Source organism: Setaria viridis, chromosome 7 (genome assembly GCF_005286985.2).
Source record: "Setaria viridis chromosome 7, Setaria_viridis_v4.0, whole genome shotgun sequence".
Taxonomy (NCBI): Eukaryota; Viridiplantae; Streptophyta; class Magnoliopsida; order Poales; family Poaceae; genus Setaria; species Setaria viridis.
In genome coordinates, this window is record NC_048269.2 from 13244605 (window position 1) to 13307925 (window position 63321).

A 63321-nucleotide genomic window follows, 5' to 3' on the forward strand; every position below is an offset into this window, starting at 1 on the left:
TTTCGCGCGATAAACTTCGCCCACCGCATCGCACTGCACATGTCTGGCAGCAGCAGGCCCTACGGTCGCGCGCGGGACAAGAGAGGGGAAGAGGGATTGGGGTGCTGCGCGTACCTCGAGGGTGTCGTCGGTGTAGCTGCCGAGGAAGCGGGGGAGCACGTCGGCGACGGCAGCGCGGAGGGCGGCGGCGGCCTGCGAGCGCCGATCCATGCGGAACGATCGGTCCTCGACGGTGAAGAGCCGGCGGCAGCGGCGCAGCAGGAGCTGCTGCTGCTCGGCGTCGAGCTCCGTGGCCTCCCGCCCCATCGCCGGTTGGGGGAGCAATGGGGCCGCGAGAATCTTCCAGCGGCTACTGCTTCTCCGCCCTGTGTCTGTTTTTTTTTTTTTTTTGAAAAAGACCCCCTGGGTTTTTCACCTGGATTGTTAATTTCTTTATTAGGTTGTATATGGACTTTAGATTATCGAACACAAGAATCAGGAGCCATTTTCATTTTTTTTATAAACTCTAAACCTCCTCTTCAATTTGCTTTTTATTTCCATCAATCATCCCAGGTTGTACTAAAAATTGAAATTAAATTCGGATTTAGGCTAGGATTTGGAAATATTGGGATGCACAGATACATGTGGCCTACGGATCTAGATGGAACTCCAGCACCGGCCAGTGATGGAGGTGAGAGAGACAGTGGCGGAGCGAAGGCAGCGTGGGCACGACCGGAGCTAAGCTTTGGGAGACGTTCCACCTGAGGAAGGTTAGCGTTGTGATGGTTCGAGAGCGGTGATAGAGGTAGAAAAATACCGCTGGAGTCGAAAGGGAAGTAGGGCGGAAGGAGCTTGTGAGAGAAGATAGTGGAGGAAGAAAGTGGCGTAAGGAGGGTAAAAAGGTAGGGGGAGGGGGGATCTAAACCATTTATTTGCTTTCTAACGGTTGGAAAAAGTGACGACAAAAAACCTTAATTGCAATGGATCCGGATAAAGATAGATCCAAAGATGTTAGCCTTTTATATTTCAAAATCAAAAAGTAAGTGAAGGTAATGATGAAGTGCAGAAATGCAATCCTTCTCGGATGCAAAAGATATAGATATCACATACATAAAATGCAATGTTACTAATACAACAAGTGCAGAAAAAAATTTGCTAAGCTACTCCCAAATGACCGTGTATATTTAATGACGTATTACCTCCTAACAGGTAATAAATTTAATATTTATTATATATTTGTTAAATTTGAAAATAGGGAAATATTTTCTATTGGATCTAACTTCCATGCAATTAGATATGAAACATTTCTTGTTCCCCCTCTCACGTGACCATGACCAACCGCCCATTAAAAAAAACTGTGAGAAGAACATGACGGACATGGATATGCTACATTTCTTTTTTTCTCTTACGTGATTATAGCCAACCCAATCATCAATTTCAAAAAAAATACAGAGAGAAGAATGTGACAAGTTTTCAAAAAAAAAAAATTGAAACGTGATCTATAATTTCCATAATGTATAGTACGAGGTCTAACTTATGAGATCTAATAACTAAATATAATAGTATATGATCTAATAATATAATCTGATTTTCATAATAAATAGGAAAATTCATCCTGATATAGTGTGACAAAACTTACAAAATAAAAATGTAACATGGTATAAATTTCTTGATACGATCAAAGTGACAGGTAAAAACAAATGTGCATAGCATTGTCATTAGTTGCAACCAAAAGGAAATAAATTGCATTCCACGTGTAACTGCTCCTCCTAGATGCAAGGAAGAGGTGATAACCGGTTGTTTCTTTCTTTCTTTTTTCCTTTTTAATTATTATATCTCTCCTAATAATTAGGGATTCAGTTTTTAGTTTAAACTCTTACCTCCTAGGAGGTAATGGGAGTACCTTAGCATTGCAAAAAAAACATGAGATGAACTATACAATTGCACGTAGAGAGGTGTTAGGTTTTTCTACACAAGTGTTTCCCATGGCTTGAGATGGCTAGAGAGCATTTTGATGAAGAAAACTCCAGGTTTGTCGATTTAGTTCAGAGATTTTTGCGTGGAAAAACATACACATGCTAATCTATAGGTATACCATAAGACACCTCTGTATCTCCTAAATTCTAATCTGATTTTTTATCTTCACCAGCTTGACAATACCTTAAAGTAGGTTTGGTACTTACCCTAGGACATCTGTACTATACTAAGTATGCGAATACAATCTTGTTAAGAATTGCATGAATTCAAATTTTCATATGTCTATATATGTTAGATCATGAAATCTTATATATGCATATACTATCAAAAGAAGCAAACAAATAGTATAGTATGATCGTTGTTTTCTCGGAGCTCCACAATTACTCCCATCTTTTGAAGTAGCACCTCAACCTTCTTCTATAAACAACTCCTAAAAAAAGTAAAATACATAACCAAAAGTGCCCATATCTTTGAACCCCAAAATCAATTCATCGTAAAAACACACAAATAAATTGCAAATTTTGATTCAAGTTGTTTTCTAGTTACTATAACTTTATAATCGGAATAGTTGTTAGCCATATTCAAATCCAGCTCAAATACAAACTATAAATTATGCAACCAGCTTACATCCTTCCTATCGAGGTAACTTTCTAATGATAAAACTACAAGAAAAATATTTTTTTTTCTTTTTGACATTCATGGAACTTCAGTCTTTTCCCAAATCAATTTATGAAGTTTTTATTTCAAGAATCAATTTTATAAATTAATCGGTAGTTGATGCATATCAAATAAATGTAGTATGAGTAAGCATGCTCATATTAGGTAAAAAGGGATCATTGTCCATAGTCAAAGCATGTATAGAACATTTCCTTTAGTTTTTCTAAGTTGACAAATGTGGTAAAAAAATCAACCATCAAATACTACTACATAAACGTTGATATTAAACTTCTTAGTTGTCACGGATTGCTTGGAACCATGGAAAATAATTTTTTCTATCATAAAAGTTAATTTTCTATCATGTTTTGTAACTCATGCGAGATGATTCATCCATCACTACTCTATTTAATCACTACTATGGAAGCAACTTTTGGAATCTTATTACAACTCTGATGGCATTGGTGTTTTTAGTCTTTTTTTTTGTAATTGTGGTTCTTAATATTTTCTGAAATATTTTGCTTCTTTACTCGTGTTGCATGACAAGATCTTGTTGATCAGAGAAAAAGATTGAAACAAAAACAAATATGGTCGACTAGTGTGATGAAAGCATCAAATGCCTCGCAAAACAACCTCTACCTTGCAAGGTTGGCCCTAGGGCCGTACCGGAGATTTTGAGGCCCTATAGCAAACCAAGAAATGGGGCCCTATATATACTATAGTAGTGAATACAAATAATCGAGATATATTTGGATTCCAGTATATGAGTAATAAGTACATGTTTTTTTGCATACAAAGAACTGCAATATGAAATTAGGTACTCATGCATACCAATATCTTTTTAACCTCTAGTTAAAGCCCAATAGTTGGGGGCCCTAATTTTTGGGGGCACGACTCGATCGCTCCAGTTGCGCTGCCTAATGTACGGACCTGGTTGGCCTTGTCATGTTCTCTCTTCATAGGGCACCACTCGCCTCTTATTTTCCCTCTTCAGTTATTCTATTTTCTTCCTGGATGGATCCAAGTACTACAAAAGTTAGACTCCAACCATGGAAGTTTGACGAACCACCGATCATTGAGATGGAAGACATGATTTGCACCTCTCATGTCCTTATCTTTCTACCCTTCATCAATGAGTGAGATTATTGACATCCTCGTATCTTTCGGACTTCATGGTCTTTCATTCCCGATACATACGAAGAAGGTTTCGTAGGCATATTCCTCCCTTTTGGTTGTGCTTGTGCATATTGAGCCTGGCATCGATAGGAATATTATGCATGATACAAGCTGTTGCGTGGCGAACGTGAAAAATGCAGAGCATGCATGGGGACCAATGCATCCAAGCACATGGTGGCAACTATGAGATTGGGTTGTGGAGGAGCACAATGGTGGTGGAGGAGGTGCAACGCACGGTGGCCACAATCAATTTGTGTTACCATTATCGACAGAGGTGGATGAAGTGCATGATCGTTATCACACCAAACATATGATTTGTGATGCTGCAGTCAATCTATCTGTGATGTTGTGATAGTTGATTCTAGATATTTTAGTTGTTGAATTAAGATATTTGCGGGATGTTTGCAATAGTATTTTTACGATACTACAACAATTGATATGAGATGTTGCATTTTATTTGGTTTGTTTGCAACAAGTTGGAGATAAATATTCATATATTACATTTTTTTGATTTTGCAATTGTTGTCTCAAGACGCTGCATCTACGATTTTCTAATGTTATAGTATCACATTTTGAGTGTTACAACACTTAACCTTGCTAGATTAAGATTATGAATGTCGGATGAACGGGAGTCTTTTGCCTTAGAATCAGTGGCAAAAAAGTATCTCAGTGCATGTTTTGGAGGATGCAAGCATTATCATTACTTGTTGCATAAGCTCCTTCCCCTAAATCACATATGATTTTTTTCCCTCATGTTGCAATAGAGTGACGAAACTTTTGATGAGAAATTTTTTATCAGAAGTTCGGGCGCGAGTAAGTCAGAAAAAAAATCACCCAAGTGATATGCAGTCACATTATCCTTTCTCTACTCACATGATTGTTTTTTTCGAAACTGTACCCACCTGATTTTGCTCGTGCGGCGAATAGCTAAAAAATATGACTATTTTCCGTGGACAAAAGGCCGAAAGGCCGAGTAATGGCCCCGGCTCATCCTTTCCAGGCCCAGCAGCCTCGGGTGACCCCCTCCACGTCAAACCCACTTGTCTTCCTCCGCTCGGCCACTGCCGTACCGTCCCCACGGTTCCGTGTCCGTGGTGCGTGCCTGCGAGCCCACCGCTACGACACCCGAAACCTATCTCTCCACTCCACCGCGCCTCTTCCCCTCCCCGATCTCGCCTCGCCGCGCGGCCGGCGGCGCCCCCAGATCCGCCTGCCCCCTCCCGCCTCCCGCCGCCCCGCCGCCAGATCTGGCCCTGCCCCCGCAAAACCCTACGGCGTCGCACCCGAGGTGGGGGGAGAGCGGAGGCGTAGGTCGCAACAGCAGCAGCAGCAGCCATGGCGGCCGCGGAGGAGAACACCTCGCTGTTCCTGATTTTCATCCTCACCATGATCGCGCTGCCGCTCGTGCCCTACACCATCATGCGCCTCTGCCGCGCCGCCTCAGAGAAGGCCAAGACCATCCACTGCCGCTGCTCGGGGTGCCACCGCTCCGGGAAGTACCGCAAGTCGATCTACAAGAGGGTGCGGATGCCGCTGCTCTTCTCCTGCTTTTTACTTTTTTTTATTACTGTATTGTTCTCCTACTAGTGGATTCTATATGTGGGGATTTGCTGTTCTGACTCTGTTCTGCTTGTCTTATTTTGCAGATATCCAACTTCTCGACGTGCAGTAACCTGACCATCGTTCTGCTCTGGATTGTTATGATCTTCCTGGTTTACTACATCAAACATGTTAGCCGTGAGGTATGTGAATTTGTAGCTGACACAAATTGTTCATATTCTTCTACGTTGGAATGAGCTCATTTGATTCTTCTCCGATAAGAGGTAGATATTGATGTTTTGAGGTAGAACAATTCTTACTGGGGTATGAATATGCTTTACCAAATCGATAGAACTCAAAGAACAAGTGATCAGTTGATGAAGTGTACCGTTAGTGTAGCTAGCTGAACTGGTTTCTTGTCCTAGTTCCAAACTGCTGATTCCACCCCCTTACTTTTGTGCTGCAAACTTATTTAGGTGTCCCTTGCATGTAAATGGTCTAAATAACCATCAGCTATTTGGGGTCCAATGCCAGACCAGATAGACTGTTGTGTTTCTGGTACATGCTGCTTTTACTAGTGCAGGGGGTTTTGCATGGTGATGGTGCTTTGTATTGATATAATATATAACAGTTTAGTGAACTAAAGATATGGTATATTCAATGTGAGCATTGAAGCCACATTTTCTTCTAAAAGTTCAGCATGCAAAGATTCCAATATCTGGTGTTATATGATTTTTCTTTTGAATCTTTTAGGTCCAAGTTTTTGAGCCTTTCAGCATTCTTGGACTGGAAGCTGGGGCATCTGAATCTGAAATCAAGAAATCATACAGGAGGCTTTCTATTCAATATCATCCTGATAAAAATCCTGATCCAGGTACTCCTTTGTAACCTGTGATGCTGCTCAGTGAAGAAAATATCTTACCTTAGAAATATTGTCTTATGCTTTTTCTCCACTTGTCCAGAGGCCCATAAGTACTTCGTTGAATATATATCCAAGGCATATCAGGCATTAACTGATCCTGTATCTCGTGAAAATTATGAGAAATATGGTCACCCTGATGGGCGGCAGGTAATATGAATAGCGTAAACTAAATTTTGCCACATTATATTTCAGAAATGTATGGAGCTAACATGGAATGTATCTCATGGTTCAGGGGATGCAAATGGGGATTGCTTTACCCAAGTTCTTACTGAACATTGATGGTGCGTCTGGTGGGATAATGCTTCTAGGAATAGTGGGATTTTGTATACTGCTGCCCTTGATGATAGCAGTTATTTATTTGTCAAGGTCGTCAAAGTATACTGGAAATTATGTCATGCATCAAACGCTGTCCACTTACTACTACTTTATGAAGCCATCTCTTGCTCCAAGGTATTAACTTGCAAACACCTCATTTTAACAGTCTCAGTATCAGTAATTTAATATTTATGTTGTCTTATGATATCATATTAAGTGAAAGTGCATCATTTCTGTTTTTTTTCCGGTTTTTAATGTCAGACGGGCACAAGATTAGTAGGTCCAGCAGCATAGGATTTTCTTAATGTATGAAAGTGAAGATACGATTTATTATTTATTGGCTTATCACTGTTTTGGACTTGGCTTCTTTTATGGTCCACTAAGAGATTTTTTTTGAAAAAATAATTTACTTTTACTGGGCACATCTATGGTTGCGCAGTTCAAAATTTTTACTTTATGTTATTATTGATAGTTCGATAAAAAATAATTCTGCGCATACAGAACCACAGTGATTGATGTATCGTTACCCAGTCTTGACAAAGTAAAGAGTTTCAGTTTTCAAAAATGTGCAAGGGTAATTATGGAACCTAGCGAGGTTTCCTTGAAATTATTTTTTGTCGCTGTTGACCAAAATCCTTGGGTCTAACATATATATTTTTAACCAGCTTTTGTATATCTAGTGCACCAAGCTTTATTTTCCCTTCTGCTGTGTGTTCGAGGTCTACTTGCTAGCCTTAAATTTCTTGTCACCTTTTCCCAAACCTGATCAATGGATTGGTGCTATGTCACAGCAAAGTTATGGATGTCTTCATCAAGGCTGCAGAATATATGGAGATGCCGGTTCGGCGCAGTGATGATGAACCCCTGCAGAAATTGTTTGTAGCTGTTAGAAGCGAGTTAAATCTGGACTTAAAGAACATTAAGACAGAACAAGCAAAGTTCTGGAAGCAGCATCCATCACTAGTAAAGGTTGGTCTTATGTTGCTTAATGTTATGATACAAACTAATCTATGCAATTTGAAAAGTCCTACAACCTATCAACCTCTTTATTCTGTTTGGTAGATGGAACTCTTGATTCAGGCGCATCTAACTCGGGAGTCATTTGTCTTGACTCCAGCACTTCTAAAAGATTACAGGCACATGCTTGAACTTGCACCTCGTCTTCTGGAGGAACTGGTTAAGGTACCTGCATGAATGTCTAACTCTTTAAAGTTTTGTCCTTCATGTTGTTTTGAGCGTATTTTTGTAAGTTTTAGTTTTCTACAATTGTTTAAGCAAGTCGGATGCTTTGAGCTTATCTGTGCCATTTGACATTGACATCATGTAACATTGTGGTGATTTGACCTGAATAATATGTCCATGAAACATCTGAAGCTACCAGACTTTATGGACTTAATTTTTTATAAGGTATACATATTGGTAAAACTATCATAAAAGTTAACACTTGAGATTACACATAGAGCTATCAGTTAAGCATAAAATTTGCTGATTAATAAACCTATCTGGTCATATTGAACCTAGGCGGATTTATATTTCAGTTAGCTGTTGCTATGCTGTGCCGTGTTGTATATGTAAATAAACTGGCATTTCTGCACGATGCAACTATTTGGTTAGTCAACAGTCTTCCAAACCTGGACCAGATTTAATCTTGCGCAAGCGGGGAATATTAGAAATGTCATGAACATTGTGACACACTTTCCAAACTATTGTGTTTAAGTTATCTTTGTTTTTATGACAGTAAGCTCTATGCACTAGTTTCTTATCTTAGTAAACCATATTAGTCCTAGAGTGTGTTACCATATGGACCATGCCTCATGGCTGTGCACATGGCACACACAGTTTCCATTAGTAATTTATGCAGTTACTCAGGCACTAACAAGATCATATGCAGACTGCCAACCAAGAAATCATTAGTCTTGAGATCTGATACGATACATGAAATTTCCAGTTGGTCTGCTTTTCAATAGTTGACAGTTATTTATTCAACGCGTACTTCTTCAAATGTGGTACTTTAAGCTACGAACGAAAGAAATGTTCTGTTGTACTTTTAACAGAAGTCACCTTTCATTGTTGTAGTCCTTTTCCTTTGTTGTTGAAACTAGTGCATTGCTCATTTCTCTATTGTTTCATGCTATATAATTTAAAATTACTCATTGGATTGCAGATTGCAGTTCTACCAAGGAACCCCCATGGTTTTGGATGGCTCAGGCCTGCAACTGGTGTTATTGAACTTTCTCAAAATATCATCCAGGTATTTTTTTTTGTCTTCCACCTGATTTTTCTTCAGGCAACCTATGGTGAACCACTTCATGTTGATGTACTATGTGGAACTGTAGAAAATAGATAAAACCTTGTGTAGCTTAAATTAGCTGAATCATTCAGGTGCATCTTTACTTCTTTATATACGTCCCTGATCGATCTGTCCCAGCTGTCATTTCATAGATTCAACTACTGATTAGTTCATCCTAAGATGTTGTCAATATTAGTATTTGTTGAAAATGTTTTATATTTAGCGGGATTGTAAACCAGTCATATGATACCCTGTGATCCTGATTATTAATGGTAATATAGAATTTACCAAAGTGTAGCACATGCGGAAGCAGTATCAATATATGAAAATTTGTAGATTGAACATTCACATTTCGAATATTATGTTATGGTGACCTAATTATAATTTTTTCTCATTGATATGGTTTCACTGTCATTACTGTGCTGTTTTTAGTTAATAAACTTTCATCTTTTAAGTTGATCGGTTGGCTTTTATGCAACACTGCTCCTAGTGACGTGTTTGGCAGAAAATCTACTTATTCATTGTGACAATAATCTTGGTAGGAAAGAACATTATGAATTGGATTACCATGATGTGACAGCGATATTTGACAAGGGTTCCATGGTGCCCTATATACAGCACTAGTCATGCCTCTGTAGATTCTTGAATCGTCCAGGGAGATTGTGTTAGATATTGCCTCAGAAAGTAACAGTCGTTATATTTTTTGGTTTGTGTTACTGCATTTGCTTCTAGTTTATAAGCTCGTTCATCACCATTAATGTCAATCTAAATGTTTGGATGCTACATATTTAGGCTGTGCCACTAAGTGCGCGAAAAGCTACTGGAGGTAACTCGGAAGGAATAGCGCCTTTCTTGCAGCTGCCGCATTTCACAGAGGCAACTGTGAAAAAGATTGCTCGCAAGGTATTTCCTGACTGCCCTTCTCAATCTTTTGACGAAAGGAAACTGAGTATAGGAATATACAAAATTGATGGTCTTTATTTTAAAGCAGTACTTTTAACTCTGGAATTTAACAATGTCATTCTGTGTTTGACTACAGAAAATACGTGCATTCCAAGAACTGTTTGACATGTCTGTGGAGGATCGTGCTGCATTGCTGACACAAGTTGCTGGGCTTTCTGAAGAACAAGCTCGCGATGTGGAGCTCGTACTGGAGATGATTCCTTCTATTGAAGTCGATATTAAATGTGAGACCGAGGGTGAAGAGGGCATTCAAGAGGGCGATGTCGTGACGATGTATGCATGGGTCTCGCTTCAGCGCCGCAACGGACTAACTGCTGCTCTTCCCCATTGTCCCAACTTCCCGTTCCACAAGGAAGAAAACTTCTGGCTGCTTCTAGCAGACGCTGCATCAAATGATGTGTGGTTGTCCCAGAAGGTCAGCTTCATGGATGAGACCACTGCCATTACTGCAGCATCAAAAGCTATACAAGAAACCCAGGAGGCACTGGGTGCAAGTGCAAAGGAAATAGGGATTGCAGTTCGGGAGGCAGTTGATAGGGTGAAGAAAGGCAGTAGGCTGGTGATGGGCAAGTTCCAAGCTCCAGCAGAGGGCACTCACAACCTGACTTCCTTCTGTTTGTGCGACTCGTGGATAGGCTGCGACACCAAAACCAGCTTCAAGCTGAAGGTCCTGAAGCGCAGTCGCGCGGGTACCAGGGGCCACGTGCCTGAGGAAGGGCCGGTGGCAGCAACGGAGGATGGCATTGAGGAGGAAGAGGAGGAAGAGGAAGAGGAGTATGATGACTATGAGAGCGAGTACAGCGACGACGAGGAGGATGAGAAGAACAAGGGGAAGGGAAAGGGGAAGGTGGTGAACGGAGCGGCCCATCAAGGAGGGGCTGACTCTGATATAGAGTCTGGCAGCGATGAGTGATACTATACAAGTGTTATGGTGAAACAACAATAGACGCTTAACACCATTCTGTTTTGACTGTTGTACCCCGTCCCCGTGAATTTAAACATACCCACCTATTTATAGAGTTGGCGGTAATAGTTACTCAATTTTGCTTATTATCCTCGTGGTTAGATGGATGAAGAATAATCAAGATGAGACTGATGGTTACAAGTGGACCGAATAAAACCAGTTGAACGGCATGTCATTCTCCAAAGTGCAGGTGCATCGCAATTACGTGCTACTGTACTACTTCTCCATGCACAGCACTACCCATTGAGCAGGGCTCTTTTATGGGGAAAATATTATACATCGCCTAGGCTGGTAGGATCGATATAGTCTGTGACGTTAGCGGTTTTGTTCTCTCTTCTCTTTCTGCTCCGGGCCATTGTTTGCTACCCCATCTGTTCGTTCTTCCTAAACATTAACACGTTGCAACAATCTACTTGCTGGATTGCTGCTGCACTTTGCAGCCCACTGTTGATTTCATGGATCGATGGAGAGTGCAGTGTGATTGGAAAAGAGAAGGTTATCCGGTGGTAGCCGACGACCTGCGGCACGATAGCGTGGAGGGGAGAAACATGAGTTCATTTGGAACATTTTCATCCTCGCTTGGAAGTTGGAACTTGTTCTTTATTTCATGGTTGGGACAATTGGTTCCAAGTTATGGAACATTTTCATTTCATGTTTGGAACAATTAATTCCCCTTCATAGAACATTGACACTTCTTTTTAAGGATGAGACGCGAAAGCAAAGGGCGACGCAGCAGACTAATTGACTACAAGATGCAAAGGGGTGCTCTCACCAATCTTAATTTACCATTTTAAGATTACCATGACTCCATGTAGAGTTCGTTGTTCTAGTTGCATTGGTTCCTCAACCTGAATTTACGAAAAGATCAAATGGTTTGAAAATCGACTTGTCATGGCAAAATGATGAGCGTAAATCACATGGCAGATACAAACTATTTTTGATATAGGGAAGCGTAGCATCTACCTTATTTCCCTTCCAGATTTGTCCCTTGCAGGTTAATAGAGAAATTTCATTTAGCCGTGAGGTACTTTTGGTATGCACATCGTTTGTACTTATTCGTTGTCTATCCCTATATCTTGCTTTTGCCATGTTGCGACATAGTAGGCCAAGGGAAACGTTATGAGTGCAATCATCATTTGAATATAAATCAAGTATAGTCACCATATGAACTAAAATGTTTGTGCTCGTATTTAATCCAATTCTAACTTCCCTGCAGCAAAATCAAATTAGATAGCACCAGTGGTTGTCCTTCCGTGTTTCAAACAAAAAAAGAGCTCTCCTTGGAAGTGCTTCTCTAAGATTTTTTTTAATGAGAAGTACGTTTTCTTGTGAGAAGTGGTTGCACTTTCCCCCCGGGCAAGTTGCCTTATATTTATAACGCCTACCTGGAGAAGCACGGCGTTTGACAATCCTGGGTTTTTTTTTGGCAGATTGTCTATCCTGATTCCTGAATGTAAATTGACATGTATGTCTTTAAAGCTGATGATAGCTCATTTGTTTCCGAAATGCGAGCAAAAAGCAAACTAACATTGTTTTTGAGGTTTGTAAAATAGAAATTTGGTTAAACTTATGCATAATTGAGAGACCAAGTTGAGATATGCCTTGGTCTATTTGTGATGAGTGATTGACTAGATGATTTGAGGCTTTACCGGTTGAATCCATATTTCATATGTGCATGATTATGCTAACGGCTAACCGGAGGTGTTGTGTTGTGTGCATTGTGTTGTGGTGTTTCTGTAAAACATATCTTGTGTGTTGTGTCTCTTGGCTTGTGATGTGCAGGTGATGGATACGACATGGCGGTCGACGGCATGAGGTGAAGATCAAGAGAAAGATTTATGCCGATATACTAGGGCAGTGAAGAGTGGACACGAGTAGGCTTGGATCAAGGGACCTGAGGAGTCTGGGTGGAGTCATGGGCGATCCACATGGTGCACGGAAGAGCAAGAGTACACGGACGGGATGGAGACAACATTGGTTGAGTCAAGCGGGACGGAGGCGAGTCGAGTAGGCGGCCCGGGAGCCGAGAGCGAAAGACTTGGAGGCATTGAAGGCTTGGTGGAAGCCGGACACGCGTCGGCATCAGTGAGTCACGTCATGCGCGGCGTGCAAGAGGGTTTGACCTGTTTGACCTCAAAACCGGAAATGAGTCACGGCTGTAGAGTGTGCAAGAGGGTTTGACTAGTTTAGCTTCAAAATCGGGGGATGAGTCCGGTGCGGCACCATTGCGGAGCTTGCATCGAGGTGAAGCTAAGTTGTGAAGGCGCTGGGTCCGTCCGATGTATGAGGAAAAAGATGGACGATTTTACCCTTGGGGGTATTTGAGTTCTGTGCTTCATGTAAGGGCATTCTAGTCATTTTTCGTATGCCTATATATATGTGGAGAGGGCTGTTGGGCAGCCACATCTCTTGGGTGGTGGGCTTCTCATTTGTTTGTGAGAGCCTTTGGGTGTAAGAGAGGAAGAGAGAGAAGTGGATCTTTGTGTTGATCTTTTTGCTACCCTAGCTTTGATTGTGCTTAGGAGTGGCTTGTAACCGAACATGGTGGAGTAATCGAAAGATCAATTTCGTGCTATCTTGTTTCATATTCTTTGAATCTGAAATTTATCTTTTTTGGGTTCTTCGGAGCATATTTGTGGGAATTTTTGTTCTTCGTATTTGAGCTCAAATTCCGTGATATTTGTAAGGGGAAATTGTTGGTAGGACTCTTGTGAGCATCTTTGTTGTGATCCTCTTAAATCTCCCACGGATTCAGCTTGAATTTGAAGTTTTCCTAAAACTCTCTCTTTTGTGTTCTTGACCGTATTCCGTGAAATCCATTGTGAAGTCTTGATCTTTTTTAGGGGATCTTTTAGGCAAAGACTCACTAGGCTATTATGGAGCTATGGTTAAAATTTCATTAATTTTGGAGGTCATTTAATTGAATTTTGAAGCGTTGACTTAAACTTTTCGGGCTGTTTTTTTGAGCTGTAGGAAGTTCCTGCTCCGTGTAGGAAGTTCCGATGGGACGGAAATTCCAACACCAAACCGGAAGTTCCGATAATTTATTTTTGAAAGCCTGAGAGTCCTTTAACAGCAGTTTCTCAATACATTCGATAGGTGCTGAAAGTTCCGGTATAGGGTCGGAAGTTCTGACAAAACCGCTGAGGACCTCTTGTCGGAACTTTCCAGACAGTTCCGATCCCACCTTCAGAAGTTCCGATAAGTGGTCGGAATTTCCGATATCTGGAAGGTGTTTTGAGCTTGGTTTTGCCTCAATCTTTTGCGTTTGCTTCCGTGTTGCTTCCGAGCCTTCCTGGCATCGTTCCTAAGGTCAGTAGGACCGCTGTGACTACGTGATCTTGATAATAGTTAGAAGAGAGGGTTGAAGGTTACTTTGGGACTTAGGTCGAGTTACTTAGAGAGATTTTTGAATTGATTTCCATTCACCCCTTCTGGTCACCCGTTTCAGTCCTTCAATAATGTCTGGAAGTCAACATAGTAGCAAAAGGAGCACCTATTTCATTCACTTAAGTCCAAAAAAAATATAGAAGCTAAACACCGGCTGGATGTTTTAGAACAAATATCAGGAACTTCAGTGCCAAATGTATATTAGAACAAGAATTTGACCAATACTTACTCTATTAATATTATAATTTTGTGGTATGAAAGTAAAATCATAAAAATATTTTTGAATACATTCAGTGACATCAACTTTATGTCACAAATAACTACATGTTAATAAAGTATTTGTTGATTACCAAAATGAGATAAGTTGTATAATTTCAGATAAAGATAAAGGGAGCATAATTGTTTAGGAAGAGAAGGAAAGAGATTGATCAACTAACACTAGAAAATTTTAAGTTGGTTTCTAGTAAATAATGATATTCGTTGACATCGAGATGTAAGTTGGCAAATGAGCATAGGAACCACACTAAGAATCAATAGAGACGCGGCTATGCTTTTCTGGTAATATTATTGTGATATACTGCTAGATCCAACATCCACCGGACGAGTTGGCAGTGGGGAAAATACGATGACACAAATGCCGCCACGGCAACCGACTATCCCGTTTTGCACTCAAACCCCTGAGCTACCCATACCCAGGAGGTAGGAAGGGAAGGAGAACTATCATTTGCTACGTACCGCGGGTTACGGTTCTATATCGGTGAATAAAAAACTTATCTAAAAATACGATTAGATAAAGCATGTAAGCTTATATCATTTTGCAAATTTTGAGGTTGAAGGAAAACTTGTGCAAGAAAAAAACAAAAAAAGAGAGAGAGAAATCAACACTTGAATAGTTACACTTACAGGTTGTGATCCATAATGAACAATTGCACTTGCAACTATTTGATTTCTCTTCTTTTTTTTTCCTCCTTGCAAAGTTTTTTTTTGTTCAATCTTACTTTTTGCATGATGATAGATGCTTACATACTTTACCATTTATAATTTTTGGATAAATTTTTTATGTACTCGTTTAGATACTACTGTGTTTGGTAGCGCGGGATATGCGCCGCTTAGGCCAAGAAGGCCCCATGTTCATCAGGTCTAGCACCAGAACTATATTTCTCGGAGGAGTAACAACACACGAACAAGGGGCATGGAGGCGCTCGACATGTGCCCAACACTACCAAAAAACCAAATTACCTTGGTGGCGAGGAATTTCCTTGGCGTTCGAAATAAAGCAGCCAAGTAATACAATGTTTGCTTGGCGGTGCTAGTAAACTGTGAAGGAAATGTATATTTATTGATGGCTAAGTGAAACCACCCATTGCATTTTCTTGGCGGATTTTGCTTCACACTTTCGGTGTTTTTCTTGATGGTTTTTGGCCGTCAAAGTAGTTTTGGATCATGATAGTGCAAGTAACAATGCAATTGTCTTGCCTGTCCTCTTCAGACATCTAACCAATCTAGTGTCTCATCATTTAGGTTTAGCACCATTTCGTAGCATGCAATGCAGGGAACTTGTTATGTCCCAGTAGTAACGTGACAAATTGTGCGAAACCTCCTCAACGCCACGATTCTTCTTCGAAGATGTTTCGGTTTGTAAACATAGTACATGACAAATTGTGCGAAACCTTCTCAATTTTTTACCACAGCCTCCACGTATGATATCATCACATCACGACAAATTTTATGATTTTTAGACTTCGTTTGCTTTTTTAAGAATTTAAAAACCATTCGGCCACATGTTCGTGGTCGTGTTTCCTGAACAAGATGTTCGAAACTTCTTTTCATTTCTCGGGTAAAGCCTCACTGACTCAATAACATAAATATCATTTTTCTACTAATTTTCTACTCTTATTTGAATCACTTGCAGTTCAAATTTGAATTATACCAAAAAATTTCTTGAAATGCAATAAATTAATTAAATATAGCAAACATATCTAGAAATATACCAAATTTGTACATGGAGTACCACATGTTATACGTGGAGAGCAGAAAAAGTTTTAAGGGAAGAAGACGAAAAAAACTTTTTAATTTGTCGAGTGCTGAGAGAAAACACTCGGCAAACTAACTGATTTGCCGAGTGCCCAGGTCAAACACTCGACAAACTTGTTGATTTGCCAAGTGCCTACGAAAAACACTCGGCAAATGTAGTTCTTTGCCGAGTGCCACTAACGGACACTCGGCAAATGTGGTTCTTTGCCGAGTGCCACTAACGGACACTCGACAAAGAGCTAACGGCAGGCACACCTCCCGAACGGATGTCGACGTGGCGGTATTTTGCCGAGTATTTTTTGCTGGTTTGCCGAGTATTCTGCCGAGTATTTCTTTTTCTACACTCGGCAAAGAGTATTTTTGCCAAGTGTATTTATTTTGCCGAGTGTTTCTCTGTCAACACTCAGCAAAGAGGTTATTTGCCGAGTGCCCGATGGATTGCACTCGGCAAACCTTTTAGCACTCGGCAAATATCGTGTTTCCAGTAGTGAATGTCGCCTTAGTTTCTCTTGACTAGACAGCCTAGCTAGTTTCTTCAGCAATCTTACTCAAGCTGCGGTTGCGTGTAAACTAGACCTATCAACTGTTCAGCACACCAACTTCATGGGCCATCTAAATTCCTGCCAACAGGCTTGTCAATGACTTGGAGTCTTGCTACAGGTAAACCGAGACCTTCGCTCTTGGCATTGACTTGGAGTCTTGTTCCAAATGGAGTCCAGTTCCACAAAGATCAGTAAGAACCGTCAGCTTCTGCGCATACTATCCGAGGGCGACCAAGCCTGGTTAGCCTTAAGGTTACGACTGATTCCACCGGATATTCATTTATTGAGTTTTAAGATTCCAGTGAAAATTGATAGAAATGGCGGCATGTTTTCTTGCTTGTCATTTCTATCCCCATTTCTTCCTATTGCTAAACAATTGATTAGCAAGCCTCCTAAAATATAATATAGGCAACATGGAGATGGGGATTATGTGATTATCCAATTTGAATCCAGAAACTCCCAGGATGAACTTTTAGCCTGGTCCATTAGTTAAACTGCTGAAATCCTGGCCCCAGTTCGACGATGTGTGTCACTCTACTGTTTAAAAGACGAAGTAGCGAAGAACAAAGTAGAGAAGATGGTCAAACATGTTGGCCCAAATAGATCACTTTCTCATTAATCCTCCCACAAAGGGTCTTTGGGGTACATATAGGCTAACTATAGGTAGGTGGCTTGGAAACTAAGCAAAGCATCTAAAAAGTATCTAAATGGTATCTAAGTAGATAAAGTGCACATAGGCACATAGATAGATAAAAACACACACCCAACACACACATGACTTATTCTATCAATCTCCCCCTAAGTTTTGCGTGTCTTGAGCGGTAACTGGACCATCCCAATCCTAGAGCAAAGTTCTTGGAACTTGATCCTTCCAAGGGACTTGGTAAGAAGGTCGACGAGTTGATCCTTGGTATCGATGTAGTTTGCTCGACACTCCTTTCCTCCAAGCAACCTCGATAAAGTGATACTTCACTCTGATGTGCTTGCTTCGCTCATGGAAAACGGGATTCTTCGCTAGAGCCAGAGCGGACTTGCTGTCCACCTTGAGCTCCACTGCTTCAGATCCTTGCTAAGGAGATCGCCGAGCAGCTAAGCGAGCCAGAGAGCCTGAGTCAAAGCAGAAGAAGCAGCAATGTACTCGGTCTCATAGCTGGATAGGGCCATCATCTGCTGCTTGACCGACTGCCAGCTAACGAGGCACTTGCCAACAAAGAAGAACATCCCGCTCGTGCTCTTGCTGGTGTTGATGTCGCTGGCGTGGTTGCTGTCACTGTAGCCGATGAAGTGTGCCACCCTGGTACACCTCGGGTAGTGGAGGCTGTAGTCGAGAGTCCTCGCAACGTAGCGGAGGATCCTCTTGACAGCCTGCAAGTGCTTCGTCGTCGGTCGCTGCATGAACCGAGTCGGTCGCTGCATGAACCGACTGACGTAGTTGACGGAGAACGCCAAGTCTGGTCGCGTGTGGGTGAGGTAGCGAAGGTTCCCCACAAGCCGCCAGTACTGTGTAGCATCCACCTCCACAGTCATGCTGTCGCGGCTCAGCTTCAGCCTCTCCTCCATCGGAGTGAGAGCTGGGTTGCAGTCGGTGAGTCCACCCAGCTTAATGACACGCTTGGCGTAGGTGGTCTGTCAAAGTGTGATGTCGGAGTCATCCTGATGCACCTCGATCCCCAGGTAGAAAGAGAGAGGCCCTAGGTCACTCATCTGGAAGGTAGCCTTCATCTCCTCCTTAAACGCTTACACCTCCTCATCCTTGGTGCCTGTGATTACCAGATCGTCGACGTAGACGCCCACTAGCAAAGCATTGCCTCCGTTGCCCCGCCGGTAGACGACCACCTCATGCGGGCTTTGCTTGAAGCCCATAGTCTTTAGGGTGGAATCCAGCTTGGCATTTCAAGCTCACGGTGCCTACCGCAAGCCGTAGAGGGCCTTGCGCAGGCGTAACACCTTGTCCTCTTACTGGGGATGACGAATCCTGGCGGCTGGTGGATGTAGACTTCCTCCTTCAAGTCGCCGTTGAGAAACACCGACTTGACGTCCATGTGGTGGACGCGCTAGCCCTCCTGGGCTGCCAACGCGAGGAGTAGACTCACAGACTCCATCCCTGCAACAAGAACGAAAGCATCATCAAAGTCAACTCCCTCATGCTGCACAAACCACGTGCCAGCTTCATCCTTCTTCAGCTTGTACACCCACTTAAGGGTGATCGCGCGGTGACCGGGAGGAAGATCAGCCAGCTCCCAAGTCTGGTTCTTCTCAACAGCTTCCATCTCCAGCTTCATCGCGGTGCGCCATGCCGCGTGTCCCTCAGCCTCAGCGAAGGAGCAAGGCTCGCCGTTGTTGTACGCGAGGTGCAGCTCCGCCTCCAAGTCGTGAGGCACCAATCCCGGCATCGGCTGGTTGCTGAGGATGTCCTCCATGGTACGATACCTCAAAGGCTCACCGTCATGGGCCTCGTCAACGCGGTCCTCGTTGTGAGGGAGCGGAGTGGCGAACTCCACTAGGCTGTGCTCGTCATGAGCCGATGCTGGTGCAGGCATGCCCGAAGAAGTAGCTGCCGGTGCAAGGGCGTGTGGTGTGGCCGGCTGTGGTGGTGGTGGTGGAGAGCTCATCGCAGTCGGAGTAGTACTCACCAGAGTCGGTGGAGATCTGGTAACTGGAGTAGGCACGCTCGGCGAAGAAGAGCTGCCCACTCCCCTAGCTCCCTCGGAGTGGACGTAGTTGATGTTGATGTTGTCGTACGTTGGAGTTGAGCCGTCATCCACCATTTTGCCCCATGCACAACCTCGCCCTTCGTCGAACAAAATGTTGCACACCGTGCACACACGCTGTGTCTCCGGATCGAGGATGCGGTAGGCCTTCACCCCCTCTACGTAGCCGATGAACAACCCATAGGGTGCTCCTGTTGTCGATCTTGCCGATGTGGCCCAGCTCCTTGACATACGCGAGGCAGCCGAAGATGAGGAGGTGGGCGACCGCCGGCTTGCGCCCATACCAAGCCTCGTATGGTGTCATGCCATTGAGAGCCTTTGTGGGCGAGCGGTTGAGGATGTAGACGGTCATTAGCACCGCCTCTCCCCAAAAGATGACCGGCATCCTCCTCTTCTTGAGGAGGGCCCGGGCCATGGCCTCCAATGTCTGGTTGCACCGCTTGACGATGCCGTTCTGCTGCAGGGTGTACGGCGCGGAGTAGTGGTGCTGGATCCCCTCATCGGTGCAGTACGACACGAACTCAGCCGCCATTGTTGGTGCGCAGCACGTGTAGCTTGCGACCACACTTGTTCTCTGCAGCAGCTTGAACATGCTTGATGTCATCCGCAGCAGTTCCCTTGGTGTCGAGGAGGACCACCCGCATGTATCGGGAGACGTCGTTGACGAGTAGTAGGAAGTAGCGCCGTCATCCTCCAGGTGTAGCTGGCGTCACCGGCCCGCAAAGGTCGTCGTGCAATAGCTCGAGCCACTGCTTGGCTCGGAAGCTCACCTAGCGAGGGAAGGGGCACTGCCTCTGCTTCATCACGACGCAGATGTCACAGAGCTGCTCCACGTGGTCGACGCACGGCATGCCCCGCACCATCTCCTCGGTGTTGAGCTGCTTCAGTGCTTCAGGGCCTCGAAGTGAAGGTGCCCAAAGCGCTCGTGATACTGCCAAGCCTCGTTGTCGCGACGAGTAGCAAGGCAGAGGGGCTGCACCACCTCCGCATAGAGGACATAGAGGCGGTTGCTCCCTCTTTCCACCTTGGCGAGTAGGCGCTATCGTCGATCCCCGATCCGGAGCACTCCGCCGTCGATCTCCATGCGCGAGCCACTCTTATCCAGCTGCCTAAGGCTGATGATCAAGTTTCTCAGCGCGGGGATGTAGAAGACTCTAGTGAGGAGTTGGTGCTCGCCAATCTTGGCGACGAGAACGACGGAGCCGATGCCCTTGATGTCCACAGCCGAAGAGTCGCCGAACTTGACGGAGCCACGTACGTCGACGTTCAAGTCGGAGAAGTACTCCCTGCGCCCGGTCATGTGGTGCGTGGCACCACTGTCGAGGAACCAGCCGTCGATCTTGTTGTCGCTGGTACCGTCGCCGAGGAAGACGTGCGCGTGCATCTCGTCGAGGTGGAGGAGAGCCGTCGCGGCCGATGCTGCTAGAAGTAGCTTGATGGTCCTGTGAGCCAAGAATAGAGCCGACTCCTCCTCCTCCACACCCTACGCGATGTGGACCTGGCCGTGCCTCAGCTAACGACACTCCCTGGCCCAGTGGCCAGTCCTGCCACAGTTGTGGCACTTGTTGTCTCATGCCGGCTTGTGCTCGCTAGCAGCACCGCCCTGGGCACCTCCTCGTGCCTTGGACGCCTTGCGCGGCTTGCCTCGCTTGCGACCGCCTGTCGAGGAAGAAGGCTCCCCCTTCTTTCGCTCCCTCTGGCGGGCGATCCACTGCTTCTCAGTGAGGTGGAGCTTGCCACCGATGCTGACGGGCCTGCCAGCGTCATCTCCTCGCGATCGTTGAACGCCTTGAGTCGCCCCATCAGCTCCTCGATCGACAACGTCGAGAGGTCAAGTAGCGTCTTGATGAAGATAACGAGCTGTGAGTACTTCTTCGGGGCGACGCCTAGGAACTTCTCCACGGCTTTCTCCTCGTTGATCTCATCGTCGCTGTACCGCTCCAGCTGTTGCATCATGCTAGAGACCACGTCCCACATCTCCCGCACCTGGAGCTTCACCTTCATCACCAAGGACCACTCCATGTAGTTGGTCTTCGTCAACATCGGCCACTGCGTGCTTCCAATGGACTCCTGGATGATGGTCTTCATGAACCTCGGGGGTCGGTGCCCGGAGTCGAGGTCGGAGTCGTAGTCGGAGTCGAGGTCAGACTCGTGGATGGAGCTCCTCCTGCTCCAAGGACACTCGTTGTCCGCACCTCGACGCAGGTCCTGGACCCACCAATCCACCCCCACGTTCCGCCGCCGGTCTGCCTCCTCCAGCTCGGGATGGTCACCCTGCGTCTCAACACCGGCGCCCTGCACCGCGCGCCTTAGCTCCATCTCATCACAACGCGCCATCTCACGCATCGCCTCCGCCTCCTCGCGCAGCCAGTCCGCCTCCAGACGCCGCTGGGTGGCGGCCACCACCGCCGTCGCCGCCTGTGCCTGCTCCATGGCTAGGCGGGCTGCCTCGGCCGCACGCGCCGCCGTGGCCTTTGGAGCTGCCGTGCGCGTTGCTCGAGCTGCAGCGCCGCTGCTCCTCCACCGCCGCCTCCTCCTCGGCCGTCGCCCTGCGGCGCCGCCCACTGGTCGTAGCCGAGTGGTGGTAGGAAGAGGCCCGTGAGGCTCGCGAGCAGGCTGGGGAGCGAGCTAGGTGCACTGGTAGCACGGCAGCCGCGTGCCCCACTGTTGACGCCAGATTTTGACATGTATTGTGAATCGGCGTCAGGGAAGGAGAAGATTGGCCGATGCGGCAAGCTAAAAGCTATAGTTGGGAATCGGCCGATTAGAGCTATAGTGTTTCGGCCGATTGGCAAAAGAAGTCAGCAAGGATTGGCCGATTGTGAGCTGGAGTGGCTTGGCCAGTATGGGCCTTGAGTGGGCCGGAGAAAAGATTAGCTAAAGAAGAAAGTTGGTCCATGAGATATGATAACCAACTCCGATACGAGTTGTGTTTGTAAATATTTATTATTATTTTAAATTAGAGATAGATCCTAGTCGGTTAGGAAATCAGTTGTAACAAGCTATAAATAGCCACCTCTTGAGGTTTGTAAAACACACATCAATCAATACAACAAATCTACTTATTCCTCGCACTTTACTTTCAAGTCGGCGACTTCGCCAAAAACCTTTTCTTTTCATGAGTTCGTACGGATTGGCAGGGCTGCATCGACATGATCTCCGACCGATTTGTAAGTTCCGTTTATCGAGTAACATCTAAGCTTTAACTTCGGGCGCATCGCTATCGTTTCGTTTAGATTTATTCACCAGTTATCAATATTAACTAGAATTATAGGTTTTATCTATTGTTCTAGTTTTATCACCAGTTATCCATCTTGAGATTCAAACTATCGGCTTCGTCACTGTTATTCTTGTTTTATCGCTATATAGCCGATTAGATCTGTCTCAAGTGTTGCATCTGTAGCGTTCTTTAACTTGCTCTGGTAATTTCTTTGCAATCGCTACGTGAATATCGATTGTTTTATAGCCGGTCATCTCTACAGTAAATCGGCCGATTCGCTGATACGCTTTTCAAGACAGATCGGAACTTTAGCCGATCGAAACCCCTGGAATTTAACGCTTTTTCTTTTCTTGTCAATCAACAGGTCAGATTGACTGGCACGCCATGCGAACCACACTAGGGCAATAACCTGAATAGGAGTTAAGCAAATTCTCTTGGGTCGTGTGTCCGACGCTGAGAGTCCATCGGCCGATTTCCAGCGCCAACACCCACGTCGTCCGCGGGCGCTGTTCCAGTCACCGAAGCCGCACCAACCACCTGACCAACACCACCCGCGCCTCCTGCCGGTCGCCTGGAGCCTGCCATGTCAAGGAAGAGGTCGGGGAAGAAGGGTGCCTGCTGCTAGTCGTACATCTGCTCCTAGCTGCCCACACGCCACCTGCTGCCAATCGTTGCCCGCCCACGTGCGCACGCGCACGCCGCTCGCGCCCGCCGAGCCCAGCCAGAGCCGACACCTAGCCGCTGCGTGCCACCCACGCCTGCGCCCGAGCAGCTGCCGCCGCGCGCCGCCTGCACGCCTCGTGCGCCACCGTCCGCGCGCGCTGCCTGCACGCCTCGCGCGCCACCGTCCACGCGCGTTGCCTCTGGCCACCGCCGCCTGCGAGCTATCGTGTTGCTCTGAGCTCGAGCTGAGCAGCAGCCGTCGCGCCTCCTGCTGCCTCGATCCGCCGCCGGAACACCCGCCGCCGCTGGATCCGTGCGCGGGACAGGTGGGGAAAGATCCCCACCAGCCAGATCTGCCCGGAGAAGCTGCGCCGCCGCCGCCTTGTGGGCCCACTGCGGGTCCTAGGGTTTCAGGTGCTCACAGGCTGAGGTAGCACAGGTGGCAGGAGAGAGATGATGAGAAACATGGACTCTAGATACCAATTGTTGGCCCAAATGGATCACTTTCTTATTAACCCTCCCACAAATGGTCTTTGAGGTACATATGGGCCAACCATGGGTAGGTGCCTTGTAAACTAAGCAAAGCATCTAAGAGCAACTCCAAAAGACTGCTAATCTTATCCCCAATATTTTTTTTGGGAGAAAAATAGAAAAAATGAACTCCAACAGTCCACCTAAACCTTCCCCAATTTTTTAGCGACGCTAAAAAACAGCCTGCCACTGCGTATATTTTAGCATTGGTGTTCCTCCCCCAATCTTGATTCCCGCATACCCGGGCCCCCCTTCTGATGGGTCCAATATGATGGCATGACCTGTTTTGAAATATTAGGAGCAATTTATTAGCGATCTGCTGTGGATTGATATGTTTTTGGGGGAAATTTTTTTAGGAGAACCCCCAATACATAGTTTTGGGGAAGAATTTTTTTGGGTACTCTTGAAGTTGCTCTAAATGGTATCTAAGTAGATAAAGCGCACGTAGGCACATAGATAGATAAAAACACACATCCAACACATACATGACTTATTCTATCAAAACAAACTGTATATTACCATATTGGGACCAGGGTAAACATTTTTAAGTCCAAAATCCTCATGAATAATCAAATTTAGATAAGTTTGGATGAATTTCGTTAATTTATTTCGAATCGAATATATCTGATGAAAGTTTAGAATTTGTGAGAAAAAGAAGTTAGATAGTACAGATGAATTGGGTGTTGATTGTTGAATACAGATCAAAATATAGATCACCCTTACTAATGTTTTGATTACAAGTCACAGTTTGAAACTTACCTGGTGAAACCTACAGGTCCGACAGAAATTTGCAGAAACTGGTAAACAACTGATTTGCCCTCACTAGGGTCTCCCGTATAAAGTAGCTTTAGAGTCCACTTGTACTGACCTAAGCCATGGGACAAATTCAAACATGACATGCCTATAAGGTAACCTCACAAGTACTCTTGATCACCTACCAAGTTGAATGTTGGGATTCAGATTGACCAGCCATAGAAAACCTGTCATGTAACTATGTAAGGATAGTCATGATCTATACAATTGTTCCACAGCCCCTTACCATGGGTTAGAAACTTACTAGAAAGTTGTGGCACCAGGATGGAAGTTTCTTCTATAAACTAACACCTGTGACTGGTTCGAATTTCCAGTCATGAATTACTTCCAGTATTTAGTTAATCCAGCCGCAATTGTTTGAACTTTGCTGTAGTGCTGACTGACCACACGTCTCTTTAGAATTGTTTACAAACTTACATTACAAACTATTTTGTATGGTTGAGTTTGTGATATTTGAAAATGGTACGAGTAGAATTTTATCAAAAAGTAGTTCCGTGATGCACTTTGCTACGTATTACAAATATATTACAAAAATTAGTGGCCAAAGTTTTGTTTTGGAGATAATTCAATGTCTAAAATGTCACTTATTTGTGACTGGAGGGAGTAGATGAGTGGTATTTACTACTTGATTGCTTGAACTGTGCATCTGGAGTTTTGGGATCTGGACTGCCTTTCACTATTTAGTAATGATGTTCCTATTCCAGTCATTCATGATCTATTCTTCCAATTCAAGGACATGATGAGTCCATGAAGCTTCTGCCAGTGAACACAGATAGGTTAATTTTATGAACCATAGATCCAACATGGCTAAATTGGTTCATGTTCTGGAACAATTTCTATTACAGCCCATAAAGGTGGTCTCATAGGCTAAGCAAACCTACACTAGAAACTAATAGAACATTGTCCCATTTCAGTTGGTCCGTTCCCCAAATTCCAAAAAATTATTTTGAAGACAAAATGTATAAATGATGGTGAGTGAGCAATATAATCTCCCTATTATCTTCTGTCTGGTGGTCTGACCTACAGTCGAGTGATCTGCATTGCGAAGAGTTGGAATCATTGGAAAAATTATTGGCACATGGATCGACTAACTAGCCAGCCATCAAATAGTCCGATCTTATTGTGTGGTCTTTGAAGGCTGAGAAAAGTAATAGCGGAAATGGACATGGGCGTAAATTGACTGGAAAATTTTCTTGTGGACAAGTTCTTTGACGCTAACTGAGCAGATGGAAACAGTAGGCATTGACTAACTAGAAATATTCGAAATCCTCATTTTCTCTTGTTTCCATCTGCCAATAATTATTAGATTTTTTTGGGATGGATGGCTCTCATTTTTTCCAACCATTCTAAAATTTCTCTTATACATAATCTGTTTTCCCTTTCGCAGAAGAACTATGTTTCCCCCATCCTGAAAAGTCAGATTCATTTATTATCTTGTTATTATTGAATGTGCACAACACATAATCGTGAGCATAAAAAGTGTGAAAAGCTAATATAATTTGTAAACTAGAGGTCCCAATTTAGACAAATAATGGGAAATAAGAGGACCTATTGAAGAGTACGTGAATGACAATCATTTGCATATTTTCCTATTTGTGTGTAAATTGTAAAACTACGGTTCATTCATATAGTTTAATTAATAGCAGAGTTCATCCAATTCAATGTTTTGAACTTGTTATTTTTGTTGTGCCACGTCTCAAGAAAATCATAGCTGTTGGATGCGATTAAGGAAAAAGCTGGCTATATAAGGGTCTGCACAAAGGTCCAGTACCCCTTCACCTTTGGGTACTTGTGTATCTCCACTTTGGCATGCATGCTTGCACTTGCTACACCGGCAAGACAACGGCTATCTGGACCTTCTTCTGAACTACTAGTTTGTTTATTCAAGAACTTCCAGAATATAAGCTTCATTTTTTTTTGTCAAGTTTCAGAAGTTAAGCACTGGTGGAGATGAGGCTATTTGATTTACTGTTTTATCTTCTCCTGCTTATTTTGATTGCAACTCCTGCTGAGCAAGCTTCTGGTGTCCTAACAAGTCAAGGTAGCAACAATACTCATCCCTCCAGTGCCATGTATTCCCCCGGTTGTCCAAAAAGTTGTGGCAACCTCACATTTGACTACCCATTTGGCATCGGCTCAAACTGTTTCCGGAATCCGGACTTCAATCTCACCTGCAACAATACCACACAACACCCAAAGCTGTACCTTCAGGATCTTACCACAGAGGTTATCGATGATATTGATGTTAGTGATTATGGAAGCATCAATGGCTTCATTGACACGGAGTTCTCAGTCAGATTTTCCACAGCCATCTCCATGAGACAGGGCGTCGATGTGTACGACATGTCCTGGAAAGCTCCTGGAAGATCTTTCACTCTTGACTACGTGGAGCTAAACATCACCGGCTGTAATTTCGATGCATACTGGCTAGACCAAGACATAAATGCAGATGTGAGGCTCTGTAGAGTTACCTGTCCTGATGATGCAGAAATCACGGACAAGGATGCTAGGCAGAACTGCAATGGAACTGGATGTTGCTCCATCGAGTTTGAGACTTATCTTCGAGCATTCCAGTTGAAGTTCGTCCTCCACAATAGAGGTGAGCTTGTGCCAAACACTAACCGAAGCTCCCTATGGGACAGCATCAATGTAACTTCTGCGTATGCCTACATCGCATGGAGTATTGTGGACCAAGCGACATGTGCCAGCACCTTGGATAATAGGACGAACTATGCCTGTGTAAGTAACAACAGTACATGCTATGACAGCTTGGAGACCTCAGATCTTGGATATCTCTGCAGTTGTGATGGTGGGTATGGGGGCAACCCATATATACCCAATGGCTGCTCACGAGACAAAGGTATTCCATAGTCCATGCTGTTCTTTTTTATAACATATGATGTTTGAGATATGTGTAGGCAAATTCCTAAATCTGTGGGTATCAATCTTTAATGGATATTCAGATTGGATACATGGAAAATATACATGTATATTGACCCTCGAACATATTTTTATACTGACACAATTTCAACAGTTTTCAAATAAAGAACAATAAAAACTGCTAGCAGTAAAGTTGTGTTTTCGGAGAGCATGTTGATGTTCAGAGACTTATTTCCAGGTTGTACATTTTTCTATATTATTAAAGTTATACATGCCCATCTATCATCGTATTGCCTTAAGTTTGTCTTTGTTTCCATCTAGGAATAACCAGGCGCAACCGTAGATTTCTGGGTTAATTGGGGCAGTGAAGTGTTAGCTATGCTAGCAAACTATGACACATCTCAAACATCTCATTAGCTATGATAGCAAATCATGACACATCTCAAACATCTCATTCTTCATGGGGATTTTCTCATTGCTAGGCACATATGTAAACAAAGGAATAGTTTTATTTTCCAACCAAGTAGACCCTCTTTACATTCTGGAAACAAGGATTGTAATCAGGAACCCTGCTCTTCTATAGGGTTAATATGGAAACAAAGGAATGGTCTTATTTTCCAACAAAGATTGATTTTTTAATTAGTTTGCTCTCAATCAATCTGCTTCAACCTCCTTGTGGTCTTGTAGACTCCCTATATTCCACAATGTTGGTCCATGGCCTTGGGAGAAAACATTTCACAATGTTTATTGTCCATTGGGAATATAACTATAGTGTAGTTATTGCAATATTTAACTCACTAACCCAAATTAAATGCTTTGAAAGAAGAAAAGGGATTGTATCATATGGATATTGATTTCACATTAACTTTTACTTGAAACTAGTACTTAGTCCGCATGGTTTACTATGGACAGATTATTCCAGAATGAAGGGAGTAGCTTATTTTCTTGTTAAGATTGTCCACCATTCTTTTTACAGAACATGTGATTTTGCAAAAGTACAGTGGCATATAAGGAACTTGCATAAAAGAAAAATTAAAAGAAAACTCATACTCTTAGGAATATGCATGTATATGCTCAGCGCGTCAGAATGCCTTGAGATTCCATGGGAATGATATTGCAACAAATATAAGATAAGAGCGCACTAAAACTGAGGCATGTATGATGGGGGTTACTGTACATGCACACACATGGTGAAAATGACATTGATGAAACCTTCACATAAAGCGTGTGTATTACCTCAGTCATGCTGATTGTGAATACATAATAAGTTGGTTGCAACACCATGGCTTGGTCAAGTGCCTAACCTTATTTTAGCAAAAATAACTTGGATATTCTCTAATGCTGGCCACTTCCGAATTTGTCAAAATCAGGATATAATCCATTTGAACAAAAGGTTAATTGCCAGCGATCATGTGGTAACATCAGTGTCCCGTTCCCTTTTGGCTTAGAAGAAGGTTGTTTTGCAAGGAAGCTATTTCATCTCAACTGCACAAATGTGACATCTTCCAGTCTCCAGTTTGATGATGAACATCAGGTGGCATATATAAACATCAATGAAGGGCTTGTAGGCATTAAGTACAGATCAATTTATGAACAGGAGTTGTTTAGGGTGTATATACCTAAGCAACCTGGTCTCTATATTGGTTCAGGGGAATCATCCTCTGTGCAATGGGCCGTTGCCAATCTGACCTGCAAGGAGGCAAAGCAGAACTACTCAGGATATGCATGTGTTAGCATCCATAGCATATGTTTGGGCGTAAACTCAACAGAAGGTTACATTGGTTATCGATGCAAATGTATGTCTGGCTTTCAAGGAAATCCATACGTACAGAATGGCTGCCAAGGTTCGATCTCCCTCTGCCTTGTGTTTTGGATATCCTGACCATTTTGGTTTAACAATTGATTGCATTCTGGAGAGTACAAACACACACAGTGCACATACGTTTTATGTCATTGAGATCCTAGCCATTTTAGTTCAACAACTGATTGCATTTCGGAGAGTACCCATAGCTAAAACAGCAGGGAGTGAATGAGATTGTCCAATTCAGTTTCAATTTCTCAAAACATATCGGTATCAGCCTGTTAGCTTCTGCTTATTTGCAGCAGCTTGTGCTGCAGCTGCACAGCAAGCTGCTCGGGTGCAAGTGCTGCACGCTTCTGCCCAGCTGCAGATGCTGGACATGTTGTTGGCTTGCTGCAGTTGCAGCTGCTGCAGGTTCAATATTGGAAGTTTATGCTTTAAAGTTGTAATTTTTCGGATATCTTCGTTTTCATTTGTTCTTTTGGAAACTGCAGTTTATTCTGCATGAATAAAAATTCTGACATCCATGCCTCAAAATTGACAACCCTCCTTGCATGTCAGAACTTTGAATCTTTTAGGCCATCTGGAGAGCAGAATCCTGCTCTGTATTTTCATTTTTTGGCAGATTTCAGTGAACAATGATGGGGACCATAGCAAGTTACTGAGCAACCACTGACCAGACTGAAGTCAATACACTGGTGACCTAAACTTTAAATATTTACAGCTGATTTATGTTTGGAACAACTTTATAACCGCACGTTTCCATTTTTTTTAACTTTGCCTCATTGGCCTGCTTTGACCAAGTCAACACAGTCGCCCCTAGTTTTGTGTACTTTGATGGCAAAAAGTGGCTAAACCAGGGGCAATGGTGACTGAATGGAGGGTAACCATGCACTTAGAGATCAAAGTGCGGAATAATTGCAAATGACCCTTTATATTTTTGGAACTGAATGGTGTCTCTCCCTGCTGTGGTACTGGCTTAGTTTCTCCTCTAAAAATTAGGATTTGTCTGCACTTCAGTGACATAAATCTGTGGCTAAACTGAAATTCACTCTGGACTACCGGTGAGAAAAAAAGAATACTTTTCAAACCATATTCCTATATGGGATCTCTTTTGGTCGAGGTCACCTAAGATCCTGGAGTGTGGCACAATTGCAACTTAGTTTAGCTTCTTGGGTGTGTGGAGTGTGTCCTGAAGAGGTCTCTTGGCCTCTCCTTTGTACATATTTCTCTCCCTTCTTAATGAAATGATACACAGTTCTCCTGCGTTGTTCGAGGAAAAAAAGTGGGATCTTCCGTATCCTTCTTTGTTTCTCCACCAAGAAATCCAATAGCCAAGTTTTCTACATCACAAAACGAGTTCTGAGAATCTAACTATAGCTATTCTAAGTTCAGGCGGATTAGAAACAATTCCAACTTTTCTCTCCTCTCCAATTAGCATGGACAGTTATAGATTTTCAAATTAACATAGAAATTTATATTCCTCCAAAGCAAACATGAAGTTTCTATATTCAGTATTAGCTTCGCTTTGTAAATTTCCCTCACCTAACTAAAATGTGGTTGCAGATATTGATGAGTGTCTCACACCAGGAATATGCAGAGGAGTATGCCAAAATACTGTAGGAGGATACTATTGCACCAGTTGCCCAGACAAAACACAGTATGATACTACGATAATGCATTGCACTCCAATAAAACGGCAAAATCTTCTATTAGGTGAGCTTTATTAAACAGTAATTTGACAACTAAGATGGAGAAGATAATTAAAGCAGAAACAGACTAAGGAGCGTAATTGTTGCAGGTATTGGCATTGGGCTTAGTGGTGGCTTCAGCATTCTACTTCTCAGCTTAAGTGCATCAGTGCTTGTTCGCAGATGGAAAAGGGACATCCAAAAGCAACTACGAAGGAAGTATTTTGAAAAAAATCAAGGACTTCTCCTAGAACAACTAATATTGTCAGATGAAAATGCAACCGACAAGACAAAGATTTTCACTTTGGAAGAGCTGGAAAAAGCAACAAATAACTTCGATCCTACACGAATACTTGGTCGTGGAGGGCATGGCATGGTGTACAAAGGCATATTATCGGACCAACGTGTTGTTGCAATTAAAAGGTCTAAGGTAATTGAGGACAATGAGATCAGTCAATTCATTAATGAGGTCGCAATTCTCTCTCAAATAAATCATCGGAATATTGTAAAGCTCTTTGGATGTTGTCTAGAAACAGAGGTTCCACTACTGGTGTATGACTTTGTTCCCAATGGCTCATTATTTGGAATTCTACATTCTGGTTCAAGTAGTAGTTTCTCTTTGTCATGGGATGACTGCCTAAGAATTGCTGCAGAAGCTGCAGGAGCTCTTTACTATCTCCACTCGGCAGCCTCTGTATCAGTCTTCCATCGTGATGTGAAGTCCTCTAATATACTGTTAGATTCCAACTATACTGCAAAAGTTTCGGACTTTGGTGCTTCTAGATTGGTTCCTATTGATCAAACTCATGTTGTTACAAATGTCCAAGGCACGTTTGGATACTTAGACCCAGAGTATTACCATACTGGGCAGCTAAATGATAAGAGTGATGTATATAGTTTTGGTGTGGTACTTGTGGAACTGCTTCTTAGAAGGGAGCCTATTTTTACAAATGAGACAGGGTCAAAGCAGAACTTGTCTAATTACTTTCTTTGGGAGCTAAAGGCAAGGCCAATTAAAGAGATAGTGGCTTCTCAGGTTTGTGAAGAAGCAACCGAGGAAGAGATTAACAGTGTTGCCTCTCTTGCGGAGATGTGCTTGCGACTCAACAGTGGAGAGAGACCTACGATGAAGCAAGTCGAGATGAATCTGCAGTTCTTGCGAACAAAAAGATCAAACTCCTGCCATGTTGTTCAAGATAACTCTGAATCTGAAGAGATGCAACCATTGCTATGTACAAGAGCTGAATCTAGATATGAGACATTTGATATTAGCTTGGGTGAAAGTTCTAGTTCAAAGTCTCGCTACAGCCAAAGATTGGGTGAAAGTTCTTGTAGCTTGGAGCATGATTTCGGATCATCTTTTGGGGTATCACGATAAGGATCTCTTGTCAGCGTCAGAACTCCATAGAACATCACAAGAAGATTTTTGTGAGAGTGAATGTTTCTTTTCCTACAAGTGCTATCGAAATAATGTGTTGTACCCAGGCATGTACCTGAACATCTTATTGCGGAGAAGATGATGGATTCCTCATTTCCTCTACAGTTTCTTATTTTATACAATATCATACAGCAGTATGTAGTGCCTCAAATTGGAATTACACTGATCTGTCATTTGTACTTGGATTCTTGCAGTTCATAACTTGCGTATATATATTTAAACTTTTTGCTGCATATTGGATATGTGAAGAGTTATTTTAGGTATAATGTATTTGTGTGCAAAAGTTCAAATAACAGAACAAACGCACTATCTGTTCCGTCATTGATTTTCAGATTAGACATGAAACCGTATCTCTCGGCAAATCAACAAGTTCCAGGAATCTAAACTGAGTACTAGGTTATTCTAGCGCATGAAATGTTGCCCAAGTGGGATAGCATACATGTTTATGTCACTAATTCGTTGCCACCAAAGATACATATATGTAATCCACAGTTTGTGACCCACTGCTTGGAGGCAAATAATCTGAAAGGACCATACCTATATCCGAGCCACAAACAGAAGGAAGCAGCACACCGATGGGTCATGGGCTCATGGCCACACCATGCCCTACGGATAACGGATGCAACCCATGGACGGCGGCGGCGGTCAGTAATCGGCAACGTTCACAAAGAGCTGATCTGCAAAATTTGTCACAAAATAGCTATAAACCAAGAGATTAAGTAAGAGGGAAGCAATGACGCATACTCGAAGACGACCTACCAACCAAAATGGGGAGCAGCCCGGCAGGAAGGCAGCGGCCAGCACTGAGCCGGCGGCGCTCGCGGAGAGGCTGCGTCGGGCCACATCCGCCGCGCGGCGACCCCGATACAGGAACGAACGTCCTCTCCAGCCGGAGAGAGAGTGCAAGCGCGGGAGGGACGGAGGGGCAACGCGATGGCAGCCGCCGGCGAGGACCGGGTGCGGATCGGTTCCCGGGCGGACGGGCGGTGAATCCGGTTGATAGCCAACGGGCAAGCCGAAGAGGATAACGAATGGGCCGTGGCTATTTGGCCCACGGGCTAGAACCTTCTATGTATACTTTTGACCATCAATCACTTAATATTTATTTTAGAAAAAAATATGATTAGAATTCTATTAAGGATATTCTCGGTACGTCATAACTTTTTTTAGTTTTATGAATTTATTTAGTAGTCAATGTTGGTTTAAAGCACTCTTCAAATATATTAATATATTTGTCGATGTTTCGTACCGCCGACTAGTGATTGTATGCCGTGCTCTCCTCATTTCCGATGGCTAGCACATAAGAGACGAGGAATTATATTGGCTCGAAAGGCCCTTACGTTCAGTTACAGCAGGAGTCGCGTTCCTTGGATCGACTACACTGGGCTTACAACAGGGTGCTTGCAAGAAAGCGTTCGTATGATGCGTGTGTGAGTGTGATGGTTTCGAGCGAGAGAGTAAGAAAGAAGGCTCGATTCCCTTTATATAGGCTAGGATCGGGAGGCAACGTTTTTTAGAAAGGAGGGAGTTCCCCAACCTTTGAGGTCGGAGGATGTGATGTGGTCAAGGCCGCCTGACCCTTCTTGTCGCCGTGGGGCCTCCTTGCCCTCGTGCCCCTATGGTGACTCCTGTGCAGCGTGGGCTGCCTACGCACGACCTGGCCTGCTTCAAGGTGCACCTCCGTCTCATCCACCAACCTCGTGGCAGTGAACGGGACGGATGCTGTTTGCTGATGTCCGTACCTAGGATGAGTAGGTAAGCCTTAGGTCAGCAGCCTGGACAAGGCAGGCCACTTCCCTAGCTTTACCCGACCTCTCCAGCATGCCCATGGCCTCCCAAAGCCGTGATGCCCGACCCTGGGTCCCGCGTCGCCTACGGGCCCGTACCAGACCTGGCATGGTGGTCTGGCTTCGATCACGAAAGATCACTATGGTGAGAAGGCGATGATGACGTTGGAGCACGTGAGCATGTACAGCCACATGGCCTTGTCCCTCAGGTTGTCCTGGACGGTCCGAAGGGTGTAGCCTCATCCTTGGACCCCTAGGTCGGTTCCCTCCGTCAGGTCACGTCCTCGCGTGAGGTGATCAGGAGGCCACGTCCCACATTTAATGCACCAGGTACGACACTGACAACCCTTAGTCAAGGGGTACGTGAGGCTGTGGGCCCCTTGCGGGCTCCGTCCCCGAACTTCAGTAGCCGATCAAAGGGAGGTCGGGAGACGGGCCGTGATGTCGCATGGGTCACTTCCGGTATGCCTCTTGCTGTTGGCCGTTGGCTTCTTTACGTTTGGTCATCTTAAGGGGGTGTTTGGGAGCACTCCACTCCAGAAAAACTAGCTCCACTCCACCAGCTCCACACTTTCCTAGCTCCACTCCACCAACTCCAAAAAAATATGGAGCTGCTATACGTGTTTGGCTAATGGCAGTGCTCCAGCTCCAAAAACATTAGCACTTGTTGTGAATGGTCTATTATACCCATGTGAATGGGTCCCACTTGTCAGTCTCCTTTTCTTCTCCTTCTCCTTTCTTCTCCCGAGCGGCGGGCGAGCGGGCGCGGGGCGCCGGGCGCGCGGCGGGTGGCGAGCGCGGTGCGGCGCGCGGCAGGCGGCGCGGCGAGCGGCAGGCAGGGATGGCGCGGCAAGTCGGGCGACGGGATGTTTTCTTTTTCATTGAATCGAACCGGTATGTGTGTAACGAGTGGCAATGGTGGGTAAATACCCACCAACTCCACGAGGAGGTCTGTAAAGAGGATTTTTGGAGCACCTCTTGAGGTACTCCACCAAAAACGTAGATCTACCCCCTGCTCCACCTTTTTCCCTGGAGCCGGAGTTGCTGGAGCCGAACGCGTTTGGCTGCGATTTTTTTGGAGTCGGTGGAGTGGAGTGATTTTTGGTGAAGTGAAGTGCTCCCAAACACCCCCTAAATCCCTTTCCAGGGATACTCTGGTATAGGAACCGGATCTGTGCCCTTTTCCTCGGCCTTGTAAAATTGTTTATATCCTTCCTTTATAATAGAAAAATACTAGTAGGGGCCTAAAAGTATTGTTTGCAGCATGTTATTTCTTTAAGAAAAAGATATATATATATATGTTTCAACCAAAGAAATCGAAGTATGTCAGCACACACTGGGGTGGATAACCAACTCGCCGAGACGCCGATACCTGACAACACGATCAGACTAGCCCACGAACAAGACGACATATATTAACAGGTCACTAGCGAAGGTGGAAACCTCCAGGGTGATTATTATTCATATATCGGATCGGTTAAGAACACACGGACCACTTCTACATCTCTAGAGTCCTAGTTATACCACAGTTTGCCTCACTACTAAAAATCAACATCAAACTAATTAAAACAAGCTAGACTAGTTCTAATCGAGCATTGCTGATTCATTTACTTCCTTCTAGAAAAAGCAAGCCCCTGCTTATGTTGAAGGCGAACCATGCTGATTCTTGGGAAGGACCATGTACAAATTTGACCTCTGGAGCTGCATCGTTACAGATGCAGAATTGCAGATTCCGTGATGATATGTGAGGCACGAGCACGTTCATCGGGTTGAATTTGGGGGTGTGATTCCTTTCTCCAAGTAATATGCCTTCTCTGCATCAGCCAATCTGCTGCGAAACATCCCCCATTCCAAATTGCAGCGTGCCTTTACCTGTGGATTCACAGCCAACTTATAGCAGCCGGAGCAGGGGATTTGAAATATGTGCTGGATGGTGGATAGTTCAGATTTCATGCAATGAAAAAGAATTTCATGAGATCGATGGGTAGATACTGACTGCCTCACCCCTTTCCATGGCGCTCGTCCTTTAACTGCCTTTCCCTGTAAAAATACAGTCGTTATTACAGAGAATCAGGTGGCAATGTGCGGAATCAAGTCCGGTAGTCTGTTAGGTGTCTATACCTGATTTCCGAGCGAGGGGATGGCTTGATGAACTATCCATTGAGCATCAACAACTCCAATCTTCTCATGAGCTGGCTGTTCAGTTGAAGGCAAAGCCAAAGAGGCCTGGCTCAGCAAAACTTGTACGAATGGATCGTGATAGCATAAAAAATAGGGGAACTGAAGATTCATCCAATCTTTGATGATGCTAGTCTTGTAGGTGTTAATCCAGCTGATTAACAAGTAATATTGTGATAATATGATGCTGGTTTAGTTCTATGTATTTATATGCTAACGGCAGAGTACGTATATACCTCCACGCACCTCCTAAGAGCAAGGTCCAGACCCCATCCATGGACCAAGTCATTCTTCAGAACACCGTGTCTAAGCATTAGCGTATCAGTTCAAACAAATTTGTTAAGTAGCATGTATAGTGTCACCCCACCTGAACCATGTACCATACGCAGCGCCATGCATTTCTAGAAAATACGGTCGCCATGATTTCGACAAATCTGCATATCAGATTTAACATGATGGCAGATGTTGGGCAAAGGGAAACAAATAATCTCGAACAAAAAATGGGATCCTACGCTGCACATGGCGGTAGATGGGGATCTGTGCACCAGCCTGGTCTCTCCTTGGTTTCTCTGAATTAAACAAAAATATTACTTGAGAAACTAATTATTATTGACACATTTATGGTAATTAAGCTCTGGAAACTAATATGGATTGGGCTTCACTTGTGAACTTCTTGATCACTATGCCGTTTGGTCATTCGCCATGCTATTTTTTTGTCAGATTCCAATCCAGGCTGAGAAATTTCCAACCCATGCTTCCTAACAATCTCAATGTACCTGAAAAGCAGCATAAATGTCATCCTACTCAACGTGCAAAATAAAAAAAAAACCCCACAAAACAGAAACATAATGTGATGCTTACGCCTCTGCATTGAAATGCTCGACACCAAGATCCTCGTCCCAGATAAATATGTACTCATATCTGGAGACAACATCTGGATGCAGAAATCTTTTTGCATACCACCTTATATAAACAAGAGAAGTACAGAATTTAAAATTCCTAGTCAAATGTTCCATACAATAGATTATGTCAGGATGACGTTATAAAACTTACCATTTAGTCTGTTTCCTGACACTCACATGGATGGCTCTTTTGGACCATTCAAATTCATCCCATTCGGTAGTGTGACCATCATAATGGAATAGCATAATGGTGAAGTTATCTGAAAACTGTATAGTAAATTAAAATGAATGTGGAATGATTACACATTAGTAGTGAACAAAGTGACCGCTTGTCTACTCGAATGCATGGATAATCATTTTACATCAGTCCGGAAATGATATGTCACATGCACTCAGTTTAAGAGGCAGGTAAATGTGTGTCAGTAATTACCTTTTTTACTGCTGCGTCAACATTTGCTTTTTGTGCGATGCCAACTGTGAAAGTAACAAGGTACCTCGGTTGGCTAGTAAGATCCTGACGTATGACCATATATTTCAGAATGTAGATTAATATGGAAGAGGGTAAACAGAAACAGAATCCAAGTATTACAGTAGAAACAATCGCCAACCTCACTAGGTTCACCCCATGATCTTCGGGGATAAAGATCTGTTTCAGGCACAACAATGCCTGGTGGAAGTCTTTCAGTACCTTTTGGGTTTGTGGAAAGGTAAATCTGGAGACAGAATTGTACAATTTTAAAAGACGTTGAAAATCAAGGTTAAAGTCTTAAGCTAAATGTGTGACATGTAAGAGTGAAGGTAATGTCTGGTCTACTTTCTATGGACAGAGCACCTTAGACTTACAGCCTTGACATATGTCTTGATCTTAATTTTTTACACAATCCATTTGGAAGTATGCAACAGTAGAGGCATGGACCAAAGATAAGAAAGTATCAGAAACATAAAAATCAGGGCCTAAGACATAGGCATATAACACAAAATCAGAAAGTACCTTGGGAATTTCGTCATATTTTGAGTCAGAATTGTCCTTATGGCTGTTTGCAGACGTCCATTCGTGGTTCAACAATGTCCGGGTTGTTGTGATGCCAGCACTTTGATCTTCAATGTAGGAGGCAACAGAGGAAGGGAGATTAATCTGCGAAGAGCGGTGGATTAAGATTTTCTTCAAACCTCATTAGTACATATCAGAATAAAGAAAGATGAAAAGGTGGCCAATTAACCTTGGTTATGTTGAATGCAGGGAAAAAGATCACAAATAAGTAACCCGAGCAGACTCCAACAACTGCTGAAAATACGAGTTTCATGCCCTTTTTGGACCTTCGCGTGCCGTTGCTGACCAAAGTTAACAAAATCATCATGCATTACAGTTATAGCACACTGGTGGCTAGGAGCAATTGTACGCGGCCTCCTCAGAAAGAGTAACATGCATACCTAGGGCAGACGCCATTTGCAAGCTTCGCCATGGGAGTTTTTTTTTACTTTGGCCGGCAGCAGGGCGAGGGCGGCCTCGCTCAGGGATATCGGCGGCGCGACCACGCAACAAAGGGGAGGATGTTCAGAGGTTTGTTTGGAGGAGAAGGCGATGGAGGGAACCGTCGAGTTGTGGGCAGTTTGGAGTCTTCCAAGGTTGACTAAATCTCGACAACCCATTCGTGCTGCAATTGGAAACGTCATTAGCAAATTATTAACCGCTGATTGCCGGTTTCTTCGTCGGGTTTAACAGGAAAGTTAATTTCCCAAATTTGCTGCCATCTGCCCGTGTTAATTTCCACGAGCAAAGCAAACGCACCCACCCAGATTCGATCACGGGGACAGCTTGGGTGTTGCGCTTCTGCAGGTCCTCGACGCATGCGTGGAACCAAAGGGGAAGTGTGACGTGCCCATCACCTACGAAACGTTGTGTGACTTTGTCGATATCTGGAAGGACGTTGTGTGTGTATAGTTTATAGATCTAGCGTGCGCACAAGGGTGTGAGTGGGGCATGTGTGGATGTAGTGTATATTTGTGTGTACGTTCAGATGATACTACACTGTACTGCAGCAGACTCAACAAAAATTCCACAAGCAAAGTAAGTCTAATAGATGGAAACAGTATAATCCGAAAATTCATTCATGGTTGGCCGGCCTTGTGCATCATTTGTTTACATGGTTAACCCTGTGTTTAGTTTCTTAATTTTTTGGATTATGGTGACATATGCCATACCAAGTGTTTGGAATTGCATTTTGTGACATGCTAATATTTTCTCAAAGACAATAAACCGTTTGGACATGGTTAAAGGAGGCTGTTATGTTCCTCAAATAGAGGATATTTATGGCGGTTATCAATGTCACCCATCTCTAGAAATAGAGGATACTAGATCTATGCCTGTGCGTTGCTATAGGTAGCAAAATATTTCTAGCAATCAATCACTTAAAATGTTGGCATTACACCATACTCAGAGATAGAGGCTGAGAGAAAAAAAAATCTCCAATACAAGCATCAAACTGTTACAACAGATTTCTCTGAATTTCTTCTGATTTCCACGTATTTTATGATAGCAAGCACAGATTTGCTAATCTTCAGTAATAAACACACACCAGCATACCACCATCTTTTGCAGCGGAATATCTAACACGTTCAAAACCATCCTGATCAACAATCAGATTGGATGCATCTCAATCAAATGAAAAACAATTACAAATCAAATATCCGGATAAGAATTCCCATCTCTGTTGTTATATTACCTTGTGATCAAGCATAGGTTGAGTGAAAGAGGTTCCAGAAATTTTTACCTGCCCAAGTGATAAACAAGCAGATAAGTTCAGTTGAACTCATTGCCACAGAGAAAGAGATATTTTGAAAACTATCCGACTCTATCTGCCAGCAGTTGATTACCTGTTCAATGATAAACAACCACAAGTAGAACACTGGATCTATGTTGCATCATGATGTCCGAAGAATGGGAACATGTTCCAAGATATTTTCATACTATCAGACCCCTTCTAACAAATTAGGGCACTCTCTCTTATGTGATATTCATGAGACATCAACACAAAATGGTGTCAGTTTTATGTTGTTTCATTAAGATGTAACTCTGAAGAAAATAAAAAGAAAAGAACCCACCTATCTCAATGCCTCAATGGACTTAGACATCTATCAGCTGCACGACTAACAAAACAGGTGTGTTGCCTCCCAGCATCACCATTGACCTATAGATGGAGAAGTTCACCCCATTACTGAAGTCTGCACCCAACGGCTTCATGTAAACGCTCAACTGGTTGGCTCTTAGGCTGCCACCTGAATCAGAACATATGTCTTAAAATTAAACATCTTAACTGAATTCTGCAATTTAGACATCTTAGGCTGAACTGGTTGGCTCTTAGGTTTCTTTTTTTTTGCCAACTTGCCATAGGTGTTAAAAGATGGAAATAGATTCTCAATACTTTATTCGCTTTATTCAATTTAATACGTTGCAAAAAAAGTATAACAAGTTACACGAATGAAATTTTTCATCTAAACTGGAATAAACAGACTGGCACTTCATATGGGACCTTCAGACCTTGTATATATCTTGCTGCTGTAATAAGCAAAGAAATGAACAGAGAACTATGCCTGAGATATTGAAGATATTTATTTGCTACAAACATCCAAATAATAAATATATTGCATAGGTGTAGAATCCTAAAGAACCCTGGAAATATTTGCTCTGTTTAATTCTCGTTCCTGTTCACCTCTTCTCGATGAATTGAACTGATGAGAATTAACAATATTAGGTGTTCTTTTGTCATATCAAATTTAGTAAATTGTAGGTATGTGTACAGGCATGGGGCATAATGTATGGATCACCCTTGAATAGGTAAGTTAATTGGTACGGTAAATCACGCCTTCCATTGGAATGAAGTAGTCTGACACTGCATTCGAAACTATAGTCAACGAATTTCAAACTTCAAGGCATTAACTAACAAGCAAGTAGGAGGTCAAGCAATTTGGTTCACTCATTTTTTTTCCAACACGTAGGAGGTAGGAAGTAGGCAGCGCTGGCCCGTGGGGCGGGGGGTGTCGAGCTGTGCAGCCGCCCCGGATCCAAAAAACGGAGGGGCCCATCTGTCACTAAGTAGAGAATTGGCTTTCGATGCGCTCCTTTTTATCCCGGTTTAAAGTTAGCCCGGGACAAAAGGGGGTGCGCCACGGTAGGCAAAAATGGAGGGGAGAGTTAGTCCCGGTTGGTAATTGCAACCGGGAGTAAAGGGTTAGTCCCGGTTGCAACGGCTAGTGGAGGGCTGTCGGTGGCGGCACCCTTTTATCCCGGTTGGAGGTTCCAACTGGGATAAAAAGTTTAGTCCCGGTTGGAGCTTCCAACCGGGATAAAAGGGTGTCCCTTTTGTCCCGGTTGGAGCTTCCAACCGGGACTAACCATTCAACCAGGACAAAAGATGTTCCTTTTTGTCTCGGTTGGAGTTTTTAACCGGGATAAAAACTCATCCCCATTATATATGGCCAAGACAGAGGACTTTCTTCCTCCTCCAGCCCGAGCCAGTCCAGCACATTGACAGAGAGAGCTGAGCTTCACCTACTCTCCGGTGGTGCCGAAGCAAGGGAGGTGTTGCCCGAAGTTTTTTCCCTCATTTTCGTGGGAATTTCACTCGGCCAACACAAGTGTTGTGAAGGTTTGCTACTTCATCCTCGTGTTATGCTTTGATTTATGCTTTGGAGATGGAAAGATTATTTGCTAGAATGTGATGATGAAGTAGAAAAATGGAGAGGTATTTTAAGCTAGAATGTGAGGGAGATTGATGTGTCATATATAGTATGCATTATTGCAGTGGTTTAAAAATGATGCTACCTTGTCTAGACAGTTTATCTTATCAAATTCAATATGGTTTTTTAAATCCATACTTGTTGAACTTGCATACCGTGTTCATTTCTGCGATGATGTTCTCCGCCGAGCAGCAACGTATGTCAAGGAGGAGGTTCGATTCTACGAGAAAGAGTGGATACGGACATCGTGACCGTGTCCCCTTTTCCGTAGCATCTAACCTCTTTCATGACGAAGTGCGGTGCCGCCCAGTTGAGAACATGCTCGCGAGATGATCACGGTCTTCAAGTTCAACAACTTCTGCAGTGGTAAGGAAAGAATTTTTGTATATATATATGACTTCTGCTACTTGTTGAACTTATCAAATTCAATAAGATTTTTCAAATCCATACTTGTTGAACTTGCATACCGTGTTCATATCGGCGAGAATGTTCTCCGCCGAGCAGCAACGTAGGTCAAGAAGGAGGTTCGATTCTACGAGAAAGAGTGGATACGGACATCGTGACCGTGTCCCCTTTTCCGTAGCATCTAACCTCTTTCATGACGAAGTGCGGTACCGCCCAGTTGAGAACATGCTCGCGAGATGATCACGGTCTTTAAGTTCAACAACTTCTGTAGTGGTAAGGAAAGAATTTTTATACATAGATGACTTCTGCTACTTGTTGAACTTATCAAATTCAATAAGGTTTTCAAATCCATACTTGTTGAACTTGCATACCGTGGTCATCTCGCATAGGATGTTCTCCGCCGAGCAGCAACGTATGTCAAGAAGGAGGGTCGATTCTACGAGAAAGAGTGGATACGGACATCGTGACCATGTCCCCTTTTCCGTAGCATCTAACCTCTTTCATGACGAAGTGCGGTGCCGCCCAGTTGAGGACATGCTCGCGAGATGATCACGGTCTTCAAGTTCAACAACTTATGCAGTGTTAAGGTAATAATTTTTGTACATAGATGGCTTCTGCTACTGGAGGAAGTGGCGATGGTGGGGGCGATCGTGGTTCCTATTTCGGCAAGGGGAAAAATCATAGTTGGCCCTCAGCATAAGCCAAAGAAAAAGAGCGTGCTGGAAAAAGCAATGCTTCATTATTTGCAGCAACGTCATGAAGAAGCTGTTGCCGCGGGTCAGGAACCTCCTTTTGGTGGTCGTTATGCTCCACCCTCAGTCCCGGGTGTTTCACGTCCACTTAGTATTACCGTTTCAGGCGGCACAAATAAACCTAAGGATGAGGTTGAGTCAGCGGAACCTTCGTCTTCACCGTCCAAGGATGCTTAAAGTCCTCCTTGATAATAACCAGTGGATGGCTTGTTGTATTGTATCATGTTGTTTGGGACTTTAATTTAAATATGTGTATTTGGATCTTCATGTTGTTGTATTGTACCATGTTGTTTGGATCTTTAATCGATTTTCACGCGTAATCCATTGTCAATTGTAATCCATTTTCATGCGTAATACGATGCAGATGGACCGGCAATGGATGTATAATGCAGACAGGCAGAGCAAGACGTTTATTGATGGCTTGCATTATTTTCTCGAAGTGGCCAAAGCGAACAAGCCAGAGAATGGGTTCGTATGTTGTCCATGCTTCCAATGCAATAACAAGAAGGAGTATTCAAAGGATTCCTGGGGGACTATTCACAGCCACTTGTTTAAATACGGTTTCATGCCTAACTATTTGGTTTGGACCAAGCACGGTGAACTAGGGGTCGTAATGGAAGGTGGCGAGGAGAAGGAGGAAGATGACACCATTCCGGACTGGATTGCAGGCCAAGCTTTTGCAGGTACTACAATGGGCGAGGCTAATGAAGATGGGTTTGCAGAAAATGGCCCTACTGATGACCTTGGTCAGGTGATACGAGATGCATACAGAGATTGCGAAACTGAGAAGGAAGCAGCAAAGTTGCAGCGCATGATAGATGATCACCAAAAATTGTTGTACCCAGGTTGCCAGCAGGGCCATAAAAAACTAGGTACGACACTAGAATTTGTGCAATGGAAGGCAAAAAATGGTGTGTCCGATAAGGCATTTCAGGGGATGTTGAACATTGTCAAGAAGATTCTCCCCGAGAATAATGAATTACCGTCCACAACATATGAAGCTAAACAGATTATTTGCCCTCTCGGATTGGATGTTCAGAAGATACACGCATGCCCTAATGACTGTATCATCTATGGTGGTGATGAATACGAGAAATTGGATGCTTGTCCCGTTTGCGAAGCCCTGCGGTATAAGATCAGGCGAGATGATCCTGGTGATGTCGAGGGGCAGTCTCCCAAGAAGAGAGTTCCCGCGAAGGTGATGTGGTATTTCCCTATAATACCACGCTTGAAGCGCTTGTTCAGGAACAAGGCGAATGCTAAGTTGATGCTATGGCACAAAGAAGACCGTAAGGAAGATGAGATGCTGAGACACCCCGCAGATGGGGCACAGTGGAGATCAATTGATAGAACATTCCCAGACTTTGAAAGTGAAGCAAGGAACATAAGATTTGGTTTAAGCACTGATGGATTCAATCCATTTAGTGAGTTGAGTAGTGGCCATAGTACTTGGCCTGTGACCCTTTGTATGTTCAACCTTCCTCCTTGGTTGTGCATGAAGCGGAAGTTCATTATGATGCCGGCGCTTATCCAAGGCCCAAAACAACCCGGCAACGACATTGACGTGTACCTAAGGCCGTTGGTTGATGACCTTTTACAGCTCTGGAAGTAAGAAGGTGTACGTGTGTGGGATGAGGATAGACAAGAGATCTTTAATCTACGAGCATTATTGTTCGTAACCATCAATGATTGGCCTGCATTGAGTAACCTTTTAGGACAGACAAATAAGGGATATCGGGCATGCACCCACTGTTTAGATGACACAGACAGCATGTACTTGAAGCATTGTAAGAAGGTCGTCTATATGGGTCATTGTCGATTTCTCCCTGCTCACCACCAGCTGAGAAAGAGCGGGATGCATTTCAAAGGGGCGCCAGACCATCGTAAAAAACCTGCACACCGTAATGGAAAGCGTGTGTTCGAGATGATGAAGGATGTAAATGTAGTCTTTGGAAAGGGACTTGGTAGCCAACCTGTTCCGAACGACGATAACGGACATGCACCCATGTGGAAGAAAAAGTCAATATTTTGGGAGATACCTTATTGGGAAATCCTAGAGGTTCGCAACGCAATAGACGTGATGCACCTGACGAAGAATCTTTGCGTGAACGTGCTAGGCTTCATGGGTGTTTATGGAACCTCAAAAGATACATTGGAAGCACGACAGGACTTGAAAGCTATGGGGCAACGAGATGACCTACATCCGAAAAAGAGAGATAATGGACAGCACTACTTACGTCCTGCCAGTTACACTCTCAGCAAGGAAGAGAAGGATAGCATGTTTGAATGCTTGAATAGTATGAAGATCTCGTCTGGGTACTCCTCGAATATAAAGGGAATAATAAATATGAAACAAAAGAAGTTTACAAATCTCAAGGCTCATGACTGCCACATGTTGATGACCCAGTTGCTTCCAGTTGCACTGAGGGGTGTTCTACCAGAAAATGTCCGGTTGCCGCTCGTAAAGCTATGCGCATTTCTCAATGCGATTTCGCTAAAGGCAATCGATCCATCCAAGCTATCAAAACTACAGAACAATGTGGTGCAATGTCTTGTCAGTTTTGAGTTGTTATTTCCACCATCCTTCTTCAATATTATGACACACTTATTGGTTCACCTAGTAAAAGAGATTGGTATTCTCGGACCTGTATACCTGCACAATATGTGGCCTTTCGAGAGGTTCATGGCAGTACTAAAAAACTATGTTCTTAATCGTGCCCGTCCAGAAGGAAGCATCGCCATGGGATATGGAACAGAGGAGGTGATCGAGTTTTGTGTTGATTTTATTGATTCAATTGACTCGATTGGGGTTCCAACTTCACGCCACGAGGGGAGGCTCCGAGGAATGGGCACCCTTGGAAGGAAATCAAGTTTGAGCAATGATACTGATTTGTTCGACAAGGCACACTACATTGTTCTACAACAGTCATCCTTTGTGTCTCCGTATATCGAGCAACACAGGCAGATGATAGCTTCCAAAAACCCGACCAAATCCGATGCTTGGCTTACCCGTCAGCACATGGAAACTTTTCCCACCTGGTTGCGCCAACAACTTATGGGTAACTCTGAGATTCACCCACAGCTTGCCTGGTTAGCCAGGGGACCTGCTAGCACAATCATCAAATTCCAAGGCTGAGATAAATGGTACACTTTTTACACGAGAGCCCAGGACCAGAAAAGCACGAACCAGAATAGTGGTGTCCGCATAGATGCCATGGACAGAAATAATAGCAAGGAGTCGTATTATGGTTTCATACAGGAGATATGAGAACTCGAATACGGACCGCTGTACATCCCTCTATTTCTTTGCAATTGGGTGAAGCTAACTGCCGTAACCAAAGATCAGTATGGAATGACAATAGTAGATCTGAGCAAGACTGGATATAGTGATGACCCATTCATACTTGCCAATGATGTGCATCAGGTGTTCTATGTGAAGGACATGTGTAGCAAATCCAAGAGGAATCCAGAAGAGACATGGGAGCCAAAGTGCCACATAGTTCTTCCAGGTAAAAGAAAAATCGTGGGAGTCGAGGATAAAACAGACCAATCAGATGATTATGATCAGTTTGATGGCATGCCTCCATTCGCCGTTGAAGTTGATCCAAGCATCCTGCTATCCAAAGAAGAGGCTCTGTACTTACGCCGCGATCATGATCAAGGAACTTTCGTGAAGAAGAAATTTTACAACGTTGTATTGTAATGCGTTAAATGTACATGACCTTTGTGTATTAATTGATACAATTTTTAATTTACCCTATGTATGATTTCATGTGTTCTTAAATTTGTTAGGTGAAGATTTTTTAGATAAACATGAACAATGTTAACCACATACAAACATGGATTTTTCTGCGCATTGAAATTATTTAATCGAATAATTTCTTGATCACAAACTGGTATAGAATTAATGATTAATTCATACTTATTGTCAATTTATTCGTTAATTAAATATATTTTTGCATGTACAAAATATGTGAATGTTTTGTTTTTCATCCTGAAATGCAGTGAAAAGATACAATAAAATCCATTTCCAAAAAACAGGCGGGAGAAGAAAACTAGGAAAAAAGACCTTTTGTCTTGGGTGCCAACAGCAACCGGGACAAAAGGCCCCCCTTTTATCCCGGTTGAAACGGCAACCGGGATAAAAGGGTACTTTTCATCTCCCGCCCGGACGTACCCTTTTGTCCCGGTTGCCAACTGCAACCGGGATAAAAGGCCCCCCTTTTAACTGGTTGGTGGTGGCACCCGGGATAAAAGGGTACGCTCCCAGCCCCACCTGGCGGATGCACCCTTTTGTCCCAGGTCCCGTCACCAACCGGGATAAAAGGGGGGGCTTTTATCCCGGTTGGTACCCCGTTTTATCCCGGTTGGTGACGGGACCCGGGACAAAAGGCCCTTTAGTCCCGGGTGCCATTACGAACCGGGATAGGGGGGGTTAAAAGGCACTGTACTCCCTTCTACCCCCACGCCAGTTACACTTAGCAAAATTTTCACCAAGTCCTGCACATTCTGCTCCGCCGTCGCCGCCCGTCCGCCTCCCTCGCCGGCCGCCACCGCTGTCATCCCCCATTGCGCTGGCTGTCGTCGTCCCGCCACTGACTGCGCCCAGACATCCTCCTCCTCCATCGCCCCGGCTGGCCCGCCTCGATCCTCCTCGTCCGTCGCGCCCGACCCCTACCTCATCGCCTCCGGCCACCAGAGCTCCATCGGCCGCCTCGTCACCACCTCCATCCTCGTCGCCGCCTCGTCGCCCCTCGTCGCCCCTCGTCGCCGCCTCGTCGCCGTCCCGCCGTCCCGCGCGCCTTGGCTCTGTCGTCGTCGCCTCGGCTGCCGTCCTCGCCGCACCGGCCGCCGCCGTCCCGCCGCCCGGCCGCCGCCGTCCCGCCGCCCGGCCGCCGCCGTCCCGCCGACCCGGCCACCTCGTCACCCCGGCCACCGTCGACGACCGCGCGCGAGAGGTCTGCCGCGCCGGCTGGCACTGGCGCCGGGAGGGCCTTTTTTTAAGTTAGAAAATAAGGTTATATTTTTATGATAGATTTTTAAGTTAGATTGTTAAGTTAGAAAATTAAGTTATATTGTTAAGTTAGATTTTTAAGTTAGATTGTTAAGTTAGATTTTTAAGTTATATTTTTAAGTTAGATTTTTTTTAAGTTAGATTTTTGTATATGTGTCCCCTCCGCCGTCCCGCCGCCGTCACAACCTAGTAGGCACCGCCCGTGGTTCCGGGGAACCATCCCCGCCTCCGCCATACCGCCGCCCTGACCGCCGCCGTCACAACCTAGGCACCGCCCGTGGTTCCGGGGAACCGTCCCCACCTCCGCCGTACCGCCGCCCTGACCGCTGCCGTCACAACCTAGGCACCGCATGTGGTTATTGCTAGAAATTCGTAGAAATTCGTAGAAATTTGTAGAAATATTCCGGACTTTGTAGGATTCATGTTATTTTATGATTTCATTATATACATATAAGTAAGACAATTTCTATGACTGTCATGTATGATTCCATCTATGTTTCAATCGATAGTTGAAATGGCAGACGATGAGACCACAAGGTATATCATGGAGCAGATAATCGCTGGTGATGGTAGTGGCGACAACGTTCCACTATCGTACACGGATGAAGAGGGCACCCAGGCGGACATGTTCCTCAACATGTCCGCCGATGGGAATGAAGAGCAACAGCCGCAGCAACACCTTGCCGTGGCGGAAGGTTCCGGCGAGGTATATATAACGATTCTTGTATTGTTTCACGCCACCGTTACTACTACGTACTAATTAACGAATCTTGAACTTTTAGCCCTCCGGATCGACGCAAGGGCAGAAGACCCGAGGTCGTACAAAGGTGATGGAAGGGAGGCTTGTCATCACGGCAGTGACAGAAGAGGGCAGGCCGGTTGCTCCCGAGAAAGTAGTAAAGAAGTACGTGAGTCAGATCGGGGCAATCGTCCGGGACAACGTGCCTATCAGCATCAGAGAATGGAAGGGCAGAAGCACTAATCCGTACGCCCTCCCAGAGACAGAAAAGAATATGCTGTGGGAAGACGTGAAGAGACATTTCACATTCCCCGAAGGATATAGTGAGAAGGATATCAAAGCGTGGACGCTTAAGAAGATAGCTACACAATTCCAGACATTCAATAAGATGCTGGATACCCACTACATTAAGAAGGGCTGAACTCTAGACTTCAACGCGTGGCCAAAGTTGAGGGACCACTGGGATGCATTTGTTGAATATAAGAGGAGTGAAGACGGTGTGAAAAAGATCACGACCAACACAACAAATGCTAGTCAGAAGGGCTACCACCATCATCTGGGGCGAGGTGGGTATGGCTCAGCAATTTCCAAGTGGAGGAAGATGGAACAAGATCTGATCGAACGGGGAATCGTACCTGCAACTATTGAATGGCCCGAACGATCAAAAAATTGGTACTACGCTCATGGAGGCTCCCTGAGCCAAGAGGATGGGACGTTGATTTTCAATGACACAATACGTGAGAAGGCCGAACATCTTGTGAAGAACATTGAAGATTCTAAGGCTGGGAGGTTGAAGGTGGACCGAGAAAATGATGAGCTCACATTGGCCCTCGGTAATCCGGAGCACCCAGGACGTTGCCGAGGGTTCGGGGTGGTTCCGTGGAAGTTTGCTTTCCGAGGTGACAGCGCCTCGTACAGAAGCCGGAAGCGAAGAAAGGAACAGATCGAGGAGAGCTGGCGGCAGATGCTAGAATCTAAAGTGCAGGCACAAGAACAAAGAATGATGGATGAAATTAATCGGCGGGTGGCCCACGCAGTTGCGAAGTTGGCCCAATCTGGAGCATTGCCGAATCCTAACACGACCAGCCCTTCTCAACGCCTCTTGAGCAGTTGTGCTTCTACAGGGGTCCCCGATGCGCAGACGTCCAGGTTACCTGTGGAGGAGCAACGGTTCCCCGTGGATGCCATCACACAACGGACCTCATGTGAGCTGCATGCACCGGTCAGCAACCTCACTATTAAGGTATACTTATACATAATATTTATGCAATCTTGTCAATTGATCTAGGCCTCGAGATCGGAGTTCAACTTGTTTACTTCTGCTATATGTACAGGTAGCGTACGGGAGTGCGTTAGCAACCCTGCCGGGGCAGAGCAGTCATGGCATGAAAATTCCACCTGGCTACGCCAGCGTCCACGTAGAGCAAATAGTTGATAGCCAGTATGAAGGTCTAGAGCTCGACCTCCTGGGAGGCGATGGGGAAAAGACATTGGTAGATGCGCTTCATGGGATCATTCTATGGCAAAAACGCTACATCATTATTCCCGGCACGGAACCATCTCCTCAGAGCTCAAGACCGCTCCCCGTAGATCCCCAGCAGCGACCTTCTCCTCATACCTCGAGACCGTCATCTCCTGCTCCAGGACCGTCCCTTCCATCTATATCAAGGTCTCCATCTCCACCACATCCTGGTGCTGGGAGCGATGACGACAATAACAACACCCCTCCCCGATCACCGTCGCCGGCACCAAGAGCGGCCCCCGTGAAGGAACCTGCACCACCACTAAAGAAGTCACGAGCACTGCCTCCCAAGCAAAGACAGAGAAAGAAGAAAACAAAGGAGCCTGAAGTGACTCGTAAGGAACGCTGGGAGGCAATGTCTCATGCGGAACAGTGGGTAGAAATCCAACGAGAGGCCAGTGAGTGGTTCAAGAAACAAGCCGAAGAAAAAAAAGCAAGGGAGATGGAGCCACCGCCAGTAAGTCAGCGAGATTTAAAATTTTTTATCAGGATGGAAGAAGGAGCCAAGAAAAGGATACCACTCTTATCAAACTATGAACGGGCTTTAGTAAAGGCTGATGAAAAGGATAAAAGGAAAGGAAAGTCATCTTCCAGCGGTCCTGTCCCCGACCTCAGCCATTTATCAAAAAAAGATGCTCAGCGGGTAAAAGCAATGCCCTTGGATCAACAAGCAAATGTATTGAAGTTCATGGAAGAAACAAGTCTGCACATTTATTACATTGTATAACACAAATATGTCATAACTTATTTTTTTCCGCACTGAAGTGCTTAAGATAGGAACCCGGGAATAATCTATGTGGCTACTACATCTGTGAGCACATGCACAGTTTTATGGGACCCAAGGGACTGAAGATGACGCCGCACAACTTTAAAGTACGTAAAATAAAACTATTACTAGTTAATTATTTTCTAGCTCCTTATATGTATTTGTTCATGTAACATTCACAAATTTCCAAATTATAGATGTTAAATATTCAACAAGGACTCTTGAAGGAAGAAAGAGTAGCGGCAATATGTGAAGGTCTCATTGGATTCATAATGGACGAGGTGGTAGATCTAAAAGGAGAATTTTATTACGATGGACGACAATTAGACACTCCGATCAGCAACACCACGACGGGAAGATTGTAGACAGATACTTTGATTTATTTGTATATATAATACGCGCTAATTATGATCGATTTATACTAAGCTAGTTGAATTGTGTATATGAATTGTGTATAAGAATTGTGTATATATATAGTAATTGTATAATTACAAATCCCATTCGTTTAAATACTAGTTGATTTCGTTCTAAAAGATCTCAACTACTAAAGGTTAACAAAAGGGCCGTGGTACTACGTACGTGATGCATGCATGAAAAATTCAGGCGCCAGGCAGTGCCATGCAGGCGCCATTTAGTCCCGGTTGGAATCCAGCCGGGACTAAAGGGTAACCCTTTAGTTCCGGTTGGGAAATCCAACCGGGAGTAAAGGTCCCCCTTTAGTCCCGGTTGGTTTCACCAACCGGGACTAAAACCAACCGGGACTAAAGGGCCTGTCCCGCGCCTGGCGTGGCAGGCCCTTTAGTCCCGGTTGATCAAACCAACCGGGACTAAAGGGGGACCTTTACTCCCAGTTAAAGGACCCGGGACTGAAGACCCCCCCTTTTGTCCCGGTTGGTTTATCCCGGATGGATTTTCGAGAGATATGCACCCTACCAACCGGGACTAAAGGCCAATTCTCTACCAGTGTGTATGCATGTATATGTATACGGTATATATACTCTATCCCATGTATAGAATAGGAGGCCAGCAGCCCAGCAGTTTGTTCTATCCCATGTATTCGCGTCTCGTCAATCTTCAGTTGGGCCAGGCCCATAGCACAGCAGGACTGCAGGAGGCCAGTAGACGCGAACGGACGGATTAATTAGGTGATTTGACGATTGACGATTTGACGGCTGGAGTCTGGACGTCTGGTCGCCTGCCTGCGCGGCTGCGGGGCCTCTGACGCCAATCGCCAGGTCGCCGTCTCGCACTCTCGCCGAAACCCTGAAACCTGAGTCGCCGTCTTGCCAAAACCGGAAACTCCTCGACACCTGGACGCCTCGACTCGACGTCTCAACCGTCGTCTCCTCGACTCTTCGAGCTGTGCAACCACGGCTAGAAGTAAAATAGGTAAAACAAACTTGCCCGCTCCAATCCTCCATTAATATTCAAAATTCATCTATGCTGTAACTTACATAATTTACTAATAATTTGATTAAGTCAGTCCTATATGTTAGTACATTTGTAAGTTACTAATTGTCTTGTTAAAAAATCCCAGTGCCCTCGTGTCATCTAAAAAGCATGCATCAGGCAGTGAGAAAAGGAAAAGGAAGAAACATGTAGATGAGTTGATAGAATCACAAAGAGGATCCATTGACAAATTTTTTAAGAGTAGTACAACAACTTCAAAAAACCCAGACGATTTGATGATAGTTGTTGTGGAGGAACAAACTAATACTATTCCAGAAGACAATGTTGGCATCAACACAGATGATAACAATGTGAGTGATCATGAGCACTTTGCTAGTGATGAAGAACCCGTTTTTACTTCAATATGTATGATCCAGTCAATTGGGACAATCTTGATAATAAAGCAATTTTTGGATGTAATATAAATTGTTTGATATAAATGTTGCTTTTGGACACATGATCTAAATATTTTATTATTATTATTACTATTGCTACTACTTTTCTTAGTATAGGCCCCTTTTTAGTTTCGCTCCGGGCCACAAAAGTCTCAGGACCGGGCTTGGAAGTAGGCACGCAGCAAAAAGGTTTCTGACTTCCCGATCAATGCAAAGCTTACCAATGAGAAGAATGGTGGCTTACCTGGATGAGCAGCAGTACATATGTCCCTGCTACTGAACTTCCCGCACTTCGCAATCCTTCTGTAACTCACGGACGGCCGCCATGGCCTGTTCATTTGCCGATGCTTCCTCTCAGCCTAGCACCACCAAACATTGATGCTGGGGCTGGGCTTCCTCACCGCTGGCCTCCGTTCCCTCGCCTCCACCATCCCCAATGCTGATGGCTGACCTACACACGACAGCATACTCCGTCAGCTCAGCATTCGATTAAAGAAACGCCCCCAATCCTCCCGTGCGGGTTAAAGGGCGACGGAGTAGGGCATGGCAATGGCGCCGCACCCAGCTGATGATAGGAAGGAGGAGCAGGGTGGCGAGGAGGGGGATCAGAGGAGGCGCGGGGGCAGGGCAACGGCGGTTCCAAAAAAAAACAAGAATAACGGGATAAGCCAAAAAAAATGAGAGAAAAAACGGATGTTAAGAACAATGAACACATCTATTACTTCACCATGAACGCTCCCAAACTATTTTACCAAACACCTCCAGCTCCAACAATCCCAACTTAAAAAAAATTGGATTTAGAGGGAAACTCTAAGGTTTTTCTAGAGCATCTCAAAAGGTGCTCCAAAAACACAGGTTTCATATCTTCTCTTAGAGTTGGGTGGAAATTATCCACCAATACCACTAGTTACCTATACCTCTTAGGAAAAAAAGGCTATTGTTTTGCCCCCTCCCCTCCCTCCCGATGTATGTGCGCCGCCCCCTCCCCTCTGCTATTCTCCAATTTTCATATTGTTGCATGGTGCTTGCAAACAACCAAATTGCAATGTGAACTGGCTTGAAGCGGTGAAGGTGCTCACTGCTCAGCTGCTTGTTGCATTGCTGCCCTTGCGATAGTGCGCCAGGCAAGGGGAGATGGTGCCACGCAGCTGCACTGGCCGCCCACCTCCTTTGCAGTTGCAGCAGCTCACACCCTTGCTCGCACCTTCCTCCCTAGCTGAGTCCTGGCACGCCATCTCCGGCCGCCTGATTTGGCCTTAGCCTGCTGGGCACCATTGCAATTTTTATTGGAACAATGCTGTCTATATTCTTCAATATGAAAATTTTCCATGTGTAAAAATAAGATGAAGCATAATAGAAATGTGTACAGTAGCGCCTCATGTACTGTAGCGGCGTGGGTACTGTAGCACCACGCGGTACTTTAGCTCGCGGGAAAAAAACCACCCAAGGGCAAGAGCAACTATTTCCACTAGTTCCTATAATTGTGGAGCTGGGTTTGCATCTGGTAGCCAAACAGGTACATAACTCTCTATTTTCCTGGAGTTAGTGGAGTGGAGCTACAAAAAGGTGGAGTTGGTGGAGTGGAGTTATTTTTTTTGGAGCGGAGCAGTCCCAAACATACTCTATATATCACAAGATCACTATCGGGATCCTACCTTGATCTTGGTAACTTTTACCTCCAGAACTCCAATGTGATCTTCCTCGCACGGTGATCACGCCGGTAGAGGTTCGCCTACGCTAGCCACTGACAATTGCATGGCCCTCTACTCTTCGAAGAGGTGTCCCTCAAGCTCATTCTGCTTTTCTGCTACTTCATGTCGAGTACATCATCTTAAATACAGGGCTCAGTGGATTTTTTGGGGTATTTATAGTCCAGAGACCGCGTGGTAAAAATTGGAAGGTGGGGGGCAAAGGAAATCCCCAGGCCGATCGGCCTGGGAGGGTCCAGGCTGATCGATCTAGGCCTTCCTTTTGGCCCCTCACGTCCTGCTTCGTCTCCAAGTCTCCTTTGGTGCTTTGAAGTCTTGTTTTGACTTGCATGTGGGCTTGGCACGTCGGTTGCTTCAGGATGAGATTGATCTTCAATGACTTTTCAAATCTCCGTTTGATCTTTTTTGATTTCTCTTTGATCCTGAAGTGATCCTTTCCATATCTTCACAAACTTAGCCCTTAAGTTATCCCGGAGGATTGCTTGTCAAAGATGGGCATTGGAAGGCTCCAGAAGATCCTAGGCCGATTAGCCTGGGCTCCTCTAGGCCGATCGTCCTAGGCCCTTCCTGGACCCGTTGGCCTTCATCTTTGTCTGGTTCGATCCTCATTCAGTGTTTTATCCAAAAATATACTTTTAGGTCAAATTCCTTGCAAAAATAGAACATCCTCCAAAATATGTTGCATATGTGAAAATGACCGGTTTATTAGGTGTAATTAATAGCTTAGGTATTAAGTTCATGTTATTATTGAAGATAAACAGGGGTGAAAGTGTGTCAATAGTGAGCGTCAATACTAGGTGGGTCTCCAAGTGGGTACAGGGTGTTTGGCGGTAAGTTTAGGTGGTTTTCGTCCCTGTTGTGGGCCCAATGGATACGTGTGCTGCCCCTGTGGTGATCTCTCATTGGAACTACATTATTCAAGACTTAGATTGGTTGATGTGGAGTTGCTACTATGTTGTATTTCTAACTTATGCGTTGCCTACAATAAAATATTCTACCATGATTTGAAAGAGTTGGCATTGATCTTACCTCTTACCTTACTTTTGTGGGGCATGTAATTCACCTTGTCTTGAATGGTTGAGAGATAGAATGGTTTCATAAAGCACCATTCACTCATCACTTGATCAACTATCAATCCAGAGGTTTTGCAAAGTTTTTCAAAAGAAATCCAAGTTCCTCAAATGATACTCTTGAATCCCTCATTATGTATGATTCCTCACCAAGGCATAGGATTACCTTTCCTTTCATAACCTACTCCTAATAGCCTTATATGTGGAGCTATAGGTAGGGAAAAAGAAGGCATACCTGTTTATGTATTGCTGAGTCAAAGATTGGATCCTTGGGAGAAGCAAGTCATACAACCTGATCAAAATGTGCATGTGTATGGATGGTGGATATGGTGGGTGGTGTATGGACTCCTTTTTGTATGGTCCATCTCTCCCCTTTTTTTTTCTTTTGGGACATGGTATCTTTTTCTCTTTTTTTCTTCTTGTTTTTCATCATGCTTTCATGAGCATGTACTTTATTTTTTTTTCATAGCCCATGTCTCTTTTGTAAGGATAACTTTGGAGAGATAGGTCATCGAACAACATGGAGCTTTACTTTGTGGATGGATGGATGGCATGATTGCTAACTTCCAGTGTAGAAGTTTAGTGTATGGTGGTGGTGTGTACGTGATCTTAATCATGGAAGTATGAAAAGCATCTCACAAAGGGTCACAACAATTTGACAAAGCTTATTGAGATAACAGACAACATATGTGGAGGATATTCAATATGAACAACATATGACCTTGGTTAGGAATTTCTCATCATTGATGAACTTATTATTTTATCATTTTCAAAAATAAAAATCCGGATATTAAGCATCACGTAGAACAAGATCATAGCAACTTTATTCTACCAAATCATATCTCACAACAATCTAGACTTCGATCATGCTTTTGCTACCCACAAGTTTCAAGCTAAGGTTTGATCATGCAAGCCAACAAACTCAAAACTTGGTAGAACACTAAGTTGTAACTAGGCATAGAGGAAATAAACAGAGCAACTATTCATCATTTCAACCATGAAGAACTAAGGCATTCTTATCGCGCATAGGAAAGCAGTAAATATTTTTGGTCTTTTTAATTTTTAGATTTTTATGTTGTTTTTATGATGCAAACTGAAAACAAGCAAGATACAAGTTACCTCTTATGTGGAGGTCCTCCCCCAAGCTAGCTTCTTGGCTTACTACCCTTGGTAAGGATTGCACCCATGCCAATGGTAGCAAGCTCTCCACTCATGCTTTTTGTTGCTGCAGAGTACAAAAACACAAAGGAACAAACTCGAAATGGGTTACGTTAGTGAAAAAGAATGAAATTACCCGAGTGGTTAGTCCTCCAGAGCTTGAGCAATCTTCTAGCAAAAGGATATAAGAGGGAAAGAGTTTCTTGCACTTAAACTTGACCAAAACTCGAATGAAAATCCTGAGAGCAAAAAACTGATAGAAGTGGATGCATCGGACGAGCAAAACACCCCCTTCTTAGAAAATGCCCAAAAAAGACTTTTTAATCAAAATTTGACTTAGTTTTGTTTTCAGATTTTTTTCAAAAAGGGAAAAGGCCAGAAAGAAGTACAACATGCAAATGTGGTGTTGGAAAATCAAATATGCTCATGCAAATGCAAGGGTTGAAAAAATCAAATTTTGGAAAGTAACTATGAGATAACTACCAATTTACCTATGGGCGGAGGGCTCACCATTTGAGTCTGATGAGCGGGGCTCTTCTCCATCATGTTCAGCTTGATGATGTGGCATCCAAACCTAGAGTAGTGGATTCAGATGATTGTCCTTCCTTGTCCACCACACCCTTTTTGGTTTCCTGTTGTTGTAACGGTATGGACGGTGATTCCTTGAACTGTGGAGGTTTTGGATTAGTTCGCCTCCTCGATCTCTTTACCTATCGACGCGGTTCTTGGAACTTGAATTCTTCTATCTTTCCATCAAGACGGAGATGAATAGTCTTGGCCCTCACATCGATCTTCGCCTTGGTAGTGTCCAGGAATGATCGTCCAAGAATGAGTGATACTTTCGGGTTGATTTCCATGTCAACAACTACAAAATCCATGGGGAGATAGGTGTTTCAGATTTTCACTGGAACACCCTTTATGATACCCATGGGATAGCAGTTTGACGAGTTGGCCATCTGCAGACACATTCTTGTGGGGCGCAAGGGAGGATAATTGATTTTATCATATATTACCTTCAACATGATGCATATACTTGATCCAAGATCACATAGAGCATGCTCGGTGTGGCAATCCCAGATCGAGCACTCGAGCATCGGGTAGCCGGGATCCTTCCTCGTTCCCTTGGGTCGATTGATCGGGGAACAACTCCCTTGAGATGTCATGCCTTTCTCCTCATCGAACTTTGTTGCAGTGTTAGCGTAGTACGGGTTCCGAGAAGGTTTTCCCACTTCTCGATCACTGCACTAACATTTGCACGAAAAGGTTCGGGTTGCCCTGGAATCTCTCCGATCTCAACAGAAGAAATAGCAGCAGCCAACTAAGCTATCTTAGTTTCTAGCATTTTATTGAAAAGTTGGTTCTTAAAAGCAGAGGATAGGCTTTCCAAGGTTTTTTTGTTGGCAGCAAGCTTTTTAGAAAGGGATTCAATTATTTTTTCTTGGGCAAAAACAAGACCTTTCATGGAGGGTTGACTGGAATTGCAATTGTTACCTTTGTTAGCTCCTTGGTAGTCGAGGCACGTAGTTGATTGCACTCCTAGCCTCCTTGTGGATGATACCCATTGTTGTTGTCATTCATGTACAACACGTCCTGACGAGGTTGGAGTCGTACATCGCTCCACCCTTGGTTAGAGACCATATTTTCAATCAATTTGGTGGCATTTGCTATGGTTAGAGAGAAGAAGGCTCCTCCAGCAGTAGCATCAATATGGTCATGGTCTGCCAGCATAATTTGCTCCTCTAAACCATTGTAGAAGTTCTGAAGAATGAGTCAATCATCCATCCCGTGGTGAGGACATGTTAGGATGTAATCCTGAAGCCTTTCCCACGCCTCGGGGATTGACTCCGTAGCTGCTTGCTGGAAACTGAAAATCCTTCCATGAAGGGCGTTGGCTTTGCCCAATGGGAAGAACTTCGCAAGGAATGCCGTAGAACACTTGTTCCAAGAGTTTATCGTCTCCCGGTTCACGTAGAACCACTGCTTCGCTCTCCCGAGCAGAGACAACGGGAACAGCCGAAGGCGGATAGCATCTTCACTGACCCCTCTGATTATGAAGGTGCTGCTGAGCTCTAGGAATTGCTGGAGATATGAACTTGTGTCCTCATTGGCTTTCTGACAAAATGGGCTAGCCTCCACCATGTTGATGAGACCCGTCTTGAACTCAAAGTTCGCATTCCTCGTGTTGACCATAGGTCCAGCAGGAACCTAAGAGGTCGAGGGAGCCGAGAACTCTCCAAGGGTCTTCTAGGACATCGCGTTTAATATTGATGGTGCAATGAAAGCTGGATCGGGTGCCGAGAGGATTATCTGAGGAGGGATGATATGAGATCTTACTCTTCCCACCAATGACTCCAGATTCTCGATGAAGTTTGTCGGCAAGTTGAAACCAGTACACTACCTATTTTCACATGAGAGAGAAAACAAAGCAAGGTTAACTTGTTTAAGCAGTGGCTACCAATCAAGGATACATTCATAGAACATTAGTAAAACTCTTAACCAGTGCCTTCCCCGGAAATGGCGCCAGAAATGCTTGTTGGTATATTTAACGATCACGAGTAAATTCGCAAGCGCACGGATATACCATTGTAGCATTTCACCCAAGAGTATTCTCAAGGGTATTGTATTTCCCAAAGGAAAGCAGGTAGGTCAAAGGAGATACTATGTTCATGAGTACATCTTAATTGGGTAGACCAAAACTCAAATAGGGGTAAGGATAATAGCAGGGTAGTGTGACACACAAGAGAACCAAACTCAAGATAAGATAAGTTAAGGCTAGGGAGAAAGACAAAGAGATAGCTCTAGGTTCATATGTACTTCCTATATACTGCACAGCTCATACTAGTATACATACACACACATTTAAAACCATGCCTATACACCCAGGCACACACGGGGAGACAGTACCTGTACCGGTTCTGCTCGAAAAAGTTACTGCTAATTTATGAACTCCTACAGCGTACTCGAATGTGGGGGATTACGAAGGACGGACAGAGTTGTCACCACTTGCCGCCTACCCCTAGCAACCCGTGGGGCAAACTTATATCTAATGGAGCCAACAATCCAAGCACCATGCTTGCATTGATGAACAATACTCTAACCCCCTAGGACTTCCACCTTCCGATGGACAAGCATAGGGCTAGAGCAATCCATAAAGATCATTGGACCGATGCCGTAGCATAGATCAACTAGCCTAAACATGCATTGCATATGTAACACATATAAACCATGGCAAGGGCATATGACTATCACAAGAGCATATAAACCTAGCATACTAGTATGACAAGGGTATATGACTAGCAAGGTAGCATATGAGCCAAGCACAACACTATATAAAGAAGATGATTCTATTGAATAGCATAAAGTCTTACAAGGAAATAAAGATAATGCGCCATACCTTCAGCTCCAAGAGGACTTGGAACCTGAGTAGAGCTACTCTAGCCTAACTCCACTAGCTAAGATACTAAATGAGGGAGAGAGTGCTTCTTCTTGGTGTGTCTTGGAATGGAGCTCCTCCCCTCTATTTATATGCCCATAGAGGCAGTTTACAGGAGGAATATGCTGGGGAATCTTTCCTGATCGCCTTTAGGATGTCGGTTAGGGGTGACACGTGGCAGCTGGAGACAAGGGGCCTCACCAGGGGTTTGGCCAAACTGGGGGTTTGGCCGACCCCTGGGCACCTCCCCTTGCACTGCCTTTCATCTGGGATACTGCCAGGTGGGTTCCCAAGTGGGTATAGGGTGTTTGGCGGTAAGTTTATGTTGTTTTCGTCCCTATTGTGGGCCCATGGATACGTGTGTTGCCCCTGTGGCGATCTCTCATTGGTTGGCGTTGTGTTTCTTTGTCATGGGAGTGTGTTTTTCCTTCCTTCTGTCTTATTTCACTTGCACTCAAATAATCTCCAAGGACATGTGGAACAACATTATTGGAAACCGAATATGGATGTAAGAAATGCTAGGTCTCTCTTATTTTTGAGAATATTGACAGTCATATTTGGTGTTTAACGACCGTCAACAGTATCACAACATGCATCTCAAACTTTAGCATAGTAGCATAGCTACACAACTGCTTCCTACCTTGCAATGCCAACCATGATTTCTTTACAAAGAAGTACAAGTAGTCAACAGCTTATTACATGCTTGATTAGGAAACAGATCATAGTGAATTGGAGCGAAAAGGGAAGGCGGCGCACCTTGATTTCTTGAAGGGACCTGATGCCGGTGTGGTTCCTGGAACGGGATCTGTTGGTGCAATCTTGATTGTTGCCGGTGTGGTTCTGGGAGAAAAAGGAACGTGCTGGGTTGGAGGCGGACGAATTCGGCGTCGACGCTCAGTATGGAGGCCTCCCTCACAGATCTAGCAAGAAGGGGAAGGGAGTGAGCCGATGAGGAGAAGAGGAAGGGGTGATGCGGGGAAGGAGATGAAGAGGGGAGATGGAAGAGGAGTTCCTTGATCCGTGGCTGTCGAAGGAGGAGCTCGCGCGGGAAGGGCGGCGGCGATGGTTGCCCGCGATGGAGGCGGTGTTGCCTTCTCCTTGCAGGAGTGCAGCGATGCGAGGATAGGTGCGGAGGTGTCCCCCGTGAGAACCCACTACACGAGGTCAACAAGGATCCGTTCTAAAACCCGCCCCCAACCCGCAAAACGGAATACCCACCCCGCCCCAACCCATTACTACCCATGCAAACAAACCCCAACTGGAGAGTCCGACCCGAAATCCCCATTTACCCCGGCCCCATTAGCAGGCCTAATTGCTAGCGCCGTAGGCCTGCACTGATGGCCGGATGAAAACGACGCCGAAGATTGGACGGCCGAGAATTAAGCTTGACGTGGTCCAATCCCGTGCTCGATCTTGGAGGCTGATTTAGGTTTTAAAGATGCCTTCCAAGGCCATCAAAATAATTTAGAGCCAATGATTGGCAGCTACAGCCCTAATACACACTAGGTAGTTCTTCTGTTTAATATATTTTGGTACATGAGATTAATGTGCGTATGTTTGGCATAGATTGTTTCAATATCTTCCGCCAGAACAAAAGGATTGTTTCAATGCTAATGTTGGCCAACGATGGACAATGGCATAGATTGTTTCAATGTCTTCCGCCAGAACAAAAGGATTGTTTCAATGCTAATGTCGGCCAACGATGGTATGTACACCAAACAAGGTTATGCAGTCAACATGCACCCGGAAGTCTGGCAGATTGGTTAAATTAGCTAGGACCATTGTATTCATATATTCATAAGAGAGTTAGAAATGACTCCTGCTCACGTAGACTTGGGGCTACACATGCGCATGCTTTGCGTGTGCTTGACATCATGAGAAGAAAAAGATTATAGAGACAGGAGTAGAGTATCATTAATTTCTTTGTGGTGGAACTTGTCCTTAGACATCATGTCTGTTTTAGTGTGGTGCCTGTATTTACAATTAATAAATTTTTCACTTGTAGAAAATAGGCCACATGTTAGGTACCTATTCACTTGTAGAAAATAGGCCACGTGCTTGTAAAAGAAAAACTTTGATATAGACCAACGTAGCTACAATATACTCGCTCCGCCCAAATTGTATAGGTAGTTTTGGCATTTGTATGTTTGTAGTATTTTCTATGAATTTAGATATACACTATCAAAAAAGCGAAAACGATGTATAATTTAAAATGGAGGGAGTAATTAGGTTCGGATTAGCTAAAGTGCATATGTTTTTTGGTTAGATAGTTGCACTTCTGATTTTTGCAACAAACACATGATGTAATTTGTGGTGCAAAATTTCCCCACGAAACTCTTCTTCCCCTTACGGACACTAAACTTTTCTATGCACCTATACACACCATATCACACCATATATTATGTCGAGTCTATTTTGAACCCGCCTAACACCCACTAGCCTACGTTAAAAATAATTTTGTGCCTGGCTGCCTGCTTCCATGCGGTGGCTGTGCCTAATTTCATCATGCGGACTCCTGCCGGCCGGTGCCTGCAGACGTGCTTGCGTGCTCCCGGAAAGCCTAGCGGGTCAATGCAGGAAGGGGAGTAGGTGCATGCGGGGTCCTGCAGAGCGAGCCGCTTGTGCATGCGGCGGTTGCGGCAGCCTGCAGGCCGCCTGCATCAACCCCTACTTGCAGACAGCCAAATCCTACTAACGCCTTGGAAAATTTGGAACGCTCAAATCAGTGGCGGAACGATGCAGTTCGAACTATATATATATGTACAACTTAAAATTTACAATTGAGTGTCCTTATTTTCACTAATATACTTTA

At 44.4% G+C, this 63321-nt stretch overlaps 5 protein-coding genes and 1 long non-coding RNA gene across 8 annotated transcripts in view; 2 read left to right on the forward strand and 4 right to left on the reverse strand.

The window, feature by feature from the left end:
* The window catches only part of LOC117863952 (uncharacterized), a 7515-nt gene extending 7136 nt beyond the window's left edge, over window positions 1-379 (reverse strand). For both annotated transcript variants that reach the window (XM_034747887.2, XM_034747886.2), the window contains exon 1: window positions 115-379. In XM_034747887.2, coding sequence (XP_034603778.1) covers window positions 115-306 — 192 coding nt within the window. In that variant the 5' untranslated portion in view covers window positions 307-379. The remainder of the gene's footprint in view (window positions 1-114) is intronic.
* Window positions 380-4881: 4502 nt separating this feature from the next.
* Window positions 4882-10865, forward strand: LOC117864171 (dnaJ protein ERDJ2). Its single transcript, XM_034748186.2, has 10 exons — window positions 4882-5307; window positions 5433-5528; window positions 6079-6199; window positions 6288-6394; window positions 6480-6697; window positions 7354-7531; window positions 7625-7744; window positions 8727-8813; window positions 9645-9755; window positions 9892-10865. The coding sequence occupies exons 1-10, from the start codon at window positions 5122-5124 to the stop codon at window positions 10726-10728; spliced, it is 2061 nt and encodes a 686-aa protein (XP_034604077.1). The 5' UTR covers window positions 4882-5121; the 3' UTR covers window positions 10729-10865.
* Window positions 10866-17834: 6969 nt separating this feature from the next.
* On the reverse strand, window positions 17835-18608 carry LOC140223438 (uncharacterized mitochondrial protein AtMg00810-like). The gene is made up of 3 exons (XM_072295281.1): window positions 18516-18608; window positions 18049-18371; window positions 17835-17934 (listed from the first exon to the last, which is right to left on the reverse strand). Exons 1-3 carry the CDS (start codon window positions 18606-18608, stop codon window positions 17835-17837), a joined length of 516 nt encoding a protein of 171 aa, XP_072151382.1.
* Window positions 18609-26357: 7749 nt separating this feature from the next.
* Window positions 26358-32672, forward strand: LOC117865928 (wall-associated receptor kinase 1). Of its 2 annotated transcripts, XM_034750194.2 has the most exons (4): window positions 26359-27543; window positions 28934-29407; window positions 30931-31080; window positions 31166-32672. In XM_034750194.2, the coding sequence occupies exons 1-4, from the start codon at window positions 26634-26636 to the stop codon at window positions 32431-32433; spliced, it is 2802 nt and encodes a 933-aa protein (XP_034606085.1). In that variant the 5' UTR covers window positions 26359-26633; the 3' UTR covers window positions 32434-32672. The 2 variants fall into 2 exon arrangements, with proteins under 2 accessions (XP_034606086.1, XP_034606085.1); XM_034750195.2 differs by lacking the exon at window positions 28934-29407 and having other exon boundaries at window positions 26358-27543.
* Window positions 28690-33538, reverse strand: LOC117865929 (uncharacterized). Its single transcript, XR_004642682.2, has 3 exons — window positions 33253-33538; window positions 33031-33170; window positions 28690-29252 (listed from the first exon to the last, which is right to left on the reverse strand). It is a non-coding gene; the product is annotated as an uncharacterized lncRNA (long non-coding RNA).
* A 2191-nt stretch (window positions 33539-35729) lies between these two features.
* Window positions 35730-38715, reverse strand: LOC117864610 (uncharacterized). Its single transcript, XM_034748737.2, has 13 exons — window positions 38581-38715; window positions 38352-38495; window positions 37969-38073; window positions 37791-37874; window positions 37512-37627; window positions 37320-37421; window positions 37121-37234; window positions 36971-37027; window positions 36826-36892; window positions 36695-36748; window positions 36402-36476; window positions 36285-36320; window positions 35730-36152 (listed from the first exon to the last, which is right to left on the reverse strand). The coding sequence occupies exons 1-13, from the start codon at window positions 38713-38715 to the stop codon at window positions 36042-36044; spliced, it is 1200 nt and encodes a 399-aa protein (XP_034604628.2). The 3' UTR covers window positions 35730-36041.
* Window positions 38716-63321: the final 24606 nt, after the last annotated feature.

What these genes read in the sequence shown, in the direction of transcription:
- LOC140223438 (XM_072295281.1), bottom strand. Translation starts at nt 18,608, where the DNA reads ATGGGCTTCAAGCAAAGCCCGCATGAGGTGGTCGTCTACCGGCGGGGC. An exon ending in GCGTCTACGTCGACGATCTG is followed by an intron (nt 18,372 to 18,515) that starts GTAATCACAGGC and finishes ACACTTTGACAG; the next exon opens with ACCACCTACGCCAAGCGTGT. An exon ending in TACAGCCTCCACTACCCGAG is followed by an intron (nt 17,935 to 18,048) that starts GTGTACCAGGGT and finishes GTGCCTCGTTAG; the next exon opens with CTGGCAGTCGGTCAAGCAGC.
- LOC117864171 (XM_034748186.2), top strand. Translation starts at nt 5,122, where the DNA reads ATGGCGGCCGCGGAGGAGAACACCTCGCTGTTCCTGATTTTCATCCTC. An exon ending in TGATAAAAATCCTGATCCAG is followed by an intron (nt 6,200 to 6,287) that starts GTACTCCTTTGT and finishes CCACTTGTCCAG; the next exon opens with AGGCCCATAAGTACTTCGTT. An exon ending in TTTCTCAAAATATCATCCAG is followed by an intron (nt 8,814 to 9,644) that starts GTATTTTTTTTT and finishes CTACATATTTAG; the next exon opens with GCTGTGCCACTAAGTGCGCG.
- LOC117865928 (XM_034750194.2), top strand. Translation starts at nt 26,634, where the DNA reads ATGAGGCTATTTGATTTACTGTTTTATCTTCTCCTGCTTATTTTGATT. An exon ending in CGTACAGAATGGCTGCCAAG is followed by an intron (nt 29,408 to 30,930) that starts GTTCGATCTCCC and finishes ATGTGGTTGCAG; the next exon opens with ATATTGATGAGTGTCTCACA. An exon ending in ACGGCAAAATCTTCTATTAG is followed by an intron (nt 31,081 to 31,165) that starts GTGAGCTTTATT and finishes TAATTGTTGCAG; the next exon opens with GTATTGGCATTGGGCTTAGT.
- LOC117864610 (XM_034748737.2), bottom strand. Translation starts at nt 38,715, where the DNA reads ATGATTTTGTTAACTTTGGTCAGCAACGGCACGCGAAGGTCCAAAAAG. An exon ending in GAGCATTTCAATGCAGAGGC is followed by an intron (nt 37,235 to 37,319) that starts GTAAGCATCACA and finishes GCTGCTTTTCAG; the next exon opens with GTACATTGAGATTGTTAGGA. An exon ending in AGTGATCAAGAAGTTCACAA is followed by an intron (nt 37,028 to 37,120) that starts GTGAAGCCCAAT and finishes TGTTTAATTCAG; the next exon opens with AGAAACCAAGGAGAGACCAG.